This window comes from Trachypithecus francoisi, unplaced genomic scaffold, assembly GCF_009764315.1.
Source record: "Trachypithecus francoisi isolate TF-2019V2 unplaced genomic scaffold, Tfra_2.0 Lachesis_group11, whole genome shotgun sequence".
NCBI classification, from domain to species: domain Eukaryota; kingdom Metazoa; phylum Chordata; class Mammalia; order Primates; family Cercopithecidae; genus Trachypithecus; species Trachypithecus francoisi.
The window spans coordinates 86,454,858-86,517,426 of NW_022681456.1; the positions used below are offsets into that span (position 1 = coordinate 86,454,858).

The 62,569-nt window shown below is 50.6% G+C and overlaps 2 protein-coding genes across 5 annotated transcripts; one reads left to right on the forward strand and one right to left on the reverse strand.

Annotated features, from left to right (window-relative positions):
* The first annotated feature begins 13,954 nt into the window (after positions 1–13,954).
* Positions 13,955–45,336, forward strand: COL2A1 (collagen type II alpha 1 chain). Of its 2 annotated transcripts, XM_033222280.1 has the most exons (54): positions 13,955–14,194; positions 18,323–18,529; positions 20,008–20,024; positions 20,236–20,268; positions 20,373–20,405; positions 20,513–20,566; positions 20,729–20,830; positions 21,796–21,873; positions 22,503–22,547; positions 22,659–22,712; positions 23,113–23,166; positions 23,942–23,995; positions 24,372–24,425; positions 24,557–24,610; positions 24,917–24,961; positions 25,488–25,541; positions 28,607–28,651; positions 29,134–29,187; positions 30,666–30,764; positions 31,061–31,105; positions 31,198–31,296; positions 31,486–31,539; positions 31,935–32,042; positions 32,414–32,467; positions 32,553–32,651; positions 32,803–32,856; positions 33,295–33,393; positions 33,785–33,838; positions 34,242–34,295; positions 34,652–34,705; positions 34,950–35,003; positions 35,251–35,295; positions 35,442–35,540; positions 35,788–35,895; positions 36,238–36,291; positions 36,568–36,621; positions 36,993–37,046; positions 37,421–37,474; positions 37,730–37,837; positions 38,342–38,395; positions 38,838–38,891; positions 39,518–39,679; positions 39,880–39,987; positions 40,161–40,268; positions 40,625–40,678; positions 40,851–40,958; positions 41,140–41,193; positions 41,376–41,483; positions 41,728–41,781; positions 42,233–42,340; positions 42,699–42,987; positions 43,442–43,629; positions 43,973–44,215; positions 44,750–45,336. In XM_033222280.1, exons 1-54 carry the CDS (start codon positions 14,110–14,112, stop codon positions 44,894–44,896), a joined length of 4,464 nt encoding a protein of 1,487 aa, XP_033078171.1. In that variant the 5' UTR covers positions 13,955–14,109; the 3' UTR covers positions 44,897–45,336. The 2 variants fall into 2 exon arrangements, with proteins under 2 accessions (XP_033078171.1, XP_033078172.1); XM_033222281.1 differs by lacking the exon at positions 18,323–18,529.
* Positions 45,337–49,069: 3,733 nt separating this feature from the next.
* Positions 49,070–55,049, reverse strand: TMEM106C (transmembrane protein 106C). 3 transcript variants are annotated; one of them, XM_033222284.1, is made up of 8 exons: positions 54,957–55,049; positions 53,537–53,751; positions 52,604–52,667; positions 51,955–52,114; positions 51,723–51,863; positions 51,223–51,272; positions 50,680–50,733; positions 49,070–49,808 (listed from the first exon to the last, which is right to left on the reverse strand). In XM_033222284.1, exons 2-8 carry the CDS (start codon positions 53,721–53,723, stop codon positions 49,712–49,714), a joined length of 753 nt encoding a protein of 250 aa, XP_033078175.1. In that variant the 5' UTR covers positions 53,724–53,751; positions 54,957–55,049; the 3' UTR covers positions 49,070–49,711. The 3 variants fall into 3 exon arrangements, with proteins under 3 accessions (XP_033078175.1, XP_033078173.1, XP_033078176.1); XM_033222282.1 differs by having other exon boundaries at positions 54,886–54,994; XM_033222285.1 differs by lacking the exon at positions 50,680–50,733 and having other exon boundaries at positions 54,886–54,993.
* Positions 55,050–62,569: the final 7,520 nt, after the last annotated feature.

The following is a 62,569-nucleotide window of genomic DNA, read 5'->3' on the forward strand; positions in this document are numbered from 1 at the left end:
TGCCTCAGGCTCCCGAGTAGCTGGGATTACAGGCACCCGCCACTACGCCCAGCTAATTTTTTGTATTTTTAGTAGAGACGGGGTTTCTCCATGTTGGTCAGGCTGGTCTCAAACTCCTGACCTCAGGTGATCCGCCCGCCTCGGCCTCCCAAAGTGCTGGGATTACAGGCGTGAGCCACCGCGCCTGGCCTCTAGGCACTTTTTCTTTTCTTTTCTTTTTTTGAGACGGAGTCTGGCTGTGTCACCCAGGCTGGAGTGCAGTGGCGCGATCTCGGCTCACTGCAAGCTCTGCCTCCCAGGTTCATGTCATTCTCCTGTCTCAGCCTTCCAAGTAGTTGGGACTACAGGCGCCCACCACCACGCCCAGCTAATTTTTTTTTTTTTAATTTTGTATTATGCTTTAAATTCTAGGGTACATGTGCACAACATGCAGGTTTGTTAGATATGTATACATGGGCCATGTTGGTGTGCTGCACCCATTAACTCGTCATTTACATTAGGTATATCTCCTAATGCTATCCCTCCCACCTCCCCCCACCCGACTACAGGCCCTGGTGTGTGATGTTCCCTTTCCTGTGTCCAAGTGTTCTCATTGTTCAATTCCCACCTTCCAGCGACAACATGCGGTGTTTGGTTTTCTGTTCTTGCGATAGTTTGCCGAGAATGATGGTTTCTAGCTGCATGCATGTCCCTACAAAGGACACGAACTCATCCTTTTTTATGGCTGCATAGTATTCCATGGTGTGTATGTGCCACGTTTTCTTAATCCAGTCTGTCATTGATGGACATTTGGGTTGGTTCCAAGTCTTTGCTATTGTGAATAGTGCCACAATAAACATACGTGTGCATGTGTCTTTATAGCAGCATGATTTATAATCCTTTGGGTATGTACCCAATAATGGGATGGCTGGGTCAAATGGTATTTCTAGTTCTAGATCCTTGAGGAATCGCCACACTGTTTTCCACAATGTTTGAACTAGTTTACAATCCCACCAACAGTGTAAAAGTGTTCCTATTTCTCCACATCCTCTCCGGCACCTGTTGTTTCCTGACTTTTTAATGATTGCCATTCTAACTGGTATGAGATGGTATCTCATTGTTGTTTTGATTTGCATTTCTCTGATGGCAAGTGATGACGAGCATTTTTTCATGTATCTATTGGCTGTATGCATGTCTTCTTTTGAGAAATGTCTGTTCATATCCTTTGCCCACTTTTTGATGGGGTTGTTTGTTTTTTTCTCGTAAATTTGTTTGAGCTCTTTGTAGGTTCTGGATATTAGCCGTTTGTCAGATGAGTAGATTGCAAAAATTTTCTCCCATTCTGTAGGTTGCCTGTTCACTCGGATGGTAGTTTCTTTTGCTGTGCAGAAGCTCTTTAGTTTCATTAGATCCCATTTATCAATTTTGGCTTTTGTTGCCATTGTTTTTGGTGTTTCAGATATGAAGTCCTTGCCCATGCCTATGTCCTGAATGGTATTACCTAGGTTTTCTTCTAGGGTTTTTATGGTTTTAGGTCTAACATTTAAGTCTCTAATCCATCTTGAATTAATTTTCGTTTAAGGTGTAAGGAAGGGATCCAGTTTCAGCTTTCTACATATGGTTAGCCAGTTTTCCCAGCACCATTTATTAAAGAGGGAATCCTTTCCCCATTTCTTGTTCTTGTCAGGTTTGTCAAAGATTAGATGGTTGTAGATGTGTGGTATTATTTCTGAGGGCTCTGTTCTGTTCCATTGGTCTTTATTTCTGTTTTGGTACCAGTACCATGCTGTTTTGGTTACTGTAGCCTTGTAGTATAGTTTGAAGTCAGGTAGCGTGATGCCTCCAGCTTTGTTCTTTTTGCTTGGGATTGTCTTGGCAATGCGGGCTCTTTTTTGATTCCATATGAACTTTATTTATTTTTTTTTTTTTTGAGACGGAGTCTTGTTCTTTCCCCCGGGCTGGAGTGCAGTGGCCGGATCTCAGCTCACTGCAAGCTCCGCCTCCCGAGTTTACGCCATTCTCCTGCCTCAGCCTCCCGAGTAGCTGGGACTACAGGCGCCTGCCACCTCGCCCGGCTAGTTTTTTTTGTATTTTTAGTAGAGACGGGGTTTCACCGTGTTAGCCAGAATGGTCTCGATCTCCTGACCTCGTGATCCGCCCGTCTCGGCCTCCCAAAGTGCTGGGATTACAGGCTTGAGCCACCGCGCCCGGCCCATATGAACTTTAAAGTAGTTTTTTCCAATTCTGTGAAGAAAGTCATTGGTAGCTTAATGGGGATGGCATTGAATCTATAAATCACTTTGGGCAGTATGGCCATTTTCACGATATTGATTCTTCCTATCAATGAGCATGGAATGTTCTTCCATTTGTTTGTGCCCTCTTTTATTTCACTGAGCAGTGGTTTGTAGTTCTCCTTGAAGAGGTCCTGTACATCCCTTGTAAGTTAGATTCCTAGGTATTTTATTCTCTTTGAAGCAATTGTGAATGGGAGTTCACTCATGATTTGGCTCTCTGTCTGTTATTGGTGTGTAAGAATGCTTGTGATTTTTGCACATTGATTTTGTATCCTGAGACTGCTGAAGTTGCTTATCAGCTGAAGGAGATTTTGGATTAAGACGATGGGGTTTTCTAAATATACAATCGTGTCGTCTGCAAATAGGCACAATTTGACTTCCTCTTTTCCTAATTGAATACCCTTTATTTCTCTCCCCTGCCTGATTGCTCTGGCCAGAACTTCCAACACTATGTTGAATAGGAGTGGTGAGAGAGGGCATCCTTGTCTTGTGCCAGTTTTCAAAGGGAATGCTTCCAGTTTTTGCCCATTCAGTATGACACTGGCTGTGGGTTTGTCATAAATAGCTCTTATTATTTTGAGATACATTCCATCAATACCGAATTTATTGATAGTTTTTAGCATAAAGGGCTGTTGAATTTCATCAAAGGCCTTTTCTGCATCTATTGAGATAATCATGTGGTCTTTGTCGTTGGTTCTGTTTATGTGATGGATTACCTTTATTGGTTTGCATATGTTGAACCAGCCTTGTATCCCAGGGATGAAGCCCACTTGATTATGGTGGATAAGCTTTTCGATGTGCTGCTGGATTCGGTTTGCCAGTATTTTATTGAGCATTTTTGCATCAATGTTCATCGGGGACATTGGTTTAAAATTCTGTTTTTTTTGTTGTGTCTCTGCCAGGCTTTGGTATCAGGATGATGTTGGCCTCATAAAATGAGTTAGGGAGGATTCCCTCTTTTTCTATTGATTGGAATAGTTTCAGAAGGAATGGTACCAGCTCCTCCTTGTACCTCTAGTAGAATTCGGCTGTGAATCCGTCTGGTCCTGGACTTTTTTTTTTGGTTGGTAGGCTATTAATTGTTGCCTCAATTTCAAAGCCTGTTATTGGTCTATTCAGGGATTCAACTTCTTCCTGGTTTAGTCTTGGGAGAGTGTATGTGTCCAGGAATTTATCCATTTCTTCTAAGTTTTCTAGTTTATTTGTGTAGAGGTGTTTATAGTATTCTCTGATGGTAGTTAGTATTTCTGTGGGGTCAGTGGTGATATCCCCTTTGTCATTTTTTATTGCGTCTATTTTATTCTTCTCTCTTTTCTTCTTTATTAGGCTTGCTAGCGATCTATCAATTTTGTTGATCTTTTCAAAAAATCAGCTCCTGGATTCATTGATTCATTGATTTTTTGAAGGGTTTTTTGTGTCTGTATCTGCTTCAGTTCTGCTCTGATCTTAGTTATTTCTTGCCTTCTGCTCACTTTTGAATGTGTTTGCTCTTGCTTCTCTAGTTCTTTTAATTGTGATGTTAGGGTGTCAATTTTAGATCTTCCCTTCTTTCTCTTGTGGGCATTTAGTGCTATAAATTTCCTTCTACACACTGCTTTAAATGAGTTCCAGAGATTCTGGTATGTTGTATCTTTATTTTCATTGGTTTCAAAGAACATCTTTATTTCTGCCTTCATTTTGTTATGTACCCAGTAGTCATTTAGGAGCAGGTTGTTCAGTTTCCATGTAGTTGAGTGGTTTTGAGTGAGTTTCTTAATCCTGAGTTCTAGTTTGATTGCACTGTGGTCTGAGAGACAGTTTGTTATAATTTCTCTTCTTGTACATTTGCTGAGGAGTGTTTTACTTCCAATTATGTGGTCAATTTTGGAATAAGTGTGATGTGGTGCTGAAAATAATGTATATTCTGTTGATTTGGAGTGGAGAATTCTGTAGATGTCTATTAGGTCTGCTTGGTGCAGAGCTGAGTTCAATTCCTGGATATCCTTGTTGACTTTCTGATTCGTGGATCTGTCTAATGTTGACAGTGGGGTGTTAAAGTCTCCCATTATTATTGTATGGGAGTCTAAGTCTCTTTGTAAATCTCTAAGGACTTGCTCCTGTATTGGGTGCATATATATTTAGGATAGTTAGCTCTTCTTTTTGAATTGATCCCTTTACCATTATGTAATGGCCTTCTTTGTCTCTTTTGATCTTTTTTGGTTTAAAGTCTGTTTTATCAGAGACTAGGATTGCAACCCCTGCCTTTTTTTGTTTTCCATTTGCTTGGTAGATCTTCCTCCATCCCTTTATTTTGAGCCTACGTGTGTCTGTGCACGTGAGATGGGTCTCCTGAATGCAGCACACTGATGGGTCTGGGTCTTGACTCTTTATCCAATTTGCCAGTCTGTGTCTTTTAATTGGAGCATTTAGCCCATTTACATTTAAGGCTAATATTGTTATGTGTGAATCGGATCCTGTCATTATGTTAGCTGGTTATTTTGCTCATTAGTTGATGCAGTTTCTTCCTAGCATCGATGGTCTTTACATTTTGGCATGTTTTTGCAGTGGCTGGTACCAGTTGCTGTTCAACAATATTCACTGTTTTGCAGCCTCTGCTGCTGATACCCAGGCAAACAGGGTCTGCAGTAGACCTTGAGCAAACTTCAACAGACCTGCAGCTGAGGGTCCTGACTGTTAGAAGGAAAACTAACAAACAGACAGGACATTCACACCAAAACTCCACCTGTACATCACCATCATCAAAGACCAAAGGTAGATAAAACCACAAAGATGGGGGAAAAACAGAGTAGAAAAGCTGAAAATTCTAAAAATCAGAGTGCTTCTCCCCCTCCAAAGGAATGCAACTCCTCGCCAGCAATGGAACAAAGCAGAATGGACAATGACTTTGACAAGTTGAGAGAAGAAGGCTTCAGATGATCAGACTTCTCCGAGCTAAAGGAGGAGGTTTGAACCCATCGCAAAGAAGCTAAAAACCTTGAAAAAAGATTAGACGAATGGATAACTAGAATAACCAATGTAGAGAAGTCCTTAAATGACCTGATAGAGCTGAAAACCATGGCGCAAGAACTACATGACAAATGTACAAGCTTCAGTAACTGATTCGATCAACTGGAAGAAAGGTTATCAGTGATTGAAGATCAAATGAATGAAATGAAGCAAGAAGAAAAGTTTAGAGAAAAAAGAGTAAAAAGAAATGAACAAAGCCTCCAAGAAACATGGGACTATGTGAAAAGACCAAATCTTTGCCTGATTGTTGTACCTGAAAGTGACGGGGAGAATGGAACCAAGTTGGAAAGCACTCTGCAGGACATTATCCAGGAGAACTTCCCCAACCTAGCAAGGCAGGCCAACATTCAAATTCAGGAAAAACAGAGAATGCCACAAGGATACTCCTTGAAAAGAGCAACTCCAAGACACATAATTGTCAGATTCACCAAAGTTGAAATGAAGGAAAAAATCTTAAGGGCAGCCAGAGAGAAAGGTCGGGTTACCCACAAAGGGAAGCCCATCAGACTAACAGCAGATCTCTCTGCAGAAACCCTACAAGCCAGAAGAGAGTGGGGGCCAATATTCAACATTCTTTTTTTTTTTTTTTTTTTTGAGACGGAGTCTCGCTCTGTCGCCCAGGCTGGAGTGCAGTGGCCGGATCTCAGCTCACTGCAAGCTCCGCCTCCCGGGTTCACGCCATTCTCCTGCCTCAGCCTCCCGAGTAGCTGGGACTACAGGCGCCCGCCACCTCGCCCGGCTAGTTTTTTGTATTTTTTAGTAGAGACGGGGTTTCACAGTGTTAGCCAGGATGGTCTCGATCTCCTGACCTCGTGATCCGCCCGTCTCGGCCTCCCAAAGTGCTGGGATTACAGGCTTGAGCCACCGTGCCCGGCCTCAACATTCTTAAAGAAAAGAATTTTCAACCCAGAATTTCATATCCAGCCAAACTAAGTTTCATAAGTGAAGGAGAAATAAAATCCTTTGCAGACAAGCAAATGCTTAGAGATTTTGTCGTCACCAGGCCTGCCCTACAAGAGCTCCTGAAGGAAGCACTAAACATGGAAAGGAACAACCGGTACCAGCCACTAATTTTTTGTTGTTGTTGTTGTTGTATATTTTTAGTAGAGGTGGGGTTTCACCATGTTAGCCAGGATGGTCTCGATCTCCTGGCCTCGTGATCCGCCTGCCTTGGCCTCCCAAAGTGCTGGGATTACAGGCATGTGCCACCGTGCCCAGCTCTAAGCACTTCTAAGATGAAGATGGGCCTCTTGGCAGGCTTGCATGGGAGGAAACTGGGGCACATGTGGGATTTTTTCCTCCTATCTCCCATGAGAAGGAAGCTCATAGACCACTGACTAAGGATTCCAGAGTGGCGTCTCCATGAAGCAAGGAGCAAAAGCCATTATGAGGTAGCCCAGTGAGGTACCATTGCTGGTAGCCCAGTTAAACTGCCAGAAGGAACTCACGATTGGAGGTACAGTTACCTTTGCGGAGGAAGGCAGGTCTCTGCAGATCCTAAAGATTAGTTACACCGTGGGACAGATGTGACCAAGTTGCCTTCACTACCTAAGGCATTGTCAGGAAGAGCTATTTTTAGTGAAAGGGCAGAACAGAGGTCTTCTGTCCATGACATTGTATTGTGATACAGCACATCATAGAATGCCACATAACATCACAATATATTATAACTTGTTTACTTTACAGTTTGCCTTTTTGTGTATCCCCTGAGAGGTAGTCATCTCCTTGCGTGCAGGATTCATGTCTAATAGAGCTTTCTTTTGTCCCTCCATACCACCTAGCAAGTGGCTGGTGCATAGTTGGTGCTCAAAACAGAGGATGAAGAAACACTGGCTGAGGAATGAGAGGGGGAATGGGACAGGAGTGAGGGGAGACAGTCGAGCAGGACTCCAAGGTTTTGAGCCCAGGATTCTGTGAGGGAGGGGGTCAAGGGCAGTGGGTGGGTGATCAGCTGAGGAGCTGGCCTGGAGACTGGAGTGGAGATTGGGGCAGTGCAGAGCACAGTGGGGTCCTGGCTGCCTCCGGACAGCTGCTGGGTGTGGGGACAGCCAAGCGGCCTTCATGGGGAAGGGCAGCATGCACTGTCCTGCTCCCTCTCAAGGTTGTTTTTGGCAAAGGAGCTCACTAGAAACTTACCACATCTTCCCTGGGGCTTTTCAGGGACTTCCCAGAGGGCTGGCCCACTGCACCCTGCCCCCCGCACTGGGGCAAGATAAACTTGGTTTGCAGGGGCCTGGCTTTCTCTGAGGTGGCACCCACCCTACTAGCCCTAGGGACATCATAGTTAGCTCCTCGCTTTCCTTTCCCACCTAGGAGGAGTTCATCAGTCGGGTCCCTGGGGGGCAGTGCTAAGGGGCCACTGTGGGAAGGAGGCTTAGGTGGCCAACTCTGCTCCCCTGCCAGCTCTGCCCCAACATGGTCTCCATGTAATCCAGGGTTCTAGTTCTAATCATGGGTCAGTCTCTTCCTTGCACTGGGCCCAATTCCTACTTGAAAAAAGGACATAGGAAAAGTGATCCCCCCACCTGCTTTAAAAAAAAGACTGCAGCAGGCTTTACAAAGTTGTGCATCCATCACCTCCTTTAGGGTCTTTCATCCATTCCCCTCCTTAAAACTCACTTCTCCTTTCTGCCACCTTTAACTCAGGCCCCTCCTTGCCTTGTCTGCCTCCAGTGCACACCTGAGCCTGGTCATGTGTGCAGACCATGCAGACCACACGCCTCTGTTAGCCAGGGTCACATGGAACTTTCCATGGGCCAATATTTAGACCAGCACGTCTCCAGCCTCCATGGACATATGAGTTATCTGAAGAGTTTAGTAAAAGCCAACTCTGATTTGGTAGGTTCAGCTTTTCCAAAAAGCTTCCAGGGTAGACTGATACCACTGGTCCATGGACCACATTTACTATGTGACCGCACTGTGCCAAGCAGGCTTTGAGGGGAAAAGTTAAGTGCGTTAAGGTATGGCCCCTGCTATCAAGGAGGCATGTGAATAGACTCACATGGGATTTCTTCACATGTTTGAGGGAGGAAGGGATGGATGGATGGATGGATAGATGGATGGATAGATGGATCGATGACTATCTAAAGGCATAACTCTACAGAACTGGTTGTACCCAAATGCAATAGGAGTTCAAGGAAGGGAGAGAGATGGGGAGAGAGAGTTCCACCTGTTTTGTGGGTTGTTGACCTCTCAAAGGGTATCCCTTGGAACCATGTTGCGTCATTGCTTGAGAAGTGCCTGGAACAGATGCTCTCTGGCTCTTGGGAATGGTTGTGGTTTACCGTAGAACCAGTTGCTTCATGTGGAACTTCTGCTGGAAGTGCTCAAACATCTCTGCATTTAAGCATTTGTGTTCTTCCTTTATCTCAGAACCATCAAGAGTCGATGAGAGAGACAAATGCTCCTTAAAGGCAGAAAGTTACCCACCTTAAGAAAATGCAAGATTTTGCACGAGTTTTGTTGTCTTTGTTTTTAAAGTGAAATGGGAAGATCATTTCTGTATAAAAATACAGACATTTCTTCAAAATGTAAGCCTTTAAAAAGCCCAGACACTTTTATCTTTTCCCACAAAGGTCTAACTAGTAGGAGGTAAGAAGAAGAGGGGAAAATGAGAAGAAAGGCAGATCTGAGCCGGATTCGGTGGCATTCAAGGAGTCCTCCATGTCTGGCCTTGCCTTCACCCTTTACTGCCATGTCTTATTCCCAGGGCCCTGCAGATGGCTCCACACCGTCCTGGGGCCACTGTCATGTCTTCTGGTGCATCTGCCCTTCTTTGCTTCCATTTGGGAGCCATCCTGCCCTCTCACTGTACCTCTCTGAATTTCAAACCCCCACCCATGCTTGGAGACACACTTCTCCTAGGAAACCTCCCCACAGCTTACTTCATGGCTTCCAGAATGCCATTCTTTCTTTCCTTTCTTTCTGTTTCATTCTTTTTTTTTAAGGGGTTGGGGAGAGTGGGATACCTTTTTTGCAGCATTTTGTACAATCATTTTTTTCCTCTTTTCCCTATGGATGCAGAGGTGGTATCTTTTTTTTTTTTTTTTTTTTGAGACGGAGTCTTGCTCTGTCGCCCAGGCTGGAGTGCAGTGGCCGGATCTCAGCTCACTGCAAGCTCCGCCTCCAGGGTTTACGCCATTCTCCTGCCTCAGCCTCCTGAGTAGCTGGGACTATAGGCGCCCGCCACCTCGCCTGGCTAGTTTTTTTTTTTTTTGTATTTTTTGGTAGAAAGGGGGTTTCACCGTGTTAGCCAGGATAGTCTCGATCTCCTGACCTCATGATCCGCCCATCTCGGCCTCCCAAAGTGCTGGGATTACAGGCTTGAGCCACCGCGCCCAGCGCAAATGTGGTATCTAAATCCTCTCTGTATCTCCATCTCATACAGAAGTAGGTGTTCAGTACGAGTCCTAAGCTGAATTTGAATGGCACTGTGACAGGATGGAGGAGACTGAGTGGGATTCTTAGTGCTATTTGCATTTGAGAATGCATAGTAACACATTTATGTTCCTATGGAATGGAATGTACACCATAAATCTGGAAAACCCCATCCTGGACAGTCTTGATCCTGTTACTCTGCCCCAAAAATGCCAAAAGAAAACATAAACACATCTTGAAAGGCTGTCTGAACTGAGCCCAACCAACAGAAGCTGAGTGTCACTGAGTAAGCTGGGCTCACCCTCCGCCACGGCTGCTGTGTGAAGTCTGTGCATTCACCACCTGCCATATTTGGGGTGGGCTTACCTCTTTGGAATGTGAATCCTTCTTCACTTTATCACTATTTTTAAATGGGATTTGTGCAGAGGAAGAGAAAGAGATCTTTTCTTTACAGCCTCTCTACAAATATCTTTCCCAATAAGGCTATGTCAACCTGAGTCTAAATTTAATGCCTCCATAAAAGACAGAAAAATAGTGAAATGGTTATTTTGTCTGTACAACACAATATTGCTGATTTAATCCATCTGTTTCTCTGAATTGGACTGACTTGGGGTAGATACACTGACTGTGACTGTTTAATTTCTTTTTTTTCTTTCTTTCTTTTTTTTGCTTTGAGATGAAGTCTCACTCTGTTGCCCAGGCTAGAGTGCAATGGCACAATCTCAACTCACTGCAACCTCTGCCTCCCGGATACAAGAGATTCTCCTGCCTCAGCCTCCTGAGTAGCTGGGACTACAGATGCACACCACCACACCCAGCTAATTTTCATATTTTTGTAGAGATGGGGTTTCACCATATTGGCCATGCTGGTCTCGAACTCCTGACCTTAAATGATCCTCTGGCTTTGGCATCCCAAAGTTCTGGGATTACAGGTGTGAGCCACTGCATCCTGTTGTACTTGTTTAATTTCTAACTGTTCTACCTACTGTTACCCATACTGTACTTAAAGGTGTGAGTGAGTGAAGCTGACCATGTGCGACACTCAGCCGTCGATGCTCTTTTCCTACCAACTGGGGAAATGAGAAGCTCTTTGTCTTCAGTTCAGCAGCTCTAGAAACTGCAGCATTTCCTTATTGGTCTGACACTGCCATGATAGAAGATTTTTCACATTAAGTGAATGAACATTTATTTACAAACTTTCTAAAGTATGGAATACATATTTACCTGTCTCCTCAAAGAGACCACACTAAACCTAAATTAGCATCTTATTGGACATTTCAGTTATGAATCACAGGGACTACAGCAGATGCTGTAGATCAGGATATTCCCTGGAAGCATTGATGACTGTAGGGGCAGTGGCCCTACCCCATTGACCTTTGGTTACCATGTTTTGTATTTGTTGTGTCAACTTCATATTGCTTTTCTGTTTCCTCTCTTATTCTCCCTTTTTGCTGTTCTCATTGTGCTTCATCAACAATTGCTGCTCTCCTATCTTACCTCTAGTTTTCTGCATCTAATTGGTGAGGTCAGATGCCATTACGTGTTAATATAATACCTAAATTATGAATTAACAGACAAGGAGTAAGAAGGGCCCTACTATGCACAAAATGCATAGCTTTACATAACATCAATTCTGGCTATTTAGTGGTTTAGTTCCCCTTCTTTTCAGTTTCTTGGGTATGGTCTGGATAGTGAGATTGTTGGACAAGTAATTTCCAAATCAGTGATTTGCATATGTGTGCTACATATAGGTCTAATTCCAGTTTGAGTCACAAATTAGAGGTTTTTAATTAGTTGTTTGGAGTCACAGATGGGTAAAATATTAATGTTGGTGTTCAGTTGGCTTTATAATTTAAATAATTTCCATAGTTTATTTAGGCTTGTCAATTTAAATTTTAAATTTTATTTTTCTTATGTCAATTCCCACCGCTGGTGAAAAGAAATTTTCCTACAGTGGGTGGAGAACTTAACTTGTATTCATAGATGGACCATGATTGCTGGAAGGAATCCAAAGCTCTTACACATAGATACAGTCTACTGGCAAAGATGAATCACAGAGCTAGAGGATGAAATTAAGAACAAATTTGCACTTTGCTGCTCACTAAACCAGATCATTCTGAACTGGGCTTCGATTTTTTCCATATACTTCAGTGTTTTCTCCCAAATTCTTTTTTTTCTGTTGAATTTTTATGACAACTTGTATTTGAAGTCAGTCGTATAAATGCCTTTATAGTTGTATCTAAACTATTAGTCCACAGGGGCTTTCCTAACTCCTCCTATGTGTTAGAATTGTGCTAGGCACAGTTCTTGTTCCCAAGCATCTTCCAGGCTCATTGATGAGATAAAGACCAATGGATATAAGGGGAAAAAATTAAAACTACACAAAAACATATGTAGCTTAGGCTATAAATGCCAGGGGGATTCAGAAAGGCAGGGAGACGTTGTGTTCTTGAGATATCAGAGAAGGCTTCTCAGAGGGGCTTTAACCTAGGAGGTCTTGATAAATGAGTGGAATTTGGTCATTCTATCTTCCAGGTAGAGAGTATAGGACCCTCTGAGCCCCAAAGAGGACATGAGGCACTGCTAGCAAGAGAACAGCTTTCTTCTAGCAGAGATTGGGCCTGAGGAAGAGCCCAGAGCTTAAGGCAAGCCCCTGAATGGGAGCATGGAGACTCAAACAAGTAAGGCCCCTGGAAGGTAGGGGAGATGCTGGAAACAGTGGTTGAATTCTTCCCCATCTCCATCCAGACTGGACAAAGCATGGAAGTATTTCCTTCAATAATGAGTTCTTTCCCTTTCCAGCCAGTGCACTTGCAACTCCAGCCTCTACCAGGACAAGTGTCAAAGCTTGATAGGCTAGGGATGGGGTCCCATGACCCCTGGTGGAAACCTAAGGCCCAGAAGTAGCTTCTTCCAAGTGCTCTCAGCTTCTAGGGGGAAAGCTCCAGAGAAACCAAACTGCCCAGGAGGGCAAAAGTTCTGGTTAAGTCAGACCCCAAATTCTGAGTTTCATTTTGCCTAAAGTTCTTTGGGGGACCATATCACTCAAGAGGAAGGTCTGTTTGGGGACGTTTCCTCCCTGGTATGAAAGGAGGCACCGGAGACCAAGAGAAGAGACCAGCTAAGCCCTGGGGAGAAGGCAGTTTGGCTAAGGTGAGAGAGGGCGCTCACCGGGGAAGGTGAGGTGAGGCGGGAAGCGGAGGGCGAGGGGGCCGACTGGGAAATTCTGGCGCTTCTCCCCGGCTCACAGAACTCGCCAGCTGGATCGGCCTCCCCGATGCCTGGCCAGGGCCGCAGCAGTGACCAACCGTCTCTGGCCAAAGCTGCTCTACCCCGGCCGGCAGTGCCCACTCCCCGGGGGACTCCCGGACCCCAGCCAGGAAGAGCAGACACCACGTCTGAGCCTGAAGCTAGACAGTCCCCCGACAGCAGGCAGCTTGCACCGTTTAGTCTCCGCTCCCTCCGTCCTCTGTGGCTCCTTCAGTCCCCTTCCCAGGGCCTGCCCCTGCCCCCCACACCTTCACACAGGTCTCCTTCTGTGCAGTAACACACCAGCTCCTTTCCTGGCTGTCGGCTCAGGCCAACTTCGGCCTGGACTCCAGAGGAGGCTTTCATCGCAGAGCTGGATGGGGGAGGGGTGGAGGGCAGGCGCTGTGAACGTCCAGGTGGGAGTCTGGGGACCAGGTACTGCAGGAAAGGGCTAATAGACAGGTCGGGGCAGCGCTTCAGACCTGGCTCAGCTAGCATGTCTCCAAGATTTAGGACTCTCAGTAACTCTATGGGCTCCTCCCTGTCCCCACTCCCAAACGCCCGACGCGGTGCCCCTTTTCCCTCCGCTGCTCCTTCTCCCTTCGCTGCTCCTTTCTACCACTTTCCCTCCTCCCTCCCATGTCTTTTCCGTCCTTGGTCTAGGGCTCTCGGCCTGCGCCTCTGCAAACACCCCCCTCCCCTCCAACTCCGGCAGAACTCCGAGGGGAGGGGCCGGAGGCCCCCCTTCCCGCCTGTGGTCAGAGGGGGGCAGCGCCGCAGTCCCGGGTTTGGGGGGCAGGGGCCATCTCTGCGCCCCGCCCGATCAGGCCACTCGGCGCCCTAGGGGTGGGGGGCGGGAAGCGGGACTCGCAGAGAGGGGGGTCCGGCTTGGGCAGGTGCGGGCACTGGCAGGGACCAGGCGGGCTCCGAGGGCGGGGGGCTCAGGTTACAGCCCAGCGGGGGGCAGGGGGCGGCCCGCGGTTTGGGCGAGTTCTCCAGCCTCGAAAGGGGCCGGGCGCATATAACGGGCGCCGCGGCGGGGAGAAGACGCAGAGCGCTGCTGGGCTGCCGGGTCTCCCGCTTCCTCCTCCTGCTCCAAGGGCCTCCTGCATGAGGGCGCGGTAGAGACCCGGACCCGTGCCGTGCTCCTGCCGCCTCGCTGCGCTCCGCCCGGGCCCGGCTCAGCCAGGCCCCGCGGTGAGCCATGATTCGCCTCGGGGCTCCCCAGACGCTGGTGCTGCTGACGCTGCTCGTCGCCGCTGTCCTTCGGTGTCAGGGCCAGGATGTCCGTAAGTCGTCCCCTGCCCCTGCCTGCCTGCCTTCTATGCGTCCCTCAGCATCCTTCTCCCCGGCCCGCTCCAGCTCTGGAGCCCGCGGCTCCGGGCTAAAACAGCTCCCAGGGTCGTAGCTCGCTGACTTAGGTACGGGACACGCAGGAGTTCACCGAGCAGAGTTCTGGGAGTCAAGGACTCTGTCCCAGGGTCCTCGGTGCCCATCGCGGTTGCAAGTATTTGCAAGTCCTTACTTTGCGCTAGAATACTGAACTTGCAAAGTGTTGGCTGGGAGAAGTTTGCGCACAGATATAAATGCGCTCTTTTCCACCAGCTTTGATAATTAGGCGCACATGCACGCAGCTCGCCTCTTCGAAGCACTTCGAGTTCTGCAAAAACAGATCTCAACTCATCGAACTTAGGAGAAGTAGGAAAGAGAGAACGCGAGTGAGGGAGCAAGCAAACGCCAAAGGGTTGACTTCACAGCCTGTTCAAGGCTTGGTGGCTGGTGGGCTCAAAGGAGAGTTAGACAAAGGGGACTAACACTCTGACACTGGTGGGCTGAAATCCCAGGCCACAAAGAACGGCTTCGGAGAGGCCCTCTGAGACCTCAGCGCCTCTTTAGGGTACTCTCCCCACCCAGCTGGCCCTGGAGCAAGGTGCAGCCCTCGCGCTCATCTCGACTTCCCTCCGTCCGCCTGCGCCTGTCTTCTGATAAAGGGTACAGAAAATTCCAGTAGGAGAGACCATCTGAAAGACGATAACATTCCAACCAGACCGTGCTTTTCAAATTTCCCCGAAAATAGCGCCCCCCTCCCCGCGGTCTTACCCCATTCCCCACCGCCCCAAGGTACTACAATGAGTTACTTTTCTAAATTCTGGAACTCACCTAGCCAGGCTGCGTGGTGTGTGTGTGTGTGTGTGTGTGTGTGTGTGTGTGTCAGGGAAGGGGGGCAGGCTGGTCGATTGTTACGATTGCTACAACTATTTCAACCGGTATAGTTAGAGATGGCTGTTGTAGTCAGGTCCAAAGGCTGTTCGGACTGCATCTTTCTTTCTACCCCTCCTTTGGTAAAGTCCACTGTCTGGGATTATATTCAGGACAAACGAAGCCTGGAAAGTGTATTAGGTAGAGAGGATTTTTTCTTTTTCCACGTGTTTGGGCACGTTTCCGACGGCTGGGATTCCAGCCCTGTCTTTGTATGTTACAGATTGTAAATCAATCGCAGAGGGAAACTCTTCGGCAGGGGGAATCAAAGTTCTCTGCCTTCGAGGCTCTGTGGGCCCTCTCCTGCCACCAGGCTGTCTCCAGGGATAGCGTGGAAGGCGGCGGGCTCAGGCGGGCTTTCCGTTCATTAGCGCGGCGGGGGCAGGGCTGGTGCCTGCGGCGCAGCTGCGAGCAGCCGGGAGCAGGAGACTCTGGCCGGGTCACCCGGTAGTGCGCTAAGCTGGAGGCGCGCTCCCGGGCGTTTGAGGAATACAGCGTGACTATACGTGGCCTGGACTCAGACTGACTATATTTTTGTACCAAATTTGCAAGCACACAAAGATGTCTTCTTGACTGACCCCTGCCTTAGTTCGCAATGGAATTAGCTGGGTGACTTTAAAATATTTAAAATCACCCAGAATTTAAAATAATTCTCAAATACTCCATCCGGTATTAGGGTCGCTTGTTTAAGTGGTAGAGCTCTCTCACCGCCGCATCTTTCCTGGGAGGTAGTGATTCCACAGCTTCTCGGGCCCACACCTTCCAGTCGCTCCTCCTCCTCCCAGAGGGAGTGTGATTCTGCATCCGAGAGGCTGATTTTGCGCCCTGGAGCATCCCACCTTTGTAACCCCCTCCGCCTGGGGTCAGCGGACACCTAGGTGTGACGTGGGGAAATGCGCAGTCTGCAGGGACGTCAGGAATGTCAGAAACCTAGAGCTCGGCCACACCCCTCCTCCCCATCTTTCCACGAGTTTGAGAAACTTATTGGCGGCGGCGTCTTTGACCCTCATCTGCATTTCAGAGCCCTCGCCTCCGACAGTGCCCCTGGCTCAGGGGAGAGATCTCAATCCTCCTTTGTGAGGCTTGTTTGCGTTGGGAGATTGGCAGCGATGGCTTCCAGATGGGGCTGAAACGCTGCCCGTATTTATTTAAACTGGTTCCTCGCGGAGACCTGTGAATCGGGCTCTGTGTGCGCTCGAGAAAAGCCCCATTCATGAGAGACGAGGTCCGGTGGGTTCTCTCGTACTGCCCGACCCCCTCTCCCACAATGCCCCCCTGTGCCCGCCCGCCGCCACCTCCCGGCTCCAGCCCTGCGCAGAGCGGCGGTGAAGCAAAACAGTTCCCCGAAAGAGGTAGCTTTTTAATTGGCTTGCCACAAAGAATCACTTATACGGCCTTGCGGTAATGAGGGGAACCGGATCAGGCGCGCCGGGATGCTATCGGCAGCCGTTTTGGAGCAGCAATTATGGTGGTGCTGGGCTCCTCCGTCCACACCTAGGGGATCCGGTTACGGCGCTGGCTCCTTCCTGGGGCAGTCATTTAATCCCACTTTTCACTCTGCCAATGTCTGTGAGCGAGCCGTGTCCAGAGCCGCAGCCACAGAGTCACCCAGCGGCTCTTACACCCAGCGCAGCCTAGCCCCGCCCCTGCGCCCGCGCATCCCGGGCCGCCCTTCCCCGGGAAATCTGATCCGCACCGGGAGTGGCCCCTCTCCAAGCATTTCCCCCTCTCTTCGCTGGGTCCTCATGGGTGTGGGTGGGCTCTTCCTTAGTCTGGGCTGGAGCGCATTAACCGACGCCTCCTCTCCCACACCTTCCTCACCGCCTGCATTCTACTGCTCCAGCTATTTTAACGGTGGGTGTGTCCCAGCAACTTCTGTATTTTCCCTGGGATCTCTCACCCTTCTGTGATTATCTTGCCCAAAGGCTGAGCGGATTTCTCCTAGTGGGAAAGTAAAAAGGAACGTTTATCTTTAGATTTTCACTCTCCTTAAAGAGCAGTGGGCAGGCTCGTTTCTCTCTCCACCCTCTGGGTTTGTGGCTCTTTCCTATTATTCATCTCCTGCTGCTGCCATTGCCTTGGGGATTTTGATGAGAAAAACAGCGCTGGGCGCTCCCTAGCACGTGGTGCGGGCTCTACAGTCCTTGGCTGCTAAGGAGCGCTCTTGTCAGCACAGGTTTCATTTGCAGCATGAATTCCAGATGGCAGGGCGCTGGTGGAGGGGACTAGTCCCGGCTATTCTTCCTCTGCATTCTTGGAGGAGGCCAGGCCTGGCCTGGCCAATCTTAGCCCTAGCCAGGTATTCAAGGACCCTTGCTCCCCAAATCGGGGTGCTGTTTTCAGATGGAGGCAGGGCATCTCCAAGCAGGGCTACAGGTGAAGGTCAGCACTGGGGGCGCTTTGGCCCCCTTGCCTCCTAAGTAGTTTATAGCCTGCCCAAGCCCCACGTGTATCGTTTGAATGGGTCTACCCCCACCCCAAATTAGTCCTAATTCTAATATGGTTCAAAGAATGAGACAAGATCCTAAGTCTAATAGCTTATCTTTTCACCCCCCTCTCTTATATAACTATTTTTGGAGCCTGGCTGCTTATAGATTCCAATTTTTGTAGGCAGAATTTTCTACATCCCCTCTGAATGTTAGCTGTCAGTTGTATTTAGCAAATCCCATAATTCTCAGAGGAAGGCAGAAGAAAGAAGACTTCTCTGATCCTGGGCTGGGGTAGGGCAGGTCTCACCATTTTTCTGTCTCCTTTCTTTTTATAGTCCCAGAGTTCCTATTCAGAATATCTCATCTCCTCCCTTCTGCTCACCCTTCAACTCCCCCCACCAACCTCATCACCTGTTCTCCCCCATATTAGGTGGGTAAAGAGAATAGTATAGTATAGTAACCCCCCACCTTCATTGCTGGGTCAAGATTTTCACTGGTGAATAGAGAGCATGGGGCAAGGTGCATAATAAATATTTGTTGAATACATGGAAAACTCAGTGATGTTTTAAGAAAATAATTTTTAAGTTCTATATGTCCAGGTGGCCCCAGCCTACATTCTTCAGCATTTGAATTCTGTCAAGTTGACTGCAACCTCTCTCTTTTTCTCCCTGGCTCCCCAACCCCTCCTTCCCTTGGCTCTCTGCTTCTCCCTTCCCACCCTTGGTGCAGAGGAGGCTGGCAGCTGTGTGCAGGATGGGCAGAGGTATAATGATAAGGATGTGTGGAAGCCGGAGCCCTGCCGGATCTGTGTCTGTGACACTGGAACTGTCCTCTGCGACGACATAATCTGTGAAGACGTGAAAGACTGCCTCAGCCCCGAGATCCCCTTCGGAGAGTGCTGCCCCATCTGCCCAACTGACCTCGCCACTGCCAGTGGTTGTAATTTATTTATTTCCTGTTCAACATAAATAAATTACTTGCAAGCACCGCAAACATGCTCCCATAGATGCTGGTCGTCTCTGCAAAGCAGAGGGGCTAGTTATCCATGGGACCCGGCAGCCGGGGTAGAAATGAAAGGCCACTTCTCACTTGCAGGTTGAAACTGAGTAAGGGAGTTTGAGACGCTAGAGGGGCCCTTCTTTGCCCAGCATCTCCAAAAACATTTGCTTCTAAGACACATGAAGGACAGATGTGATTCTACCAAAAAAAAAAAAAAAAAACCAATCATCTCTGCAAATTACTAGAGCCACTATGGAGATCAAATGCTCTGTCTGGCCAATCCATGAATTAATTCCTCCTCTGCCACTGACATCTTCTCTTCTCCTTAGAAGACTTCCATGTATGTGGTCTTCAGTGTGAAGAAAGCTCTGCCAGCTAGTGGGGAGACAGTAGGGACAGGCTCCCTCATTGAGTTATGGAACATTGGTGGTAGTTTCCTACCTGCTATTACCTCTCTTGGAGTTGACCACTAATTCAGAAGCAAAATAGTAGCAGAGGGAAGGGCTAGGCTTTGGGAGTTCTAGTGGGGACGGGTGGAGACAGAGCCCCATGTGTCTGCACTGTGGTGGGTGGTTATAAACTTCCAGTTAGATCCAGTGCTGATGGATGATATATGTGCTTCCCAGCATTCATACAGATGTCCTATCCTATCTCCTTGCAGAGTGAGTGGGGACACTTGTCTAGATTTTTTGGGTAGTTCTTGCTGTCCCCTTCCTGCTGAAGTAGAGAAGGCTGTGGCAAGGGAAGTGAGAAGTTGCCTTTCCTTAACACTTCAGCAACACTGGCTCCTTAATGTACAGATTCCCAGATCCTTTCTGAGAGGCCTATGTGAGCGAAGTGTTGCTTGCCTTTACTATTTTGCTGCTACTGTAAGGGAGGGGTTATTGACTGGGGATGGCACAGGATCTGATGCTCCGATACTCTTCATAACTCATATGCCTTGCTGTTTTTGTGTTTTTATTTGTGCTTGCTTCAAGGAGACGCAGCTCTAATGTAAGACCTTTCTAAGTGCCTAACTCTTCCTCTGGGAGGGCTTGGGGTTCGGGAAGGGCTTCCTACCCTGTGCGGGGAAGAGAGACTGAATCTGTGCTTTCCTGCTCGTGGCTGATTAGATCTTGAGTTCTTCTTTGCCTTTTTGTGCTGCCCTTGCTCCTTTCTTTTGCATGCTGTCTGCTTTTTGAATAACAAAGTCTGGGTCACCTCCATTCCTCATGGGACCTCAGCAACCCCAGGGCCACAGTGGCCCTAACACCCCAACAGAGGGGCTCAGTGGAGTCACAGGAAGCTGCCACCTTCCTTGGTTGTGTCCTTTTACTTGTTTGATCTAATGAGTGTTTGAGTGACAAGAATTGGTATTTTTCCATCTCAAGATTCTTACTTTCTTCTTCTCTCTTATTTTTTTTTCCGCCTTGCAGGGCAACCAGGACCAAAGGTAAGGGCTTTCTTCTTTTTCTTTTTTTATATTTTTTTGCCTTTATATTTCCTGCTTCAAAAGCAATGCTATGCTAATCCAGTCTGATTTTTTAGACATCAGAAGATATCTGTTTCAGAGGGCGCCTCAACACAGGGGCTGCTGGCAGGCTTTTAGACTAGGGGCTTAGTGGGCTTACTCAGCTTAATCCTGTGAATGTTTCATGTTTCAGGGACAGAAAGGAGAACCTGGAGACATCAAGGATGTAAGTTCAAAGTATTCTTACCTGGTGTCCCAGCTGCTGCTCGAAATGGGTCATTTCCTTGTGCTGTCCTCTAACTAACCATCGTGTGGGGTTCTCTCTCACAGATTGTAGGACCCAAAGGACCTCCTGGGCCTCAGGTAAGAAAGGGGGAAATCCCCTTCTCCGTCCCTTCTTCACTGCATGCGAGTTACTGACCTGCAGGTTCCTGGCCTTGCTGTCGTCTTACTATGTTCTTCACCTTCAGGGACCTGCAGGGGAACAAGGACCCAGAGGCGATCGTGGAGACAAAGGTGAAAAAGTGAGTAAAAAGCAATGCTGTTTGACTCTGGTGGACTCCCAGGTCCCCCAAGGCCCTACCATGTGTTTAAGAGCCTGGTCACCTCTTAAACAGCAGCCCAGGGACAGATGGCTCTTGGAGAAACACTGCTTCCCATTGATGCCTTTTTCTCTTTATGCCAAGGGTGCCCCTGGACCTCGTGGCAGAGATGGAGAACCTGGGACCCCTGGAAATCCCGGCCCCCCTGGTCCTCCTGGCCCCCCTGGTCCCCCTGGTCTTGGTGGAGTAAGTATCCTTACTTCCCATTCCTTCAGGCTGTCCCTCCAGAAATGTGGCTTTTAAATTGCTACTTGCACTTACCTGGCTGGCTCCCAGGGCTGCCAGCAGTGTGTACATAGCCTGTCCATGGGCTTTGCCCTCAGGCCTATAATTTAGTAGAGTCACATGTTAGGCATGAGACTGTGGTGCTAAGGGCTGGCTTTTTTTCACTAACTGGGATTCTATAAAGAAAGTTTTCAGTTACCTGGCTTCCAGGCATCTGTACCATGTGGTTGATGCTGGGGGGTGGGTGTAAGGGTTAGGAGGAAGGATGACTGGGCACTTGTATTTCCCTGGAAGAAGAGTGACCACTGTCCTTGGAAGACATTTATTCTTGGTCCTTGCCAAGTACATTCCAAGCAACTATTCACTCTCATGAAAGAACTCCACTGAGTGAAGGTGTGTGGCTAAAGTGAATTTTGGAATCAAACCAATCAGCAAATTATATGATTGCCTAGTTTTTGCAGGTTTGCTATTTTGACATTTGCTGTATTGTAAATTCTTAAACTTAAATGGGCTCACAGATGCCTACTACATCTCTTGCTGAAATATTCCAAGACTATTGATTTTAGTCTTTTGCTGGGCATTAAAGTCTTAAAGAATAAAGAACACCCTTAGAAGGTTTGGTTATGTTTCTCCATATATGTTAAATAATATCTGTCATATTTTAGAACATAAAAATAATTTTATAAAATGACATGCAAGGAACTGATACTTCTCCAAATAACACTTTCCCTTCCAGATTTTGCCACCTTATAATCCATTCCCAAAAGTACTTTCCAGGCATCAGTGGTAATTCTGATCAATGATCGGTTAGTCTCCAACAATCAGAGTTTATCTCAGTAGAGTTCTTTGTATCCAGATAGAGCTTACCCAGCCAAGTAGGGAAGACCTAGTGCCTTTCAACCTCCTAATGTTGGGTTTCTTTGCAGAACTTTGCTGCCCAGATGGCTGGAGGATTTGATGAAAAGGCTGGTGGCGCCCAGATGGGAGTAATGCAAGGACCAATGGTAAGAAAAGACACTAGTTCTTTGCAGCCAAAATGGCAGGAGGTGGCCCTTAGCAGAGCCAGAGAGTCTGACAACCTCTGCTTCACAGATAATTGCTTAGAGCAGCTCTCCTCCATAGTTATGTAACCTCCCATTCAGCTAGCCCAAAGTATTTGGTTTTTAATGGCAATGGATGCCACTTTTAATGATGCGCTGGAGTGACTAAGAAGAATGAAGATGGAGAGATGCATATAGGCTGATCTGTTAGAAGGCCAGTTGCTATTGCTCTTGGAATGAGAACTGAAGAATGCAGACAGCAGCTACTGTTCTCCAGCATCCACAGACTTCCAGCAGGAAATCTCAGCCCCGCAGCTCTGACTTGGCACATGCTAAATGAAACTCAGCCTTTAGTAAACATGGCTACTGTCCAGGAGAAAGCAAGGCCAGCTTTTCTGTCCAAATGGTGCCTATAAATAAAAATAGAGTGTTGCGTGGGGAGTGGGAAATGAGAGGGAGCAGCCACTCTAGGCCCCTTGCCCACAGAGTAACTTCTTGTCCTTTGTCTGGGCTGTTGGCTAGGAGAAGATGGCACACTGGAGGCCACTGGTGAAGCATGTGCAGTAAACCCCTCATTTTCTGTTCTGATGCAGGGCCCCATGGGACCTCGAGGACCTCCAGGCCCTGCAGGTGCTCCTGTAAGTACCTACAAGTCTTTTCGCCTTCATGGTGTCACAGATTATTCCCAAGCACTATGATGTTTTAGTGGTTTATAGGGGTTCACCCGGTGTCCTCATTTTACTTTTTAGGGACCTCAAGGATTTCAAGGCAATCCTGGTGAACCTGGTGAACCTGGTGTCTCTGTGAGTACCGACACGGCCCTGTCCTCTCTCCCGGGGAGCCTGTAATGATAGACCACTGGGACCACAGCTGCTGTCCCTCCCAGGGTCTGCCCAGCTCTTTCCCACAGTTGGTGGCCCCAAGGAAACTCAGATGTCACTTCCTAGCTGTGGAGGAACTCTGACAGACAGCCCAGTGTGGCAAGGACCACCAGGGACTCTGTCCTACCAGCCCCCTTTCCGGGTCACCCCAGCCTGTGCTGCTGCTGCGTCCCACTATGGTCCCTGCACCTTTGTTCTGACCTTCCCATCTTTCTTCTTCATAGAAGAACTGGCTTCCTAAACTACAATGTCCAAGTTTTGTCCATTGCTCAGGTGTCTTCCCGCTCTAACCATCTCTTAAATTCTCTTCCTTTGTTTGTAGGGTCCCATGGGTCCCCGTGGTCCTCCTGGTCCCCCTGGAAAGCCTGGTGATGATGTGAGTATACATGAGTAGACAAATGAGGAGCTGCCTCCTTTGAAAGGGCCTGGAGAAGGTGTGTGCTGGGGGAGTGACAGGGAGGCACCCAGGGTGGAGATGTCTTGAGGAGCAAGACTGGGCTGTCCCAAACCCTGCTGCCATCTCCTATCTATATGGCCACTGTGACTGTGCTGGCAAGTTCCCTAGGGACTGCTTTGGATCCAAGGGGAAGAGAAATAATTAAAACATCATTAGCCCCAGGAAGGGAAATTGAGAAATGAGAGAAGAGAGAGAAAAAACACAAGGCAGAAAGATGTAGAGAAGAAAAAACAAAGAAAGAAGCGTTCAACAACCCAGCATTATCTTAATTGTAAATGAGTTAGAAAAAGTGCAGCCTGAGTCAGGATGTCTACAAAGGATGCAAACGAAATGAAGAGACAAGAGTTGGCACTCTTCGGCTATTTTTATGAATAACATTAGACAGTAAAAGTCTCTCAAGGTTAGGGAGAGCACGTCCAGTCAGCAGAGCCCAGGAGAGGAGAGAAAAAGCCTCTCAGGGGAAGTCGGAGGCTGGTGAGGACAGAGGAGCTTGCCCATAGGCTATGCATGTGTCCAAAAGAATAAATCGTGAACCATGAAAGGCATCCAAGCATGTGGAGTCTGAAGGAGTTGAGGGAGATGAGTGAGCCAGTGGGCAAAGGCATGGACGGCTGGAAGGAGGGAAGCCCTCTGGGGTGCCCCCACTATGCTACTGCGTCTCTGAGGAAGCTGGGGTATCTCTCTCTCCCTTCAGGGTGAAGCTGGAAAACCTGGAAAAGCTGGTGAAAGAGGTCCGCCTGGTCCTCAGGTAAATGCCACCTTTCCCAGCCTCAGGCGTCTTTCCCAGCGTCTCCCTCCCCGTGGCCTTAAACCCAGTGCATCCAGTTCAATGAGGTGACTTTTGAGATGGAACACCAGTAGCCCCTATATTTATCACGACCATGTTTGTAATCTCCACTCAGGCTCCCATGAGGGAGGCTGGGCAGTTGTTATTTATACCACTGTGCATAAAATGGGGGGTATGGGGAGGGGTGGTCTGGGTTTTACTGAAAGAGCTGTCCAAGTGTGGGGATTGGAGACAATGCCTTGGTGGCCCAAGGGAGCTGGAGGCCCTCCTGCAACACAGGGCAGCTTCCCCCTATTGTTTTACTCTGTGCTCTGAATACCTCCACTTTGGATTGCAGGGTGCTCGCGGTTTCCCAGGAACCCCAGGCCTTCCTGGTGTCAAAGGTCACAGAGTAAGTATCATGGGTGAGGAGGTTGGAAGGAAGAGATGCCTGCGGGGAGAGAAAAGCACTTTGGGGCTCGTGCATTTCTTCCAACTTGAGTTTCCCAGAAGTGTGATTGAACATTTTCTCATATTCCCTAGGGTTATCCAGGCCTGGATGGTGCTAAGGGAGAGGCGGGTGCTCCTGGTGTGAAGGTGAGAGGCCAGAAAGTGTAATGGGATGGGGAGGAGGGAGACATTGAGGAGTCCCTCTTCCTAGCCAGGGAGACACTGTGGAGCTCAGTGGAACTAGCTCCTCAGAACAGCAGTGGCTGGGAACACCAGCCCTACATCCTGATGGGCCAACAGCAGACCTGGAGAGCTCAGGGCATTGTCCTTCACAGGACTGAAGTTTGTGTCAATGCGGGCTGAGGTGACTAGGGCTTTTGGTGTCTTCCCTAGGAGTTTTCTGGGGGCCAAGAATGGGGTCTCAGACACTGACCTTGTGCATCATTTTTGCAGGGTGAGAGTGGTTCCCCGGGTGAGAACGGCTCTCCGGGCCCAATGGTAAGTATGGACACCCTCCAGGAAGGCTTATCAGAGACTCTTCAGACTATCAGATGGCTGCAAAGAGCTCCCTTTGTGCAAAGTTCATATTCAATGCTGTAGATTTCATCTGACTGTGAGCAAAAAGCAAAATGTATTAGATAGATGATTTGTTCAAGATTTCACCAACATTTCCTTAAGATAGCCATGTTAACACACTAAAGATGCTCCCATTTTAAAGAATTCTGTTGAGTCTCAACATTTTGTGAAGCTCATCTACTGCAAGGAGCAAGGTGTGCTTGTAACAAAGGTTCCCAATAGCTAGCAACAGGAACATCTGTGTGTTATGCCTGGGGAGAAAACCGTTGGGTGTGATCTGAGGCATCCTGGCTAGTCAAGGAGCCAGCACCATCAGGAGGTCCTTGGTTTCCTGGGTGTGTGCACCCTCCCTCTCCTCTGGTATCTGCAAAGGGCCCACAGGTAGAAATGGTCACCCTGAGCACCGTGAAGCCAACTCATGCTTAGGCTGTCCTCGTGTGTGTTCCAGGGTCCTCGTGGCCTGCCTGGTGAAAGAGGACGGACTGGCCCTGCTGGTGCTGCGGTGAGTAATTGACAAAGCCAAACACCACCATTCGCCAAGCACTTTAGAGTTTACAGGTTTGTTTCTCTTGACCCTCGAAACAACCCTGTGAAGCATAGGGAGTGTTGTTATCCCTTAAGAATTCACCCCGCGTGTGCCCATCAAAAATTCCCAGGCTGAGTCTGCACAGTTGAAGGAGGAGGGATGGGAATGGGAGAGTGGATGGGTGAAAGCAGGATTCTCTTAACCAATCCAGATTATCAGGTAATCCCTTCAACAGACGCCACCCACTCCCTGGGCAATCCAGTTGGAGTTTACAGACAGACTTAGTTGGCTTTAGTACCACGGTGCTACTCTCTGTTCTTCCTGGTTGCTCAGATGCCCTAGAAAAGTGAGCATCAACTCACAGGGCTCTATGCTGGCTGCTGCTGTGAGTGATATTATGCTTTAGTACCGGGGGCCACCATTCCATAGGCACTTCCTGTGTTTAATACCCTATATGTTTTACCTCGTCTCATCTTCCTCCACATCCTGAGAGGTGGTTCTGTTCTTCTCCCAATTTTACAAATGAAAAAACTGAGACAGAAAAGTGAAATAGCTTAAGATAAATGGTGCCTTGCAGCCTCAGACTCTGGTGGCCTCTAGTTAATGTGGGAAATTAAGGGTGAGGGGATTGGCAGCTGAGGGAGGGTGCAGGGTGCCAGACGGAGGCGTTTAGCTCTGATTCCTTAGCAATAGAGAGTCCTTGTAGGCGCTTGGTCAGGCGAGTGATGCGATGAAAGCCGTGTTTAAGAAAGATTATGCTTTCTGCTGATTTCATACCCCCACCACCCAAGCTCTGAGGCCCCTCCTCACAGGTCCTTGCAGGGCTGGCCAAAATAAATCAGCTTCACTCCGTTGTGCTGCTTTCCAGCTAATGTGTCTTGTTTGGCAGAAGTTTCCCTCAATGACAGATCAGTGAAATAAGCAGCAGCCTCGACCCCCGCCCCCTTTGTCAGCCAGAGCTGCTGAAGTGCCTTGCCCCAGGGTCACTTTGTGTGAGGGGATTAGAGAGCACTGGGGCTGCCAAGAAACACTGCCGTTTCTACAGATTAGCAGGATGCTGGCTTGTGGCCTTTTAGCGAGGCTCAGAGCTGCAGTGGCCCTAGTCTGCATGGGCTAAAGACAACCTCCATCCCTTGTCCTTGTTCCCACCTTCCTGGGCACAGCCGCTCTGTTTCTTGGTTCTCTTTGCTGGTTCCTGTCCCCATGGTAGTTAGGCTGGCAGCGTGTATAGGATTTGGCTTAGAAGATTGACAACATTGCCTTTGAGCCCTTCTTTGCTCCTCCTCCCTCTCCCCTCCCATCAGACTCCTCTCTGGAGTCTGCTCTGTGAGGCCCCTACTCTGTGGTCTCCCAGCGGCCTTCTCAGCCTTGACTTCCAGAAGGGGGCTGTGCAGTGTCCCGGGTGTGCAGGCCCCAGACATGGGGCAGGCTCACGGAGATCCACGTGCTGGTCTAGTGTCAAGGCTGGCCCAGAGACTGGGCTGGGTTGGCGTCTGCCTGCTGTGGTCATGTGCCCTCCCTTGGGCCTGACTGTGTCCTCTCTCCAGACTTGTTGCAGGGAGAGGTGACAGATGCCAGCCTAGTTCTGGCCTCTCAGAGCAGCGTGGCAGCTCCCTTTCGCTCAGGCCCAGCCTGGGCCTCCCTGCTGGCCGACCTCTGAGGAGAGGGTGCTCCAGAGCTTCCCAAGGAACAGTTTCCCGAAGCAGCCAGGCCAGCCCAGAGGGGCTGTGGCCAATCCTGAAGCTTTATGTTCCTGCTGACATTTTTTCTAAGCCTTCTCTTGCTTTCCTCTTAAATGCCAATCTGGAGAGTCTCCGTTAGGAGAAATGGACCCCAGCCAGGAAGAAGAGTTGAGTTGTATTTAAAACACGAGCTCCCCCTAAAGCATCCTTCTCTAGCTTCTAAGGAGAGGCAGAGACTGGCAGGCAGGACTCAGCAGGGAAAGATCCCCCCCGACCTGCTCAGTTAGGCCCTAGGCCCAGCTCCACCCAGCCTGTGGCCCCCAGAGTTTGGGTAAAGAGTTCCCTGGGTCCTAAGGAACCCTGAGAGAGCATTTGAGGGGTGCCACCACAAAGTTGGCAGAAAAACCCTCCCCCTCCAAGTCCAGTCCTAGAGAAGGAGCTGGCAACCTTGCCTTGCTTTATAAGCCAAAGCCTCTTAGGGCTTGAGCTTAGATGTAGTCTTTGAACTGTGGCTGGTGCCCTGCCCCATCAGGGAGCCAGTGGGAGACATCTTGTGAGCATCTTTGTTTTCCATAAGAGCAGGTTGTCTGGGGATGGGCCAGAGGAAGAGGCAACCTGAAGTCAACCAAGAGGAGGCCTTAACCAAGTCTTAACCAGAGAGGTTTACCAAGCCTTGAAAGCACTTCAAGGCAGGAGGCACTGAGTCCACGTGGTTGTCTCGCTGTTTCCTTTCCTTACACTCAGTTCTCAGTCTTTAAATGATCACTTGGCCGTGAAGTTAGGGATGTTTGGGGTCTGAACTGAAGTTGAAGAAAAGAAGAAATGATTTAAGCTTTGTTTAAGATTAGGGGCCAGGTGCAGTGGCTCACGCCTGTAATCCCAGCACCTTGGGAGCCCGAGGCGGGTGGATCACCTGAGGTCAGGAGTTCCAGACCAGCCTGGCCAACATGGCAAAACCCAGTCTCTCCTAAAAATAAAAATAAAAAAATTAGCCAGGTGTGGTGACACATGCCTGTAATCCCAGTTACTCAGGAGGCTGAGGCAGAAGAATTGCTTGAACTTGGGAGGTGGAGGTTGTAGTGAGCCGAGACCGCACCACTGCACTCCAGCCTGGTGTCAGAGCCAGACTTTGTCTCAAAAAAAAAAAAAAAAAAAAAGGATTAGAAGAAGCCCACTACTACCCTCTGGTCACCCACTCACACAGACACCAAAGCTGAAGCCCACACCTCACCATCCTCGTGCTCAGCCCTGGGGCACCCCAGGCACAGTGTCTCTTTCGTTTTCTGTAAGGGTGGGCTAAAAGCAGGGATGGACAAGGCCTGTGGGTACATCTCATGGTCACTTCCTTCTTGCTTACAGGGTGCCCGAGGCAACGATGGTCAGCCAGGCCCCGCAGGGCCTCCAGTAAGTTCATTTTATCCTCAGCAGGTCATTGTTGTTGCTGTGCTCTAAGTCCTATTAAGCAGCCCGGTGAAGCCTGCAGGGTTTATTGGGTGCAACCACAGCAGCACTCAGATGTCTACTGGAAAGGAGGAAGAAAGAGAAGTAGTTTTTAAATATCACTTGAGTGTGTTGATAACAAGCTTTGAAGCATGGGCTCATTTTCCTCAGCCATCCTTTCAGCAGTCTTTTTAGAGGAGGAAAGTCAATAGAGATTCTGCTTCTCACCACAGATGTAGTCAGAAACTTGCTTTGCCTTCTGAAGCCAGGCAAAAGTTCCTGGGGATGCTGGCAATGGGGACAATTTTCATCCAAGGCTTTTTAGCCACAATGGATATGGAGTGAAATCAGTATAGAGGAGGGAAGGAGTGTGAGGGGTGGGGGTGGCTCGCTTTGGAGGTCAGAACTGGCATTCACCTGTCTTCTCATCCGCCTACTCTCTCCAGGGTCCTGTCGGTCCTGCTGGTGGTCCTGGCTTCCCTGGTGCTCCTGGAGCCAAGGTACATGCCCTGTTGTCCAGTCAGGAATTTCTGGGTGCCGAGAAGCTGTCCTTTCCCTGTAACCCTTGCTCATTGCTCCCTCAACAACCACCTGCTCCCTTCTGAGAAGTAGCTCCCCACCACCCCACCCACTGCTCCCTCCATCTAGGCAGGGCAAAAAGCCAGACACTCGTAGCCTCACCTGGAGGGAAAGTAAGACAGAAGATAAAATGTGGGAGATCCAGTTACAACTTTGGAGTGGGGAGAGGTGGACAGAGAAGAAGATGGGGATACACCAGAGGCCTGGCAGGGGCAGAAAGCCAGGAGTGGCAGCAAAGGGAAGCAAACCTAGGGGAGACCCAACAGCTGAGCAAGCTCGGGGCCCTGACGGGCACTGGAGGGAACTGGACAGGGAAGAGGGCACAGGCAGGGAGCCTCTGCTGCCCTCCAGGTTTCTGCTTCATTTGGGGTGCCTGGCTCTTCCAAGCCATGTTAATGGAGTTCTCTGGAGGATTACTAGAGGCCAGTGGGAGGCCAGCCAGTACAGGGCCAGGCCGCTCAGCCCAGGAGGGATTCCAGTGTGAACGTCCCTGGGAATGAATAAGGAGCCTCCATGTGTCACTGGCATCAGGTTGCTTTTCCCCTCCTGGGGGTTTCCATGGCAACCAGACAGTGTCTGAGGTCCCGGGAGCCGGGTAAAGGAGACTCATTGTGAAGAGGGACAGCGGAAGGTGAGGGGGGCTGACCTTTGGAAAATAATAATTACCAAAGTGAAGCAGGAATGTTCTGAGAAGAAACCTGAGGAGGCTCTGCCTTCTCTCCAGGTCGGCAGCCCTCCCCAGGGACTCTGCCATCTAGAGTGGGTTGTAATTTTTAGGAAAAAATGAAAGTAAAAGCACAAGCCATTTTGGGGGCAGGGGGCTTGCCAGAGGCCCCCCCTAAGGGGAATTGGGCTGCATTGAGAGCAAGGAGGGGCAGAGTCCCCATGTGCTTTTGTCTTGGATTTCTGGCTTACTGAGAACAGACTGGGGCCAGGACCCGGGTGTCGCTCTTCACCTGTCAGTCAGATGGGAGTGAGGTGGTCCTCTGAGCCCGGATGTTCAGAGACTTAGAAGTGACCTCAGTTCCTCAATAAAATAGAAAAACAGGGGGTGGGAGGAGAGAGCGGTGTCCATCCATCATCCCAGGGTGCCAAGATGGCAGCCCACGCTTTTCTGATGGTGGACACATTGCTGTGCTGTGGCACGTGGAGGCTTACTGTGTAGAGAGGAGGTGAGCCGTAGAGGAGGCAGGTGTGGGAAGTCATCAAGTCATTAGCTCAGTCAGGCAGGGACAGAAATGGCAGCATGACCTGTGTGTGTGTGCGCATGTTCAGGTACAGGCTTGGGTGCATGTGCATAATCCAGGGCTGTGCTCGCAGCTGGCCCTGAGCTGTTGCCTGCCCACTAGAGGTCTGTGTCCCCTCTCTTCTTCATTTCATCCTTCCTGTCTCTTCCCAGGGTGAAGCCGGCCCCACTGGTGCCCGTGGTCCTGAAGGTGCTCAAGGTCCTCGTGGTGAACCTGGTACTCCTGGGTCCCCTGGGCCTGCTGGTGCCTCTGTAAGTGCAGCTTCTCTTTGGCCTGGGGGGTCTGGGGTCTGTGGCCTTGGAATTCTTGACTCTGTGCTTTACTCTGACGGCCATGGGCTCCAATCACCAAACCTTCATTCTGGCCCCATGCCTGTCCCCATCTCTAGATGTATCCCCTTCTATCCCATCTTCCCCATGAAACGCATGGTGGGAATGTCCCTGAAATGGACAGCACCTATGCCGGGTCCCTGGATCTGGACCCTGGAGGGCTGGAGGTGGTTGGGGTTCATTCTTTGCTGCTTATTTGACAATGTCTCCTTTCTCAGGGTAACCCTGGAACAGATGGAATTCCTGGAGCCAAAGGATCTGCTGTGAGTGTTGCCCCTGGACTTCGCTCCCCCAAGTGAGCCTGGTCCTGCCTCTCCCCTCTCCTGACACCCCTCCCTTCTGCTCATGCTGACAGGGTGCTCCTGGCATTGCTGGTGCTCCTGGCTTCCCTGGGCCACGGGGACCTCCTGGCCCTCAAGGTGCAACTGGTCCTCTGGGCCCGAAAGGTCAGACGGTAAGAGCCCAAAGTGACCCCCAAGTCCCATTGACATCTCTGGAGTCAAACCCCATCACCCCTCTTTCCCACGCTCTCCTGCCCTGGCCTCACAGCGGCCTCCATCCGAGGGCATCGTGAACAGGGGTTCTGGGGTGGGGCAGGCTCCCTGGAGAGAATCTGGTGTGAGGACCTGCCTCTCTTTTCAAGGGTGAACCTGGTATTGCTGGCTTCAAAGGTGAACAAGGCCCCAAGGGAGAACCTGTGAGTATCTGCCCCACGCCCTTGTCTTTTCTACTGCTGTTCTGTGGGTCACAGGCCTCCTCACCTCCTCCCCACTGCCCCACCGGCCCACCGCCTACCTCCTCCGGGGCTCTATCCCCCAGGCTGAGTCCTTTCAGATTATGCCTGGAGGAGACTTAACAGGGCTGAGAAGGCCCAGATACAGCTTCAGCTCCCATCCTTGGCTTGGCCAGTGTGAACAGTTACGCCCTCTTGTTTCCCTCTGCTCTGCCATGGCTGGTCCTTTATGGCCTCTCATCCTCAAGCCCCCCTGCCCTGAAACAGTTGCCAAGGCTATTTCCTCCACACTCTGAGTCGAGGCTTGCTCCAGGGCCAGGTGAAGGCTCACTCTGTTTCTCTTTTTTGGTGGTCCTCAGGGCCCCGCTGGCCCCCAGGGAGCCCCTGGACCCGCTGGTGAAGAAGGCAAGAGAGGTGCCCGTGGAGAGCCTGGTGGTGTTGGGCCCATCGGTCCCCCTGGAGAAAGAGTAAGTGAACGAGGAGGCTCTATCCCACAGGGGCTGTGATCTCGAGAGGGAAGTGGAGTCCTTGTGGTCCGTGTTCTGGTCGTGGCCCATGACTTTTCCGCATGTCATCCTCCTCTTTCTCCATCCACACCATGGGGAGAGGGAGTCTGACCCTGAGTTGTGCCCCCCACTGCCAGGCTGACATGAAACAGTCTGAACTCATTCCCAGGAAGTGGGGACAGGCTCCAGAAGTTAACCTCTGAGAATCCTGCAGACCACAGTTACTGCTCCCCAGAAATTGGGATTGGTGGGTTAGTGGGATGGACCCGCTGGAGCCTGGCTGGGTTAGGGGCCATTCTCATTCACTGCCTCTCCTCCCTGTGTCTCCTTAGGGTGCTCCTGGCAACCGCGGTTTCCCAGGTCAAGATGGTCTGGCAGGTCCCAAGGTGAGTGGGAGAAGAGGGGCTGGGGTCCCTCTTTGCATCGCTGGTCACATGGCATCCCACTGACTCCCTGTGTACCCTTGTGTAGGGAGCTCCTGGAGAGCGAGGGCCCAGTGGTCTTGCTGGTCCCAAGGGAGCCAATGGTGACCCTGGCCGTCCTGGAGAACCTGGACTTCCTGGAGCCCGGGTAAGTAGCAGAGCCGCTGTTGCCCTTGGCTTCAGACTTTGGGCAGACCCTCAGGCCCTTCCTGGCTGGCTCCCTCCAGCCCTGCACTGCCAGGATTGGGAGGTCCTGGGGCCGGCTCCTGACCCCACCCTCTTCTCTCTCCTGAACAAAGGGTCTCACTGGCCGCCCTGGTGATGCTGGTCCTCAAGGCAAAGTTGGCCCTTCTGTAAGTCTATCCTCTGAGGGCTGCTGGAGGGTGAGGGGATCTCCCTGGGGAGGCAAGAGAAAAGAGAGATGGAGTTTGGGTTGGGGAGGCCTGGAGTACTGTGAATTTTGAGAATTGCGGTAGGGGGTAGATGGTAGGCACTGGGGCCAGATGTAGCCTGTGCAGTAGCCGTGAGCTCTGAAAATGCCACTCCATTATGCATTTGGGGCTTATCCTTGGAGGAATGATGACATTGTGTGTGCACTTTCTTGGGCAGCTTTCTAAGCTCAGCGGTGTCTTGCTGTAGATGGGCCCATGAGTGTGGTGTGGTCAATCCTAGATACTGAGCATGTGTGACTGGTGCCAAGTTCTGGGTCTACCATGTAGGCCCTTAGTGGATGGTAGATGGATGGATGTAGTCAGAGTGTCTATGTTATGGAATGGTGTTCTCTCTTTCAGGGAGCCCCTGGTGAAGATGGTCGTCCTGGACCTCCAGGTCCTCAGGGGGCTCGCGGGCAGCCTGGTGTCATGGGTTTCCCTGGCCCCAAAGGTGCCAATGTAAGTAATAATTTGTTCTTCCATTTCCTTCCATGTGGTGCTACCTGCCTCCCTGACCTCTTGGGGAAAGGGCTGGGTCCTGAGTAGAGTTTAGCCAGGGACAGTGATGAGTGGGGCTCCTGTGCCATGGGTGGCAGTGGGGGTCTGCATGTGATTTGGGGAAAATCCACAGCCCCAGAGAGCGTCGGGGCATTGCAGCCATACATTGTTCCATGTGGCAGTGCCCAGCAGGCTGGCTACCATTATGGCCCCTAAACAGAAGGGCTGGTAATTTGCTTTATCTCGGCTGTCCATCAGGATGTGGCCCCAAGCCTCAGTTCCTGCAGCCCGCTCTGCCCCTAACTCCCTACCAAATCATCTGCCCCATGGCCCTGCCCTCTCTTTGCTCTAGGGCGAGCCTGGCAAAGCTGGTGAGAAGGGACTGCCTGGTGCTCCTGGTCTGAGAGTAAGTATCCTTCCCCACTGTCCATGGTTTGGTGTTGGCTGGGCATTTGCAGGGAGGACAGGGGAATGGCATCCCCATGGCATGGTCCTGGGACCCCTTGTATTGAGTGTTGATCCCTGTGGCTGAGCCCCATGTTGGCTGGGCCCTTTGGGTGTCTACACAGGGAGAATTCTGGTTGCCATTGGTCAGCAGGCCAGGGAGCTGGGGAAGGCTTCCATGCTGAAAACAGCTAAGAAAAGATGGGGCCTGGGAAGGAAGGGAGGGAAAGGTGTGGAAATGGGGTTCAGCTGGGGTATCGTGGAGGTCTGGAAACTGTGGGCCAGAAGTACCTTTGCCCAGTCCTAGGGGGACTTCAAGAGGGGAAAAAAAGTGTCATTACATTGTCTTTTTCTCTTCCCTCTAGGGTCTTCCTGGCAAAGATGGTGAGACAGGTGCTGCAGGACCCCCTGGCCCTGCTGTAAGTACTTTCCTAGCCTCCCCAGGTGACCCTGGGGGCAGGGGCTGGGAGGGGTGGGGGTGGGAGACCACAGATCCATCCAATAATGGAGCTGACAGATGTGGATGTGGGCTAAGCTGGTACACCAGACTCACTCTGAGCTGAGGGAAGGTGTCCCAGGAGGCTGTGTGGACCCACGTTGGTGGAGAGGAGTGTGGGTGGCTAATGGGAGTGCAGCGAGGCATGCACGTACTGTCTGAGCAGCGCAGGAAGACGCCTGTCCTGCCCACCCTGCTGACCTCCCCTGGGCCCTACTAGCTGTGGCTCTCAGGGTCTCTGGAACACTGGCTCAGCTCACCTTTTCTCTTCCTCTGCAGGGACCTGCTGGTGAACGAGGCGAGCAGGGTGCTCCTGGGCCATCTGGGTTCCAGGTAGGTGGCTGGACCAGGCTCTCTGTCCAGTTCTTTGCCATATCAAGGGCGTCCTGGGACAGCAGCAGGCACCATCACTGGAGGGCCCACGCCTCTTGCAGGGTGCCAAGCATTGAACTTTCCCTGCACCCCTGGCTCTCATTGCTGTTGCCTCCTTCCTTTGGGTCTACCATATACTGTGCCTCCCTGGGGGCCAGGGCAGCAAACTCACTCCTTTGATAATGCTTGTCACTTTGGCTTCTAGGGACTTCCTGGCCCTCCTGGTCCGCCAGGTGAAGGTGGAAAACCAGGTGACCAGGTGAGTATGGGGCTCTTTGGACCTGCAACCTGTTTAGATGGGAAGGTCGTTTCTGATGCCTGGGAGGCAAGGGCAAGAGGGCATGAGGAGCCCTGTGAGGCCTGGGAATGTCCTGGACCCACATCCCAGCCTCCACAGATGACACAGTCCCCAATGGGAGGAGTGATGTTCAGCCCCGCCGTGGAGGACTGTTCAGGGGTCTGTGACATGAAGACTTCACTCTCACACATCTTTCTTTATTCTCCAGGGTGTTCCCGGTGAAGCTGGAGCCCCTGGCCTCGTGGGTCCCAGGGTGAGTGTCCTGTTGGCCACTGCAGGCGGCCTTCTTGGGCCTGCCCTGGGTTCTAGGCTCCTGCTCCTTTCCCCACCTCCCTACTTCTCCCTGGGCCTTCTCCCCCATTGCTCTTGGTTGATCACTTCTTTGTGTCTCTGCCGCAGGGTGAACGAGGTTTCCCAGGTGAACGTGGCTCTCCCGGTTCCCAGGGCCTCCAAGGTGCCCGTGGCCTCCCTGGCACGCCTGGCACTGATGGTCCCAAAGTAAGTGAGGTTGTGTCCTGTAGGGGTCTTCTCAGCAGCCTGGGAGTCCCACTGAGCAGGGAGAAGGGGAGCAGGCTCAGGAGGAAGGAAGAATAGAAGTGGGGGGCGGAAGATGGAGCTGGAAAGGAGGTATACACGGGAGGAAGGGAAGGAAGAGGGGTTTGGGGCCCTGGTTACCCAGACTCCACGAACAGGAGTTCAAGGGGAGGTGCTGTCCACTACAGACTCCCTCTTACCTCCCTCCCAGGGTGCATCTGGCCCAGCAGGCCCCCCTGGGGCTCAGGGCCCTCCAGGTCTTCAGGGAATGCCTGGCGAGAGGGGAGCAGCTGGTATTGCTGGGCCCAAGGGTGACAGGGTAAGTACTGGGGTTACGGCCTCTCACCAAAGATGTGGCTTTGCCACATTCCTGCCCCTTGTGATCGCTTCCATTCCCTCATGGCACCTGGTGATGAGGGTTTCTGTTAGCCCTTCTTGAGGAGCTTAAAGACTCCTTTCCAAAGCTCCCTGCCTTTTAGTGACATCCTCTCCCCCTGTTCCTTCATCTTGTCCCTGCTGCTCCTGACCCACCCTGAGACCACAGCAAATCCCTCTTGGGCAGGGACTGGGCTCTCCCTAGCACCCCAGCCTCGGTGGGACTGAGCCAGCCACAGGGGTCCTGGGGTGCCCGGCTGAGGTGGCTGTTTTTCTCTTTCCCCAGGGTGATGTTGGTGAGAAAGGCCCTGAGGGAGCCCCTGGAAAGGATGGTGGACGAGTAAGTGAATGCGGGTTGCCGGATTGCTGGGCATTAGGATCCCAGCCCTGCACCCAGGAGAGATGGGAAGGGGGCTGGGCAGTCTGCCAGTGGGGTCCCTGGTCCTGTTCTGTGGGGGCTGGGCAACTGCAGGGACTTCTCTGTTAAACTGGGGCCAGAGGGTAAGTGGGAGCTCTGGAGGCGGTGGGAGGGCACACCAAGGTCCTCTTGGTGTGGAGTCCCATGTGCTCGGCTGGCTCAGCCTGCCTCCCTCACCTCTACCTGCTCTCCCCGCAGGGCCTGACAGGTCCCATTGGCCCCCCTGGCCCGGCTGGTGCTAATGGCGAGAAGGTGAGTCCTGGCTCCTTTCCTCTCCACGCCTTGCCTCCCTGTCATGCCTCCTTCTTATCTCCTGCCAAAGGCTGTTCTGTCTTGTCCTCACTCACCAGTCACCTTCCTGCTCGCCGGGGCTGTGAGGGGTGAAGAGGGGGTCCTCTCAGAAGTGAAGTGTTCCCTGTCGGATGGGACAGCTGGGCTGGGGGTAAAAGTGCATTCAGCAGAGGCCGAGAGGGTGCGCGTGTGGGCTGCACAGTAACACAGGCTGTGCCAGGGGACCTGGAACCCCCTCCCCACGAGCAAGGCCCCCCAAATGCACTTTGCCCTCTCCCACTCTGACTCCCCACCTTCTCACCCCTGGTTCTTCCTCCTCTCCCTGCCCTTAGGGAGAAGTTGGACCTCCTGGTCCTGCAGGAAGTGCTGGTGCTCGTGGCGCTCCGGTGAGTGTCTGCCCCTCTGAGCCTGGCTCTGCCCTCAGCCCCCAGGAGCCAGAGAGCCAGGGAGCCTGCGTGGGCCCTCATGCTGCGTGGTGGCCCTGTGTGCTGCCAGGCACTGGCTCCCTCCCTGCCCGCTGGGTCTAGGGAGGGAGGAGAGATGGGAAGGGAAGGGGGAAGGCACATCACTCCCATGATGTGCTCAGGTTGAGGGCTTTTGGGTTAACAGAGCCTCAGCCTGTATTCAGGACTAAGGCTGCTTTCAGATGCCGGTGTCTGGGGAACAGGAGGCTGGGCAGGGCCCAAGGGGCTCTCGGAGGGGAGAAGAAGCAGGTCAGGCAGCGGGGCCTGACCTCTCGCCACGCCCCCTTCTCTCACAGGGTGAACGTGGAGAGACTGGGCCCCCCGGACCAGCAGGATTTGCTGGGCCTCCCGTGAGTATCTCTCTCCATCCGCCTGGCTCCCTCCACTCAGGCCAGCTCCACATCCAGCACCCTCGGGCATCAGAGCTTGTTGGGGAGGGAAATGGACGCTCCTCTCCTCTCCTTTGCCGCCTCCATACCAAGAGAACCATCGTGTCCAGGCCAGGGTGGATACACATGCAGATACTCAGAGTCTCCCGCTCTTCTGGAAGAGCTCCAGGGCTTTGGCCTGCCCCTCACTCGCCCGCCTCCTCCCTCCCATTATAGGGTGCTGATGGCCAGCCTGGGGCCAAGGGTGAGCAAGGAGAGGCCGGCCAGAAAGGCGACGCTGGTGCCCCTGGTCCTCAGGGCCCCTCTGGAGCGCCTGGGCCTCAGGTGGGTAACACTGCACTCCCCCAAGAATTGTTCCCTCAAGGAAGGGCTCCTGGGGTGCAGATGGGGAGGCCCCAGCAGGCTGCACACAGAGGATGGTTCACAGGCCTGGGAACACCCCCATGTCGGTAGAAGGAGCTTTCATAGTCCCCATGGGGCATGTGGGCTGTGTGGGTGGGGTGGAGGGACTGACAGAGTACAGGTTGGCCACCGACAGCCATAACCAAGCTGCTGGTCTCCTGGAGAGGAGGGAGCGGTGGCAGGAAGAGCTTCCCGGGAGGCCAGACCCCAGACCAGTTCCGTGGTTGCCTGACGGGCTTCTACTAGAACACAAGTCTCCTGCGACAGAGAGGACAGGCTTGCCTGGGGCAGCCTCTTCAGGCTGGGTTTTTAGTGCCAAGAAAGCTGCATCTTTGAAAACCTCAAGGGTCCATTGTTGGGACTCAGACAGAAGCCCACCGACTTCCCCGGGCACTGGGCCTCACTGTCTCCCTCTTTCCTTCCCAGGGTCCTACTGGAGTGACTGGTCCTAAAGGAGCCCGAGGTGCCCAAGGGCCCCCGGTGAGTGAGGCCTCTCACAGCCCACCCTGCACCTCACAAAGAGGGCCTGGTCCCAGAGGCTCCCATGGTGGGGGGTGTTCTGGGATGCCCCCCACGCTTTACCCAGCCCTGCGTTGGCCCCTAGCCTAAGGCCACCCACAGCCAGGTGGGAGAGAGGGCGCCTGTGGGCTGAGCACACAGTGGTCCCGGATTCCCCAGCTCGAGGCTTGCCCCTCGGTCAGCTCCCTGAAGTGCTGACTGCAGAAGTCCGAGGCAGGGGAACAGCCTGTGCCCGCTTCTATGGCCAGACCCGGGTGCCCTTTCTCCCTCCCTGGCTCCCCCTTGCTGCTTTGCAGCCCCTCACCCTTTCCACACCAGGCTCTGAGACCACACCCCTTGCCCATTTGAATCTCGAACCTCCTGAGGGCTTGAGGTTCTCAGGGACTCTCCTCTCCCCACACAGGGAGCCACCGGATTCCCTGGAGCTGCTGGCCGCGTTGGACCCCCAGGCTCCAATGTAAGTGATTCTCCTGGCATGAGAAGCACAGGCGGCATGGAATAGCCTGGCCCAGCACCCAACAGGGTCTGGAGAGCTCCGGGTGACTGCCCTGCTAGCTCGGTGGGCAGGACAGGGCCGCCATGATTACCTTCATCCTGGACAGATGTTTCTTCAGCATGTTCTGTGCACCTGCCTGTGTGCTTTAAAGCAAGTCCACATGTCCTGAGTCGCTCTCAGGGAGTTTACATGGAGGGAGTAGGGGTGATGAACTCACTGAGTTCACCAGCGCCGTAGGCAGAGGGAGCGAATGCTGGGGTCAAGCTCAGGGGTCAGAGGGGCAGGGGTGGAGCAGCTCCTGAGGAAGAGGGATTGAGGATAAAGGGAGGAGGAAGGAGGGATTCCAAGTAGATGGGAGAAAGCAAAGCGAGCAGGGGCTGGAGAAGCCAGAGCTGGCTTCCCAGAGCTGTCTTACATGGTGAGAAGGTTGCAGAGGTAGATTGGGGCGGGGGTTAAGTTGCCCTTAGTGTGGGGAGGTAGAGAAGCCCCTAGAGAGGAAACTGCTGTCGATGAGGCCATAGTGACTTTGGCAGCCTGGATGAGGAAGCGTGAGATGAGCCCTCACTTCCTGCATTTTCTCCTTCTAGGGCAACCCTGGACCCCCTGGTCCCCCTGGTCCTTCTGGAAAAGATGGTCCCAAAGGTGCTCGAGGAGACAGCGGCCCCCCTGGCCGAGCTGGTGACCCTGGTCTCCAAGGTCCTGCTGGACCCCCTGGCGAGAAGGGAGAGCCTGGAGATGATGGTCCCTCTGTAAGTCCCTCACCAGGCCCATGCCAAGGTCCCTGGGAGCAGGGTCATGAGTGGCTTCTGAGCTCACAGAGCATGGGGTGGGAGGGAGCAGGGGCCATGGGGATGCCAGGGAGCGGGGCTGCACAGACAGAGCTACGCTGAGAAGGCGGAAGAGGCTGGGCTACTCTGTCAGTTCTCATCTCCCGCCTCTCCTCTCTCAGGGTGCCGATGGTCCACCAGGTCCCCAGGGTCTGGCGGGTCAAAGAGGCATCGTCGGTCTGCCCGGGCAGCGTGGTGAGAGAGGATTCCCAGGCTTGCCTGGCCCATCGGTGAGTGTGGGGTGTCCCTCCCCCCATCCAAGCTGGGCCCTGCCTGCCAAGGCTTCTGCCTCCCTCAGCATCCTCAGGACTGTCCCTTGTCTGCCCTCTCCCTGAAGGGTCAGTGGGCCCTGGGCAGGGGTGCTTACCATGCGCACTCATCGTCCTTGTCTCTGTCCCTCCAGGGTGAGCCCGGCAAGCAGGGCGCTCCTGGAGCATCTGGAGACAGAGGTCCTCCTGGCCCCGTGGGTCCTCCTGGCCTGACTGGTCCTGCAGGTGAACCTGGACGAGAGGTGAGCAGTGGGACCCCCTGGGGTGGCCCTGATTGGGGAGAGGGGCCCTGTGAGTCTCTGTGCTGGGCCAGCCAGAGCAAGTCCCAGGCAGGGTGCTGGAGAAGCAGGTGGCAGCGTCAGCTGACAGGCCTGAGAGCCTAGGTGCAATGGGAAGGTTGTGGGGGAGAGAGACGGGCACAGAGACCAAGAGCTGCTTCCAGAAGGAGGAGGAAAACTCAGCGAGGAAGCTTTGGCTTCAAAGTGTGAGTGAGTTAGGCAGAAGAGGAGAGGCCTGGGCTTCTGAGGGGGGCTGGGGGAGCAGAGGTGGAGACGGGCAGGAAGCAGCTCTAAATGCATTCTTGTTTCCCTTTGTCCAGGGAAGCCCCGGCGCTGATGGCCCCCCTGGCAGAGATGGCGCAGCTGGAGTCAAGGTGAGTGTCTGGTGTCTGTGTGTGCAGTGGGATGGGGAGGACATTGCCTCGGGCCTGACAGGTCAGTCGGGGGTGGCTGGTTGGAACCAGTCTCATCTCAGCCTAGAAGGACCTTCTGTTCCTGTCTCTTCTGGAACATTCTTCTCTGAGCCTGAGACCTCTCTCCTGACAGGGTGATCGTGGTGAGACTGGTGCTGTGGGAGCTCCTGGATCCCCTGGGCCCCCTGGCTCTCCTGGCCCCGCTGGTCCAACTGGCAAGCAGGGAGACAGAGGAGAAGCTGTAAGTATCCTGAATTCAGTAAAAGCTGCCTTCCCCTGAGCGGTGGGGCTGAGGCAGTCCCCGGGTTTAGGCGGTCTCTGGACTACAGAGTGGTGGCCTCAGTGCCCAGCCGGGGGCAGATGCAGAGGAGGCCCTCACCTGTCTTGGCTTTTCTCTGACGCTGCACTCACTCTCTCCTCAGGGTGCACAAGGCCCCATGGGACCCTCAGGACCAGCTGGAGCCCGGGGAATCCAGGTGAGTATCCAAGTGTCCTGCACTGAGTCCCCACCAGGGGTAGGCCTCGAGGGCAACCGGCCTCCAGGTGGTTCCCGGGCCTCCAGCCCTGTGGTTCCAGGGATTCCTCAGCTTGGGTGGGACAGGAGGGGGCTCCTGTCCTGGCCCTGACCTGACTCAATCTGTGTCTATCTTGTTCCCAGGGTCCTCAAGGCCCTCGAGGTGACAAAGGAGAGGCTGGGGAGCCTGGCGAGAGAGGCCTGAAGGGACACCGTGGCTTCACTGGTCTGCAGGGTCTGCCCGGCCCTCCTGTGAGTGTCACTGCCTGCGTGGGACTTCCTGAGGCCTCCTGCCACTCAGAGCCCACTTGAGCTCCCTGTGCTGCCAGGACAGCTTGGGATCACCCTAAGCAGTTTCTAGGACTTCCTCAGGGCTGGAGGGAGGAGGAAGTGGAAAAGGAATGGGGCTGGGACATAAAGCTGCTCCCCCAGCTCCCAGGATATAGATAGATATGTCTGTGCTGACCGCGGCTTTTTGCCTCTTCCTTCTACACAGGGTCCTTCTGGAGACCAAGGTGCTTCTGGTCCTGCTGGTCCTTCTGGCCCTAGAGTAAGTGACTTGGAGTTGGAAGATGGAGGGGGCCCTTCAGAGGGTGCGGGCCTGTGTTCTCATGAGGAGGGAAATGCTGCTGCTTCTGGGGAAGCTGTGGGCTCAGGGGTCCTCACTCAGCAGTGGGGGCAGGACTGGCTCATGTGCCTATGGCCAGAAAAGCACTTGAGGCCACAGTGGCTGTAAGACAAACACGAAGCAGCTCTCGCTGCCAGACAGACCTCTGGTAACAGCATTTTACAAAGAGGAGCTTAGGAGGGTAGGCAGGCCATGGGGCTATCCTGCTGGTTCTTGGCTAAATAGAGACCAACTTAGACTTCCATGACTGAGTAGGTGAAGAACTGGGGGTGGAGTGGCTGGTGCTATCAGGACAGCCACCTACCCAGCCCCGGCGACTCCCCAGTCTTCCCTGTGGTGACCACTCTTTCCTCATGACCGCTCTCTCTTGCAGGGTCCTCCTGGCCCTGTCGGTCCCTCTGGCAAAGATGGTGCTAATGGAATCCCTGGCCCCATTGGGCCTCCTGGTCCCCGTGGACGATCAGGCGAAACCGGCCCTGCTGTAAGTGTCCTGACTCCTTCCCTGCTGTCAAGGTGTCTCCAGCATCCGGGAGGCTTGAGCTCTTTTTTCCTCAGGGCCTCTTTTAGGGCATCAACCTGCAGTTAACAGTGATGGCACCCTTTATCCTGAGGCCCCCTCAGAGGTTCGCAGGGCCCATGATCAGTGCTGGGAAACTGAAGAGAAGGGTTAAGGAAGAAATAGGCACGGTGCTGTGGTTTCCTTGGTCCTGGCCTGCTACACCTCTGCCCCACTCATGGGACCGGGAAGAGGGATACTCTAGTACATTCTAGCAAATGGGGATGGACACGGAGGGGCACTTTCCCACAATCCTGGCTGATCTCTCTGTTTCCTGCTGCAGGGTCCTCCTGGAAATCCTGGACCCCCTGGTCCTCCAGGTCCCCCTGGCCCTGGCATCGACATGTCCGCCTTTGCTGGCCTAGGCCAGAGAGAGAAGGGCCCCGACCCCCTGCAGTACATGCGGGCTGACCAGGCAGCCGGTGGCCTGAGACAGCATGATGCCGAGGTGGATGCCACACTCAAGTCCCTCAACAATCAGATTGAGAGCATCCGCAGCCCCGAGGGCTCCCGCAAGAACCCTGCACGCACCTGCAGAGACCTGAAACTCTGCCATCCTGAGTGGAAGAGTGGTAAGCTTGGAGGACAGGATCCCCCGCCCTGGGGAAGCAGGGAGTCAGCCCTTAGGCACAGCAGCAAGGGAGGAGATGCCCCCTACTACAGGGCAGAGCTGGGCCTGGAAGTTTCTGCCAGAGGGTTCCTCTCTCATTTCACAGCAGAGAAGCTGCAGCCCTGGCACCTGTCCTGCCATGGCTACTTGACCAAGGTGACCTCAGGGTGGACTCCATCCACCAGCTGGGCACTTCTCCTGCCCTCTTTGCATGTGTCCTTCCTTAGAGCTGGACTTAGCTCATGCAGATCTCCCTGCCCCTGCATCCTTCCAGGTTCCCCTCCTTTCAGGCCACATTGAACTTCATCCCTTGTCCCTGTAGGCCTTTCTGTCCCTTTCAGTCAGGCCTGGCCCTCTCAAGCTTTTGTGTCTGTGCCTGTCTGAGCCCCCATGGGTGCTGCCTCTTTCCCCTGCAGGAGACTACTGGATTGACCCCAACCAAGGCTGCACCTTGGACGCCATGAAGGTTTTCTGCAACATGGAGACTGGTGAGACTTGCGTCTACCCCAACCCAGCAAATGTTCCCAAGAAGAATTGGTGGAGCAGCAAGAGCAAGGAGAAGAAACATATCTGGTTTGGAGAAACCATCAATGGTGGCTTCCACGTGAGTACCTGGGTGCCCTAGATGATGAGCAGAGATGGCTCCTCACACTCTTTCTTTTATTTCTCTCTGGAAGCTTTTAGCACCTTCCCCATATTTTCCTCCAGTTTTCTGTTGGGCTTGAGAGGAGGGAAAGAGGAGGAAGAGTATTTTTTTCCCACGTGGAGGTGGGAAAAGAGGTCCTCTGAGCTTGCTCCACTCCTGGAAGCAAAAATATCCAACTGGCTCCCTGCTGCCCCAGCACCCTTGAGGTCTTTGAACCATGAACTCTTGGCAGCCCCTACAGTCCCTGGTCCCATTGAACGCCAGCTCCCAGGCCTCACACTGCTGCTGTCTGCCCCAACAGTTCAGCTATGGAGATGACAACCTGGCTCCCAACACTGCCAACGTCCAGATGACCTTCCTACGCCTGCTATCCACGGAAGGCTCCCAGAACATCACCTACCACTGCAAGAATAGCATTGCCTACCTGGACGAAGCAGCTGGCAACCTCAAGAAGGCCCTGCTCATCCAGGGCTCCAACGACGTCGAGATCCGGGCAGAGGGCAATAGCAGGTTCACGTACACTGCCCTGAAGGATGACTGCACGGTGAGTGGGGCTGCCAGAGAGAAGAGCTGCCTGTGCCTGAGCTGCCTGGAGCAGGGCTGAGGGTTGGCCCACAGCAGCTGTCAGGTCCTAAAGTGACAGGATCATAAGAGGCATGAGTTTGAGGGTCATGTAGAGAAGATAGGCTGAGTGACAGGTCGGGGAGAGGCACATACCATTCATCTTCTCCATTCCCCTGACTCAGGGGAATAAAACCCTACCTGGAACCCAGTGACTGTTATAGAAGTGTTCTCACAATGTGTACAGGGTGAAGAAGAGGTCACAGGTTGGGAGCTCACTGTGGGGAGTGGGGAAGGATGGGAAGGGCAGAGTGGAGGAGGGCCCTGCTGCTAAGGATAGGAGTTGAAGTGGAGAGGCCTTTGGCAAGCCAAGAAGAGGTCTCAGGAACCCCCTTAGTGTGGTTCAACCTTGTAGGCTCTGATGCTCGCCAGTTTGTTCAGTTTTGGGCCCCTGGGCAGCTGGAACTGGGTAGCAAGGCATCTACTGAACAGAGCCTCCTCCTTTTTTCTCCCCTAGAAACACACCGGTAAGTGGGGCAAGACTGTCATCGAGTACCGGTCACAGAAGACCTCACGCCTCCCCATCATTGACATTGCACCCATGGACATAGGAGGGCCTGAGCAGGAATTCGGTGTGGACATAGGGCCAGTCTGCTTCTTGTAAAAACCTGAACCCAGAAACAACACAATCCGTTGCAAACCCAAAGGACCCAAGTACTTTCCAATCCCAGTCACTCTAGGACTCTGCACTGAATGGCTGACCCCACCTGATGTCCATTCATCCCACCCTCTCACAGTTCGGACTTTCTCCCCTCTCTTTCTGAGAGACCTGAACTGGGCAGACTGCAAAATAAAATCTCGGTGTTCTATTTATTTATTGTCTTCCTGTAAGACCTTCGGGTCAAGGCAGAGGCAGGAAACTAACTGGTGTGAGTCAAATGCCCCCTGAGTGACTGCCCCCAGCCCAGGCCAGAAGACCCCCCTTCAGGTGCCGGGCGCAGGAACTGTGTGTGTCCTACACAATGGTGCTATTCTGTGTCAAACACCTCTGTATTTTTTAAAACATCAATTGATATTAAAAATGAAAAGATTATTGGAAAGTAACTATTGACTTGTGGTTTGTTCTTTAGCTTCTTTTCCATTAATCCTCCATTCTGTAGGCATGCCCAAATAGCAGTCCTAAGGACTTCTTCTGTTGATTTTTCAACCTAGAGTAAGGACACTGAAGCCACACTGCTGGGGTTAGCAGCCTCACACAAACATGAACTTGCCTCTCTGGTAAACCTTGGCACTATGTGGAACCCATTGTTGAACAGGACCAGAGACCAAAATTTGGGAAGAGAGGTATGCCAGAGGGATGGCATTGCTCTTGAAGGTAAACACTGAACACAGCTCTATGACACATTAGTGCCCTGCCAGCTTAGGGTGTAAGACCACATGTGGGCTGCATCCTGCTGGATCGGAGACGTGGGAGATAATCCCTCGAGAAAGGGAGAAGATAGGGGAGTTAATCCTGCAGGGGCCCATGGTTAAGTGCACACAATCAATCAGAGTGATCTATTTATGTCCCCCTATAAGACATTTGGTTGTAGGTCAAGGAGAGGTGGAAATGTGACCTGCCCCACCCATATTCCTCTTTCGTGTCCCCACCCCTCTAGCCCCCATTCTTCACTCCCTGGGCCTGCACTGAAAAGTTTCCATGTGCTCTGAAACCAGGCTTAAGAATGCACCGCTTCCCATGTCTCCCCACTCTTGGGTGTTCCTTGCCTTTCAATGACCTGGACAAGTGGCAACGATTAGCAAGTTGTCTCCTTCTCCAGTCGAGGGCCACAGTGACGGGAATGCGTGAAGTGGGCAAGGGACTCCAAATCAACCAGAGGGCAACAGTATTTTGTGAAGTAAATTTCCAGATATTTGGCACAGCTGATAAAACAGAGCGCTACCCCTTTCTCTGTCCCCTTCTCCCATCCCTGCCCCTGCTTCCTCCACGTTAAGGTTGACAGCTTTTCTATTAAATAGTAAAAATAAACAAGATACTTGTGTTGGATTTGTATGTATTAATACTCAATTTATGATATAAATTATCACCAGATAATTATAATAATCTATACCTACATATTATATAATATATAGAATGTACCTATATATTATATAATATATACCTAGGTTTATATATGTATGTATATACACATACATACATATACATCTACAATAATAATATATACCCCGTCAGAACTAGTTCATGACAAAGGAGTAAAATGAAAACATGATCATTGAAAACACATAATTAGAATAGCGATCTCATAAGTTAAACAACCCTTCCACCTACCAAGAGCACTAATTAGGGTCGGAAGAGAGGTGACATATATGAGTTCCTAGCTGGAGCTAGAGTGTTGAGCTCTGCTCCAACCTGTCAAACTCCAGAGCCTACTTACTCTTAATTAAGTAGTTCAGTAGATTGTGACCATCAGCTTAGACCTCTGCAAGATAAGTTCCAGGATCAAGGTGATTCCTTGCAGTTCACCTGCTTCTTGAGTGCCTAGTCAAACCTAGAAGTAATAGCAGCTGCCCCCTAGGTAACTGCCGCATGAAGCAGAAGGAAGAGCCCAGGGCGGTGCACAGAAAGCTCTACCTCTGCCTGCACTAGGGTGAGGTGGAAATCGCCACCCTGGCTGGCAGGGCTGTGCTCCCTGTGCTGCTTTCTTGTCCTCCCTTGGCCCAGAGGGGAAGGTGAGAATAACCAGGATCATTAATAACTTCTGTGATCCCTGAAGATCCCTCCAGAAAGGAGATAGTCTCACTGGACAGAATAACCTGTTGGATAAATTCCCGACCCCAGCAGGACTCAGGATAAATTCCACTCAGCAGGACTGAGTGGAAAGACCCAGCTTGCTGATTTTAAGGGGCTGGGCCAGGCTTTCCCTCTCTTGAGCCTTCTCATCTCCATGGAAGTGTCTGGCATCAAAGGCTTTGGACTAGGAGTTAGCAGTCTCAGCTCCTGCTAAGACTTACTTCCAAATCCCTTGGATACTGTGCAAATCACAGAACTTCTGAAGTGGGTTCCCTTCTAAACAACTGAAAGAACACAGAATCTTAAAGGAGTGCTAACCAGGTAATAAAGAATTTTATTTATCAAGGCAAAGAATAAGGATTATTTTGTCCAGAGAAAATACCTGGGACCCTATTGATTCATGTAGTGCTTTAAACAAATAGACTGATTCTTTTAATAATTTCTTTCACACTTTGGGCTTGAATCCCTGAGAGTTGACCCAGAGATCGTGGAGGTCCTGCACTGAGGTACCTAGGGTTGCAGAACAGTTGGTGGAGATAAACTGTGGCCTATATAAGGCCTGGTGAGCATAAAAGATGTGTGATGGTGTTTTAAACTCTAGCTATGACTCTGGACAAAATGCATTAGAAATTGCAATCCTAGGCATACAGCAGGTACTCAATAAATACTTTCTCGAATGAGTAAATAAATGAATGGACATCTCTGTATGCAGCAACTCTTCAACCAGGTGATACAGGATAAGTAGTTCGAGACAAGAAAGAGGTCACAGTACAGATAAGTATAGTTTCTGGCTAAGCCAGAAACTACAGAGAAGAGATAGCTAGCAAAGCCTCTCTCCAAGAAACACACTCTGAAAACTTCAATCCATCGGGAACACAATGGTGATGACAATGATACCAAAGCCAGCCACTTCCTCTTTCTATTCGGGGGTGCTGAGAGAATATTCCAGGCATTTGTTCAAGAATTGACAGACACTACAATAAAGCTATGCAGAACATCCCAAAGTGCAGTCTGAGATGATAATAATGTAAACAGATATGGAAATTGATAGTATTATAACATCGGATTTATTGCTATATGTTTTAAAAATGTAAGCGCTCTCATTCTAAAATAACAACTGGATTTTAAGATAATATCAAAAGCAAGAAATGTTACTAAGGCATATGGTCACAAAAGAAAAATGTTTCAAAACTGAAGTACCAGTATGAGTATCTTTTTCAAAATTCCATGAAAAAGCTGCTACATAGGCTATTTGGAAAACAGGAAAACTAAAGAGCAAATGTAGCAATGTGAACATCTTCATGTGTTTAGGGCATGTTTTGATTAGGGCAACATTCTCAGAAACGGTGCACATTTGCTTCTGTGTAAGTGGTGATATCCCATCATCAATCCACATCAGTCATCACTGTCATGTACACGTGTCACTACATGATCCAGGGCAACACCGAAACTTAACCCTCAGCTTCTGGGTTCCTCCGTTATGGTCGAAGTCAGCCCAACAGTCATGAAATTTAGCCTTAGTTTGAAGATTCAACACTATACAGATCATTACGCAAATATTGAAAACCAAGCTATGGGAATGGAGACAAAAACTAATATACAACCCCAGCCACCATCTATTGTTGTTAGGGTTTCCTGAGGTCCCAGTGCTATGGGAAGAGCTAACTTCTGACACCTGACTACTCAAGCTTCTTAACTAGATTCTCTGCCATCCTGGGGCTGTAGCCTAACCTTAGGTGGCAGAGCAGGTGGAGATGACCCAAGAAACTTACAACCTCAAACCAGGATGTCTTATTCAAGACTGAATTCCAACCTCCAGGGGGCACTGAGTGCTCTGTCCTGGAAGGGAACAGGGTAGCCCCACGCCGCAAGTGGCAGATGGAGGAAAATGAGGCTGCTTGCTGTGACAGGAACTCATGGGAATGGGAGTACAATCAGTACAATCTCTTTCCTCCCATTCCATCCTGACCCACTTGGCAGGGAACTATTCTACGGTTCCCCCAGAGATCCCTACAAAGACACCCAGGCAATCAGAGGAGACACAGATGAATCAAAAGCAGGGTTTATTTTTCTATCAATCCCCAATCCATGTTCCAGCCAATGGATGAAGGGTGAATCAAGCCCCATGTAGACTCTTGGTAAAAACAATTCTAACATTCTAAAAAAAAAAAAAGCCAACACACTTCTTTCTTTTTGAAAAGCTCCCAGGCCTTTGGGAACAGCTGAAACACATTCACATCCTGAATAGGTCTGTTTTCTCTTAGGTATTCGGATGGTCCCTCTCTGCTGCCACTCCTGCACAGATGAGGCACTGATAATGGCCTGCAGCTCACTCACAGTCCTAACTCCACGTCACCCCATGGTTTGATAACCTAGAACCACATTATGATTTCCATTTATAATGCCCTAAGAACAGCTGAAAAGATCTGTATTAAATTCTGAAAACCTTTATTGAGTGCCAACTATTTGCTGGGCACAGGCTAGGCACTGGGCAGTGATTCTGCTGGTTCTGAGAAACATAAGTGGTACCATAGGGAGGTGTCTCCTCCTAAGTGGCAGGAGGATGTTTGCTGGGAGTTAATTCCTCCTCTGCTTATACCACATGTGGGTAGGTACAGAACTCAGGCCTTGGGAACAGATGCTGTGCTCTCTTCTACAGGTGCTATGTGGAAGAACCAATAACAGTTGTTAAATAGCTGTGGAATTTCCTCCACAATCCACATAGTGATGTGTCTCCAAGGAGCTCTGGGTCATGAGGCCAATGTATGAAATCTTCACTGAAGTTCTAGAGAAAAGAAAACCAAGAAGAATTAATTATGTTTAGGGGATGAAATAAGCCATAAAAATGTCCCAGGAAATTTTTTGCAAGTTCAGGCAACAATACCCAGGGGCCCCAGGCACATACCCTCATGGTTATGTAACCAGGAGGCCAGAAAAATCTTTCCACATTCACAGAGATACTGTGCCAGGAGGTGGCCTTCTAAACAAGGGTTCTCAACTGGGAATGATTTTACCCCACAGGAGACTTCTGGCAATGCCTGAAGACATTCTGGGTTGTTACAACTAAGGGATGGAGGGTTTACTACTGGGATCTAGTGGGTAGAGGCCACAAACACTGTTAAACATCCTACAATGCACAGAACAGCCTCCTACAACAAAGGGCTGGCCCAAAATGTTCACAGTGCCAAGGCTGAGAAACTCTGCTCTAACCCCTCATATTTCATGTCTGCAGCAGAGTCTTGTCACTTGCAAATTTAACAGTCATGCTTCCGGAAACAACCCTAAAGGTCCATGACATGTGGTAATCTGTGTGGCTAGAGAGGAAGTCTGGTCAAATGCTCAGTACTTAACATCTTGAGAAAGCTTTTCTGTTCACGACTGTCTCATTTGGATTCTGAGGGGACATTGTGTTTAGTTAAACTAGACCCATTTTATGGAGAAAATGTTTGACTGCTCAGGGTGACTGGCGATTTGTGAAGGGCATGTGGACACCACATCTAGAGAACACCAAGGGTCTACTGTATGTGTGCCTGTGAGGCATCGGGTGTCCCCTCGGGCTAGATGCCTCTGCCCTGTGGCCACACAGGGGCCTCCTGAGCAAAGGTGGTAGGCTCACACAGCCGGACAGGCCGTCAGGATAGGGAAGAGAGACGCACCGCATGAAGATCACTATGTTGTGCACCAGGATATCAGGTACCGTGCAGAAGAAGCTACCAAACAGCAAATATGGAAATAGTTAGTGTTTTTTGTTTGTTTGTTTGTTTTAAAAAGCCTCAGCAGAAGAGTGCAGAGCTATACTGTCCTGTTCGGGGTGAACCCCCTCCCCCTTCCGACCTCAGCGCTGCCAAGGCTCGTCAGCTCTCAGTCCCTGCCACTGTCGTTTTCATCCTCCCACAGCATCATACCACTTTCTGTTTTTTCAAACCCATCATATAAGTGCTGGTGCTTGGAACCTTAGTGGCTTAACGTTGTCTTTTAGAAGTTCCAGCACTTCCGTCACATAGCAAATAATACATTCTTCAAATACATGCATAATAACAATAATACATTCTTCAAATAAATCTCAATGCATCCAAAGCCAGGGAACCTATAGGCCAAAAGCTGAGACCTAAGGCAGGACCAGGCCCCAATCAATGAAGTATGACTTTGAATCCCTTTCCTCCAGTAGAGAGCACACACATAGAGAACAGTGTCCTTACTACACATAGGAAAACGGTCCTCCCATCTTGGCCTTCCCGGTAAAATTCACCTGAAAATAAGATACCAGAGTTGGTCTGTGACCAAGCAGGCTTGACACAGAACAGTGTTATTAGCAATTCAAAGACCTTGGCTCATTTTTCCATCACATACAAAATACTTCCCTGAGATTGTCCCTAATACAGTCTATGAGCCTCTAATAGATACTGCCAACCTCTTCCCTTTTGAGAGGCCAATGGACCTCAGGCTATAACACCGCTGCTTCTTAATTTGTAGCAAATCTTTTTCTCTTATAAATTATTCTGCTCCCCGGATGCTTAAATGCTAGATGGTTTTTCTCACAATTATTTATAATTACAGGGCCCATCAGGTTTTCCTCACCACCAGTTCCTACAAGTAGAAATGAGAAGACAAAAAGGAAAGTGACACAGCTATGGCATTCCTGCAGCCCCCTACTCTTCTCTCAGGCCTGTGGGGCAAGGTTCCTAAAAGAACAGCATACCAGTTGCTCACTCCGAGATGGAATAAGGGAGACGTTAGTAGTCACATATGTACCGACCACTGTGTTCATGTACTGAATCTGGCTGGACAAGCTGGTCACTGCTACCGGGTAGAAGTTGGAGTTCCTGATTTTCAGGGTGGCCTACATCAGGGCAAGTCAGGAAACAAGTGTAAGTGTCCTGGGTCCCAGCCTGGCAGGTGTACAACCCAGAGAATGAGACCCTAAGGCTTACCATGATGGTGAGAATTACAAGGGAGTCTTGCTTATTAAATGTGACTTTCACCACTTTGATGCCGTCATCATCCACAAGGACTGAATGTGGAAACAGGAAGAAAACCACCAAACCAGATGCCAGGAGACAAAGCAGGATGGACAGGAGGACATATTGCTTACTGCAAATGACACAGCACATGACCAACCCAGGCATTCAGATATCAAAGTTCAGTGTGTCAAGATTAAACACAAAACCAGGAAAGAGAAGGGAGTGAAAGGGAAGTTCCAAGAGTCAGGAACCATAAACCAGTCAAGAAGCAGCGAAGCAGGAGAAACCTTTTAAAACTCCTTTGAACACTTTGCACTCTGGGAAGAAAAGCTGAAGAAAGGAGCTATGTGGACAGAGACAGTCCCACACCTCCCAGAACACCCCACTTTCCCAATTTCTTCTAATTCCATTCCTTAACCTTTAAAGTATTTCCAGCTTCAAGTTTCTTTCCCCAGATTGTGATGGGGGCAGAGATATCCTGCTTGGGCAAACAGTTCTAAGGAAAATGGGGAACTTATAAGAACGTATGTACTTTTCAAAGAATTAACTGGCATTCACACATATAGAAAGAGATTAGGGACAGAAGTAGGTATTAACAGGTGAGAGGCAGGTAACTCACGTTCGCTGAGGGCGCAATCTCTGATCACTGTGTGGGATCAAAGCCACCAACTCATTTACTTGCTCTAGAAAAGAGCCAAACAATTATTTTGTAAATCCCATGTGTTGGCAGTACTTTCCTTCATGTCTCACTTGAGCCTGCCACAACAAATATTCTTCTGGAATGAGACGTTTTTAAAAATACTAGTGAAATTCACATGTTGGGTCTAATGAACAAGAAACAAGAAAGTGCCACAATTATAAAACATCTATCAGTGCTGCTAGCGTAGTGACGTGGAAGTTGAAAAACCTGGGATCCTGTTCTGGCTTTACTACACCGGCTTGGCAGAGTCGTTGAATCTCTCAAGGCCATGGTTTCCTCGCCTTTCATATGGAAGCTTTGGAGTAAATTATTTGTAAGGTTCTAACCAGCTCTAAATTTCCATGACTCTCCAGCTAAACTGTTAAAGATTTTCTGAGGGCCAACTTGTTAATAGTAATAGATGATCCTGTACCAAGGTTGAGTATTTGTCTCTCTCTCCTGACCTGATATATTTTTCTGACCTTAGGCTGTTAAGGATTACCTGTCCATTTCCTTGAAAAGCAGCTTCCAAGATGGTTTCCCTGCAAAGCTGTCCCAGTCCTTGTGAGTGACAGCGATAAAGAAATGTGCCTGTCAACTAACCCCACAACATAGAGCAAACGGAATATTCCAAACCTCAGGAAAAGAACAAGAGTGGAGGTGAAGAAAAGAAGAAAGGGTTGGAAAAATAAGGAGAGGAAGAGAAGTTGTGGAACTGCCCAAGTGTATTAAGTCAGTTGAACTGGCTCCTGTCCAGGGCACTGTCTCTGACTGTTATGGTATTACTGCCTACAAGAAAAGTTGTCCGGGCAGACAGGAGAACTCCAAATGTACCTTGGGATTCTCATCAGGGAATCATCCCTCCGTGATCACCTGTTGGAATGTAGCCTGTCCCCTGGCACGTGAGACAGGTGATGCTATCTCTCCCGGTGAATTCCACATATGGGAACTGAGCAATGGCTTCTTCCTGCTCTCGTTCAGCGAGCAAACCATCCCTGTCATCTTCTTGCTTTCGCCTGCAGGAGGAGGGGCGAGCAGCAGCTGAATGCTGAGACCCCATGGCCGTGATATGCCACTGGTGTCATGTCCTAAGATGAAAAGAGGGAGTGCACGTTAGCGGCCCCAGTGAATCACGACAGAAATCGCTTTTTTTTTTTTTTTTTTTTTTTTTGAGACGGAGTCTCCTCTGTCACCCAGGCTGGAGTGCAGTGGCATGATCTCGGCTCACTGCAAGCTCCGCCTCCCGGGTTCACGCCATTCTCCTGCCTCAGCCTCCCGAGTAGCTGGGACTACAGGCGCCCGCCACCACGCCCGGCTAATTTTTGTATTTTTAGTAGAGACGGGGTTTCACCGTGTTAGCCAGGGTGGTCTCGATCTCCTGACCTCCTGATCCGCCCGCCTCGGCCTCCCAAAGTGCTGGGATTACAGGCGTGAGCCACTGCGCCCGGCCAATCGCTTGTTTCTATAAGAAAATTAAAAACGCCGGGCGCGGTGGTTCAAGCCTGTAATCCCAGCACTTTGGGAGGCTGAGACGGGCGGATCACGAAGTCAGGAGATCGAGACCATCCTGGCTAACACGGTGAAACCCCGTCTCTACTAAAAAATACAAAAAAAAAAAAAAAAACTAGCTGGGCGAGGTGGCGGGCGCCTGTAGTCCCAGCTACTCGGGAGGCTGAGGCAGGAGAATGGCGTAAACCCAAGAGGCGGAGCTTGCAGTGAGCTGAGATTCGGCTACTGCACTCCAGCCTGGGCGGCAGAGCGAGACTCCGTCTCAAAAAAAAAAAAAAAAAAAAATTAAAAACGCAGAAATAACAAGTTGCCGCCCTGGTTGTGGTCCCAACAGCTGTACGATTTCCATCGGGACCCCCATTTTGTAGTACTGCTCCCCACTTCCCTCTTATCCGCCACTCACAGCCGGTGGGGGTGGGGAGGAGGAACAGGGCCTGCCTTTCGCGCACCTGCCTCGATCCTCACCGCCCTGGGACTTGGGGCACCCCCACTCCCACCTGGTCCAGCCTCGCCCCTTCCTCTTCACTATTTGTAAGCTCTATGCCTTCCTCGAGCAACAAACAGGCACCAAATTGATAACGGGCCTTAACGATTTCCATTCTTCTCCACCCCCCAGCCCCAGGAGGCGGGCTCAGGTCACGCCCCCTGGCAAAAAGCGATGCTCTGAGCCCACCAAAGTGGCCCAGGCAGGAGCGAACGCCAGCGTCCCAGACCTGGAGGGCACGAACTCTCAGTAGCTCCTCTCCAGCCGCTCCCGCGACCACCTGCCAGCTTGAGGACTTACCAGCCTCTTCGACAGGCGGAGCGGCACGCACTCAGCGCGCAGGCGCCAAATACCAAGCCCGCTCGGGGGGGCGGGATGCCGGAAAGCGCTCGCGCGTGCGCTCTTCGCGACTCCGGAGGCCTTCCCGTCAACGTCGCCGCTGTCTCGCTCCCTCGGTTCCGGGAGAGGGCGGCAGAGAGCGCCGGGGAGCCGCGAGCCTGGCTGTCCGGCCGGGGTCGTCTGCGGAGTCCGGAGGATGCTCTGCTGTTCGCTAGATAGGCTGGGAAAGGCTCCAGTCAAGTTTCCCGAGCAAAACACTTCTCTGCTGCAAGAGGAGGAAGGTGCTGCCGGCTACCGAAGCCATTCTGAAATGTTCTTTAGAGCACAGGAGCTGTGTAGTCGCTGAGGTTACACAGATGCAGAGCATCCAGAGAAACTGCCTTTGCAGAAATTATGAGAAAATTATGACGGTGAAAGAGATCTGACTTACCCAATTCCACCTTGCTTCTAATCTCCAAGCTGCCCTTGTTCATTCCTGGGCATAGACCAAACTAACTTTGGGAGGAATTTAGTTTATAGTTGAACTTCGAAGCAAAGATAACAGCCCTTTCCCAAAACAAGCCCCTTTCTTGCCTGGGGACCAGACTGCCTTTGTAAGACTAACAAATTAGTCACAAGATTAGAAATTATGGTTTAGGAGTCATCCAGCCAGAGGTCACAAGATTCCAAACCTTCCCAATTGCTCCAAGGGATAACATCACTATTGTAAAATCTAAGATCGGTGCTGGGGATATTTTTCAGACCCTGCATTCTGAGGCACCAGCTGGCAGTACCCAGACCAGTTATCTGGCTCAGCCAGTTCTGCAATCCCACCCAGGATTAGAAGTAAGAAGAACCCACTTAGAACCCCTGTGATTTCATCTCCAACCTGACCAATCAGTATTCCCCACTGTCTGGTACCCTACCAGCCAAATTATCGTTAAAAAACCCCAGTCTCTGAATTGTCAGGGAGACTTATTTGGGTGATAAAACTCCAGTATCTCATTCAGCGGGCTCTGCATGAATTAAATTCTCTATTGCAATTCCCTTATCTTGATGAATTAGCTCTGGGCAGTGGGCAAGGAGAACCCGTTGGGCAATTACATTGGAACCTGTCCTCAGTCCAGGAGGGGAACCAGAGGCTTCATCGACCCCTCCAATACTGTAGATAAAAGTGCTGCTTGAAGTCTCACTCAGAGTGGCCCAGTCTGAGGGAAAGCTTCCATGGGGAGTCCTGCTGGCTTCTCGCAGGAACGTACCCCAGAGCTGAGCTTTGCAAGCCAATTAGGTGCCAAGAGGCACCAAGGAGTAGACTCATTCTGTAGTAGGGACCCCTTTCCCCAGACCGCCACAAAAACAGGCATGCACACAAGAGGTTAGAAAGCACTTTTCGTTTGTTTGTTTGCTTGTTTTGAGATGGAGTCTCGCTCTGTCCCCCAGGCTTTAGTACAGTAGCACAATCTCAGCTCACTGCAACCTCCCTCCCGGGTTCAAGGGATTCTCCTGTCTCTGCCTCACAAGTAGCTGGGATTAGAGGCGCCTGCCACCACGCCTGGCTAATTTTTGTATTTTTAGTAGAGACAGGTCTCACCATGTTGATCAGGCTGGCCTGAAACTCCTGACCTCAGGTGATTTGCCTGCCTTGGCCTCCGAAAGTGCTGGGAATACAGGTGTGAGCCACTGTGCCCAGCCTAGAGGGTACTTTTGAATGGGTGGGTTTCTTTGTTCGTACTGCCAGGTCGAGCTCAGCCTGCAGCAGAAAGGGTTGAGCACAGGCATTAACCAGGTGAAATTATTAAAGATGATGCTGAGGGAGAGGAGATATTCTGAAATGGGATGAATAAGGGGCCCACTTGTCAATGGAGAGGTAGGCTGGTGACCCCTCAGGTTTCTGCCACCTCCATATTTTCCTCTTTCTCCTGTGGGGAATACCAATGTACCTGCTGTTGTCTAGCCACCTGCCTGACCACTGGCCACAGTCAGCCCACTGAGTCTTTAGTAAGAGGCAACGAGGACCCTGTACTTCCCCTCTCACATCTCTGATCTGCCTCTTCTCCTTCTTGAAATGTTTTTTGTTTTTTCATCTGTTGGGTCACAGAAAACGATTCCCCAAATATGGTGTTTGAGCATACTGAGTGCTTTTGAGAATTAAAAGAAAACAAGCTTCAGAATCAAGGTCCCTCTAACCTTGTCTTGTTCCTCCCCTCAACCCCAAGCACAAGGGAAGAATCTCTCTGGAATTTCCTTGTCTCATCAAGAAAGTTCTTTTTTGTTTTTTGTTTTTTTTTTTGAGACAGCGTGTTGCTCTGTTGTCCAGGCTCAAGTACGGTGGTGCCATCACAGCTCATTGAAGTCTCAAAATCTGGGGCTCAAGCAGTCCTCTGTGAAACAAGAATAAAACTAAGCCTCCTCTACCCCCAGCCATCTGAATGGACTCCTCCTCTTGGCCAAGGGCGTTGCAAAGTTAACCTGAAAAACTAGTTCAGGCCATGATGGGAAGGGGGAGTCACACATGCCTCATTACCATTGTGAAAGAAAAATAAATCTCAGGACCCCCAAATCATGAAGCCAAGGGAAAAGTCAAGCTGGAGACTATGTCAGGCAATTCTGCCTCCCATTTTATTCCTAAGTAAGGTAGCTACAAAGATCAAAAGCTACATACACCCTTCACAATTTGCCCACAAGGAATTTCCTTGCAGACAAAAGACAGACAGGACTCAAAGTCATCCTTCTGAGGCTCACCTGAGACAAATGCTTATTTGATTTCCTCCTCTGCCCTATGGTGTATGTAAAAATGCAGGTGTACTGAACCAAAGTGTGTATTCAGTGGAAGGCGGATCTAGGACTCAAAAGAATGCAACATTTTGTCTCTTATCTACTTCTGACCTGAAAGACCCCCACCTCGCCACCCTTCGAGTTGTCCTGCCTTACTGGACACAACCAGTGTAGATCTTGCACGTAATTATTGATGTCTCATGTCTCCCAAAAATGTTTAAAAGCAAGCTGTACCTGACTACCTTGGGCACATGTCGTTAGGACCTCCTGAGGCTATGTCACAGGTATGTCCTTAACCTTGTCAAAATAAACTCCTAAATTAATTGAGACTTACCTCTGATACTCTTTTGGATTATACCTCCCACCTCAACCTCCCAAGTAGTTGGGACCACAGGTGTGCACCACCATGCCTGGCTAAGTTTTAAATTTTTACTAGCGATGGGGTCTCCCCATGTTGCCCAGGCTGGTCTCAAACTCCTGGGCTCAAGCAATCCTCCTGCCTCAGCTTCCCAATGTGCTGGGATTACAGGCATGAGCCACTGTGTCTGGCCAAGAAAACTTCTTACCAAGAGTTTGTATCCCATCCCTGACATATCATGATCTATGGCAGAGAAGAAGACTGAAGAATGCAATCATGCCTGGATGGAATTTTTCACAAGATAATGCCTGCCTTTCCTGCTCTTTCAAATTGCAAAGAGAATCATTTACAAGTTAATGTGCCTGCCTTGTCTATTCATTCTCCCTAATCACTTACTGCCCCTCAAAAGAACTGCTTACATTCCCCATCTTCTTTCTCCCCTGTAAAGAAGGGTTATATCCATTCTCACACTGCTATAAAGAACTATCTAAGGCCAAGCACGGTGGCTCAACCCTGTAATCCCAGCACTTTGGGAGGCCAAAGTGGGCGGATCACGAGATCAGGAGATCGAAACCATCCTGGCTAACATGGTGAAACCCTGTCTCTACTAAAAATACAAAAAAAAATTAGCTGGGCGTGGTGGTGGGCACCTGTAGTCCCAGCTATTTGGGAGGTTGAGGCAGGAGAATCGCTTGAACCCAGGAGGCGAAGGTTGCAGTGAGCCTAGATCGCGCCACTGCACTCCAGCCTGGGCAACAGAGCAAGACTCCATCTCAAAAAAAAAAAAGAACTACCTGAGACTGGGTAATTATGAAGAAAAGAGGTTTAATTGAATCACAGTTCCACAGGCTGTACAGGAAGCATGGGTGGGAGGCCTCAGGAAACTTACAATCATGGCAGAAGGTAAATGGGAAGCAAACACATCTTAGCGTGGCAGAGCCGCAGAGAGAGAGTGAAGGGAAAAGTGCCACACACTTCTAAACCATCAGATCTTGTGAGAACTCACTCACTATCAGGAGAACAGCCCCCATGATCCAATCACTTCCCATGAGTCCCCTCCTCCAATTCAACATGAGATTTGGGCAGGGATACAAATCCGAACCATATCATTCTATCCTGACTCCTCCCAAATCTCATGTCTTTCTCACATTGCAAAATACAATTATCCCTTCTCAGCAGTCCCCCAAAGTCTTAACTCATCCCAGCATTAACTGAAAAGTCCAAGTCCAAAGTTGTTACAGGAAAGGGGTCCGTCCTGATCCAGGCCCCAAGAGAGAGTTCTTGGATCTCGCTCAAGAAAGAATTCAGGGTGAGTCTGCAGTGCAAAGTGAAAGCAAGTTTATTAGGAAAGTAAAGGAATAAAAGAATGGCTACTCCATAGACAGGGCAGCCACGAGGGCTGCTGATTGCCCATTTTTATGGTTATTTCTTGATGATAGGCTGAACGAGGGGTGGATTATTCATGCTTCCCCTTTTTAGGCCATATAGGGTGACTTCCTGACATTGCCATGGCATTTGTAAACTGTCATGGCACTGGTGGGAATGTAGCAGTGAGGATGACCAGTGGTCACTCTCATGGCCATTTTGGTTTTGGTATGATTTAGCTGGCTTCTTTCCTGAAGCCTGTTATATCAGCAAGGTCTTTATGACCTGTATCTTGTGCTGACCTCCCATCTCATCCTGTGACTTAGAATGCCTTAACTGTCTGGGAATGCAACCCAGTAGGTTTCAGCCTCTTTGTACCCAGCTCCTATTCAAGATGGAGTTGTTCTGGTTCATATGCCTCTGACAAAGTCTCATTTGAGACAAGGCAAGTCCCTTCTGCCTATGAGCCTGTAAATTCAAAAACAATTTAGTTACTTGCAAGATACAATGGAGGTACTGGCGTTGAGTAAATGCTCCCATTCCAAATGGGAGAAATTGGCCAAAACAAAGGGGCTACAGGCCTCATGCAAGTTTGAAACACAATAGGGCAGTCATTAAATCTTTTTATTTTTTTGAGATGGGGTCTGGCTCCATTGCCCAGGCTAGAGTGCAGGGTTATGATCTCAGCTCACTGCATCCTCTGTCTCTTGGGCTCAAACCACCCTCCCTCCTCAGCCTCCCAAGTAGCTGGGACTACAGGAATGCACCACCATGCCTGGCTAATTTGTATGTGTGTATTTTTTTCTTTTTTGGTAGAGATGGTGTTTTGCCATGTTACCCAGGCTGGTCTCAGACTCCTGGCCTCAAGCAATCCTCATGTCTCGGCCTCCCAAAGTGCTAGGATTACAGGTGTGAGCTACCAGACCCAGCCAAATTTTAAAGCTCCAAAATAATCTCCTTTGACTCCATGTGTCACATTCAGAGCATGCTGATACAAGCAGTGGGCTCCTAAGGCTTTGGACAGCTCTGCCCTTATGGCTCTGCAGGGTACAGCCCCTTTGGCTGCTTTCATGGGCTGGTGTTGAGTGCCTACTACTTTTCCAGGTGCACAGTGCAAGCTGTCAGTGGATCTACTATTCTAGGGTCTGGAGGATGGTGGCCTTCTTCTCACAGCTCCACCAGGCAGTGCCCCAGTGGGGACTCTGTGGGGGCTCCAACCCCATATTTCCCCTCGCAATGCCCTAGTAGAGGTTTTTCATGAGGGCGGCTCTGCCCATGCAGCAGACTTCTGCCTGGACCATCCAGGCATTTCCATACATCCTCTAAAATCTAGGTGAAGGCTTCTAAGCCTCAGCTCTTGCCTTCTGCACACCTGCAGACCCAACACCATATGGAAGCCGCCAAGACTTGGAGCTTGAACCCTCTGAAGCAACAGCCTGAGCTGTACCTTGGCCCCTTTTAGCCACAGCTGGAGCTGGAGTGACTGGGAGGCAGGGTGCCATGTCCTGATGCTGCTCAGAGCAGCAGGGGCCCTGGGCCTGGCACATAAGACCATTTTTTCCTCCAAGGCCTCCATGCCTATAATGGGAGGTGCTGCCACAAAGATCTCTGACACGCCCTGGAGACATTTTCCCCATTGTCTTGGTTATTAACATTCAGCTCCTCTTTACTTATGTAGATTTCTGCAGCTGGCTTGAATTTTTTCCATCCCGGCCCCCATGCCCTCGCCAAGTCAGAGTCTCACTCTTGTTGCCCAGGCTGGAGTGCAGTGGAGCAATCGCGGCTCACTGCAACCTCTGCCTCCCAGGTTCAAGCAATTCTCCTGTCTCAGTCGCCTGAGTAGCTGGGATTACAGGTGCCCACCACCACGTCCAGCTAATTTTTGTATTATTAGTAGAAACAGGGTTTCACCATGTTGTCCAGGCTGGTCTTGAACTCCTGACCTCAGGTGATCCACCCTCCTCAACCTCCCAAAGTGCTGGGATTACAGGCATGAGCCACTGTGCCTGGCATCCAGCTTGAATTTCTTCCTAGAAAATATATTTTTCTTTTCTACCACATGGTCAGGCTGCAAATTTTCCAAACGTTTATGTGCTGCTTCCCTTTTCAACAAAAGTTCTGATTTCAGATCATCACTTTGTGAACACATATGACTGTACACTGTTAGGAGCAGCCAGGTCAGGTCACCTCTTGAATGCTTTGCTGCTTACAAATGTCTTCCACCAGATACCCTCAATCATCTCTCTCAAGTTCAAAGTGCCACAGATCTCTAGGGCTGGGGCAAAATGCTGTTAGTCTCTTTGCTGAAGCATAGCAAGAATGACGTTTACTCCAGTTCCCAATAAGTTCCTCATCTCCATCTGAGACCAGCTCAGCCTGGACTTCATTGTCCATATCACCATCAGCATCTTGGTCAAAACCATTCAACAAGTGTCTAGGAAGTTCCAAACTTTCCCACATCTTCCTGTCTTCTTCTGAGCCCTCCAAACTGTTCCAACCTCTGCCTGTTACCCAGTTCCAAAACTGATTCCACATTTTCGGGTATCTTTATAGCAATGCCCCACTCCTGGCATCAGTTTTCTGTATTAATCCATTCTCACACTGCTATGAAGAACTACCTGAAACTGGTAATTATGAAGAATAGAGGTTTAATTGACTTACAGTTTTGCAGGCTGTGCAGGAAGCATGGGTGGGAGGCCTCAGGAGCTTAGAATCATTGCAGAAGGTGAAGAGAAAGCAAGCACACCTAACCATGGCGGAGCAGGAGAGACAGAGTGAAGGGAAAGTGCCACATGCTTTTAAACCATCAGATCTCGTGAGAACTCACTCACAATCATGAGAACAGCCCCCACGATCCAGTCACTTCCCACCAGGCCCCTCCACCAATTCAACATGAGATTTGGGCCGGGACACAAATCCAAATCATATTGAGGGTGTATAAACTTTTATACCCCATTGCAGGGTTGAGCTAATCACTCTATGATTTTCTCTTCCCCCACTCCCCTTCCATGCATATTAATAAAATTTGTATGCCTTTTCTTCTATTAATCTGCCTTTTTTCAGTTGGTTTTCAGCAAACTTCCCCTACAGTTTTGGC

Coding starts and splice junctions, on each gene's coding strand:
- COL2A1 (XM_033222280.1), top strand. CDS start 14,110: ATGATTCGCCTCGGGGCTCCCCAGACGCTGGTGCTGCTGACGCTGCTC. Junction 14,195..18,322: donor GTGTCAGGGCCAGGATGTCC/GTAAGTCGTCCC, acceptor CCCTTGGTGCAG/AGGAGGCTGGCAGCTGTGTG. Junction 25,542..28,606: donor CTGGCCCTGCTGGTGCTGCG/GTGAGTAATTGA, acceptor TCTTGCTTACAG/GGTGCCCGAGGCAACGATGG.
- TMEM106C (XM_033222284.1), bottom strand. CDS start 53,723: ATGGGGTCTCAGCATTCAGCTGCTGCTCGCCCCTCCTCCTGCAGGCGA. Junction 51,864..51,954: donor TTGTAATTCTCACCATCATG/GTAAGCCTTAGG, acceptor GCCCTGATGTAG/GCCACCCTGAAAATCAGGAA. Junction 50,734..51,222: donor GGACCGTTTTCCTATGTGTA/GTAAGGACACTG, acceptor GCTGTTTGGTAG/CTTCTTCTGCACGGTACCTG.